This window comes from Leiobunum rupestre, chromosome 6, assembly GCF_980474605.1.
Source record: "Leiobunum rupestre chromosome 6, qqLeiRupe1.1.hap1, whole genome shotgun sequence".
Lineage (NCBI taxonomy): Eukaryota > Metazoa > Arthropoda > Arachnida > Opiliones > Sclerosomatidae > Leiobunum > Leiobunum rupestre.
In genome coordinates, this window is record NC_143389.1 from 66,399,921 (window position 1) to 66,472,009 (window position 72,089).

Below are 72,089 nucleotides of genomic sequence, written 5' to 3' on the forward strand. Positions count from 1 at the left end.
GCGACTAAAAATACGGACAAAAAATTTGTTGTGTTAGAGAAATTTTGGTTTAAGCAAAATAGACATTTAAAAATATCTCAACAACAGTTCCACAATTGTTACTATAATACCAGCTAAAACAATAGAAAAAATATATGAATACTGCAGGCCCGCCGTAAAACTGTTGTAATAGCTAGCTATAATAATTATCAGTTATGTGAACGATCTAGATCAGCGGTTCCCAATTTTATTTTTCTATGGAACCCTAAATTATCCACCTAATTCTGGTGGAACCCCAACTAATTTTTTTACTTATCTTAAAAGACTCTTGACACAAACAAAGATGGCCGCGCTGCGAATTCTCGGAACCCCTGTGATCCTTCCACGGAACCCTAGGGTTCCGCGGAACACCTTTTGGGAACCGCTGATCTAGATAGATGACGCCACAAGTGGAAGGGATTTCCTCTGTCTCATAGAATGAGCTTGGCTATGACAAGGAAGACAAATTATGATAATATTTATGTAACTAATGAGTTATATATGATATAGACAATAAAAACTAAGAATTTCAATAGCTTGAATTTATTTATAAATTTATTTACATAAAATTACCGGTATAAGTGGCGTTTTAGTTTAGTAAATAACTAGTTAAATTTGTTGAACTGGGTCGGAAGCCACAAAAACTTGTGCTATGTCATCATAATCGTAGGTTCTCTGAAGAAATGAATCTTTCAATCTTAATCCCGATATGCTCTGTCAAATAAAAAAAGGAACATCTTAAGAGAAAATTAAATAATTTAAAAAAACCAACGAACAAAAATACTACAATTTTTCCACCCATAACGAAATGAAGTTAGATGTGTACAACTTGCCAAAAATACGGAAGGTCATACATATTATGCTGCCCCTCATTTTCAATCGTGCCTAATACCATAAGTGTATAGTATTTTAACATAAATGTGACACTTCCTATTCTTCACATGCATAAGTTTTAATGAGCTATTCACAAGACAGACTACATTACGGGCTTCGTCACCGTTTTGCGTCCGCTTGCTCCCGCGTCACACGTAGCCTTTGACAGCGTCTCGCTAGGGGGAGATTTTTTTCTTGTGATGACGTCACTTCATTACTAGCTTTCAGTAAAATATTCCCCAAAGTGATTAACTTATGGAACAATATTATAGACTTATGCTAATACTAATTACATAGCTATTTGGTTTACCTCTGGCAGTGTTTTATCCTCGGTCTATCAAGGTTCAAACTGATGCTATATTATATTATAAGTGATAAATTTTGCAAATATGCTAGAATATTTTGGTAATACACCAGAAAACTATTTTTCATCCAGAATTTGAGCTTCTTAGCGTATACATGGATTAAGGTTACAATATTTGCTCCAGCCGTACCCTTGTGGGCAGAATTGAGAGTGTGCGCATATTTTTGTTTTTGTTGAGCTCGCGCGAAAACGCACGAGACCCTCTACACGGAAATATTCGGAAGCGCGCGCTCCAAAAAAAATATCACTTTTTATACATGTATGTGTATATATTATTTTATAGAAGGAGCTATTTCAAATGTTGTATTAAAACAAACCGTTGGAAAAATATTAAACTCGCTAAAAGCCGCCGCGAGATGGCGACGTGTTCGGATTTGTATCGGTTAAGGGGGTAAAATTGAGTGGGCGGCAAAAATATCTGGTAGCCTCGTTCGAAACAAACCTCTTCAACTCGTAGTATAATAAAATGTATTAGTGAGAACTATCCCTGTAAGGTATTTAGTCCATGGTGTGTACCAGAATACATGATAATATTTGCATTATAAATGAAAAGAATTGTTAATATATGAGAATACTCAGTAATCCATGAAAATATGTGCTAATTACTCTATCTCATCAAGAACAAAATTACAAAATATATTGGTGTAATACACGGGAACTTTTAGTAATACAGATTACATGGAAATGTGGTATTCTTATAAATTTACCGGAACACTAGTAGTTAGCCTTTGGCATATTCTTTTGTTATTCCAGCCCTATTTCTGGAGTTTAAGCGGAAAACCAGTAAAATTCGATATCTAAAATCAATCTTTCACAATTTTGCCAAACACTACAATAAAGTAAAAATCTGATGTACAATTAATTATAAATTATACAAAAAGAATACAATGCAGGTAATTATATTACAACTAGTCTATGAGCTACATTTACCTGAAGTCCTGGTCGAATAGGAGTTGCTTTAAGTGATATCTCTAATGAGCATTGCGGATCAAGTTTTCCCAGTTGACGTCCAGAAACTCCTTCCCACAAAAGTGAGCAGCCAGTTTGTTGACTGTCGAATGATAATACAAGTTGCATACTTCTTTCACTTAAAAAGATAAATGATCCAGTCATTACATCAATTGATTACAGTATAAAGATCTAACATTTTCAATATATTAAAGTTGAATGTAAATATCACATTGATCGTATATAACAATATACTCTATTAATTAATTTAATAATTTAAAAAGGCAATTTTGTAAATTAAGTTAAATTATTAAAAATGTATTTTTCGTTCTTACCATGAATTTAAAATGCACACATTTAGACTAAAAGGTTTTTCAAGGATGACCAAACTTGGAATTTCTTCAACAGTTAATCGTACATCACCATAACCAGGAGACTGAAATATAAAAGAAATATTATAAATATGACAAATTAAAATCAAACATCTCTTTTAAAAATCAAAAGTAAAATAAACCAAAATGTTAAGCAAAACGAGATAACTTCAACTATGATGTAAATATTAAACCCCTAAATATGAACTCTACCATTACCGTGTAGTCGCCTCTTAAAAATCAGATGGCTGAGCCTAATTATGCACCACAATTATTGTCCTTCACAGCTCACATTAATGACAAATATGACTTGTATAAAGTGAAGAGATTATTCCTCAGTTCTTTTTGCAATATAAATACATAAATTAACGATTAAGTAGACAAAAACTGGGTATATACTGGGTGTTTTTTTAGTTGAGACAAGTAATTTAAAAAAAAACTACTTAACAATGAAAATTTCAAATTTATACATCGGGGGACATTGATAGGTGAGATTTCAAGGTTTTAGAAAAATTACTTTTTCACCACTAGGTGCTAGATCAATTTTGTCAATTGAGAATTTGTAGAGCATTATCTGAAACCTACGAATACCTTTGGTTCAAGGGAAAAGACCTTATTTTCACAGAAATAGGAGACTTGAAAAATTGACAAGTTGGACGAGCCAAAATAAACTTGTTTGATCCTGAAAAGCGATAGTCGCGCACTTAATTATGAAAGCATACCTTACTCATCTAAAATGACAATTATTATTTTTGTTGCGAATGTTTTTTAGCCTTTAAAAAATTTGGAAAATGTTAGAAATAGTTTTATACTTTGCATAGGAAAATACTTATGTCTATTCCTGTGTAGAAATTCCCTTTGATCCATCATCTACTAAAAATATATTTTGTTTAACTTTCGTTTTTGAGCTGTTCAAATGTGTTTAGGACTGTACTAAAATCATAGTTAGTTTAATATGTACACATATGTACATCTGCAAGCCAGAAGGCGAGTAGAGAGAGAGAAAGAATAAACTAGATAGCTGTTTACAAGTGCATAGTCTGCTACAGTTCAGGAATAGTTCAGTTCAAACAAATGATGCAGTATGTAACCGTTAAGGTTCATCTTTACCTACTTAATTTTTTGTTTACTTTTGATCGTACTTTTCCCCCGCACTCTGACTGCTCATTTAGACGTCCTGGAGGAATACAATCTATCTGGTCTTGACCATATTGTTGGTTGTATATATTGTATTAATTTCGCTAATTGTGAAAGTTATACTTGATCATTCCTAACGTTCAAGATACCAAAAGTATTATAATGCTAAGATCTAATACCTAACAAATCATCCCCCGCCAACTACAGATAATGAAAATTAACTTTAACTTAGAAACTTAACTAACTTTTGAATACTACATACGAATTAAATTAGTTTATACAGATAATAGAATTCGATTTACCCTCACTATGAAATATAAAATTAAGTGTTCCTATGATAAATTATAATTATATAGCCTGTCCTATACTATGTCTTTAGTGTTAGGTTGACTTATAGAATGGGCAATGTATTCTAAGTATTGGCGCCTGACGGAGGAGATGTATTTACATTATGTCTTTAAATATCAACGGATGTCTAAATAATAAGCAGTTTTATAAATAAATTAACATTGCCAGAGATGAGAGAGCCATTTTATTTGCATGAAGAGATCAGGCTTATCAAACTTGTGGAGGAGAAACCACACCACTACAAATGTTTTCTAAGAAGAACAGTGTTGCCTGGTCTAGCAGGCCAACTTCTCGGGTGTTAAACTGCAGGCTACAACTTTGACGTCAAGAATCCCCTTTCCCAGGGCGGACGCAAGCTTAAACAGTGTCACTTCCCCGGACCTTCGGCATTGCTCTCTCATCTCTGGCGCCATCTCTCTGGAGTGACATGAAACTAAAATAAAAAATAATAATGTAGGTGTAGGAGTGTGCAGGCGTGTCCTAGTTGTAGAAACCAATAAGCTTAGGGTAAGTAGGGTTTAGATGTTAAGACATCCGTTGCATAACTCCCCCCCTTTAAAAAAAGACAAAAAAGTCTTGTCCAGCGGGTAGTTTCAATCCAGGCATTAGTACAGTATTTCCCATGGTGGAGTAAATTAAAGCAATCGAGAGTTGAGCCTTGAAAGCGATTATAATGTTCGTTTAGATATGCTTGGGCATTGGACCCGAGAGCGTAGTTTTTTTTTTCTATACGGTGGAGGGGCGTGATAGTAAATGTCCAACTCAGGGCCATCAGTCCATTACGGAGTTGCGATACACTATTTCACGTAAAAAACCTTGTTCAAAAGGCAAAATGGTTTTCTCCGTCAGTTTTGGAAACCTTTGCAAGAAGAGGTTTCTTGTATCCGCTGTAGGACCAACGAGCAATGGTTCTGAGGAGAGAATAACGTTAGAGGCACGGAAACCTGGTAATAATGGAAGCGTGGCCTCTATATTTAACTGTTCTTCTTCTTGGGTTTGAGCGCCTATATTTTCCCAAGGTCGGTGTCACTATTAGAAGAGCTTGTTCTAGAAAGATGGTCATTAATGGGATAGTAGGTTTCATCCTGATCACTGAGAAGGGATTCATCGCTAGTAATTGTAGAAGGGGGTAGTTCCCCGGTGGTATGGTATAATTTGCTCACGAAGTCCTGTTCCAATATCTTCGACTTCATAGACTAAGTCATGGGCTAATTGCCGAATTCCCTTGAATGGTCCCAACCATTGGGGTGCTAGCTTTGCAGAATGAATGGATGTCTGCTTCGGAGAGCGGATGATTTTCCCTCCATACTAACATCCCTGGTTCTAGTAGTATGTCTTCTCTATGCAGATTGTAATATTTGCGCTTCTTTTTCTGATTATGAGTAATCAGTCTTAAGGGGCGAGGAACCTTTGTTGCGTTTCTTCGGTGGCTTCTTCTATATTGAACCTTTCAACTGTGTCCTGATAGGATTCCCAGGGTTTACGAGCTTCACGTCCGTGATTTAGATAGAAAGGTGTTCAACCAGTAGTATCATGAGGGCTATTATTGTGCACATGCTGTAGGAGCGATGGTCATTTCCCACGTGCATGGATAATAGTTTGCCTATTTCCTTATTAACCCCTTCTGTAGGATTAGATTGTGGGTGATAAAGAGAGGTGTATTTGGTACGAATGTTGAAAAATAAGCAACATTCTTTCCGTTGTCGGAAAGAATAGCTTTGGGAGCCCCCCATTGTATAATTAATTATTGAAGAATCTGACATATCGTAAGAGCGGTTTTCTCTGGTAGGGTTTCACTTCGATGTAGCAAGTTAATCCGTCCACAAATACTATTACATTTATTTTTTCGATAACTATTCAGTAAAGGTCCCATCAAGTCTACACTAAATAAATTCCATGGTTCATACACTGTGGTAGAGATCATAAAACCCGGGGATTTACGGTTTTCGCCATTATATTGCCGGCATATGACATGTTCTAACGAACAGGGCAATGTCCTACTTCATTGTGGGCAATTAAAACGCTTCCGACACTGTTATATCTCCCTCGATGTCCATAGACTAAATGATAATGATATAATTCTAGGGCCTTTTGCTTTTAGGTAAATAGATTTTAAGAGGCTGTCCTCGATAGGCCTCACTATATAATACATCATTTATAATTTCATATACTACATGTATATGCCTAGACTGGGCTAATTCTACCTCTTGTATATAATGTAGAGTTCCCTACATCAGTTTGTTGTTCTCTGTGAATTTCCCTAATCGTTAAGGTATCTATTAAGAGTGGAGGCGGTGTAGGAAGTAAGCTGGAGTTTATAGGTATATCCCGTGATAGCAGATCAGCCACCACATTTTCAGAACCCTTCTTATATCTGATGGTAAAATCCAAGGTCTGGAGATACATTCTCCAGCAAACAATTCTGGTGGTCGGTTCTTTATGGTTAAACAGCCACTAAAGGGCGTTTTGGTCAGATATGACCATGAAAGGCCTGGTTCAATCCTCCAGATGCATGCGCTATGGGACACTCATGATCTCCATCTTTCTGCGATAACATCACTAGCATCAGTCGTTACTAAGATAGGTTTAGTGTCATCAAAATGAGCCATATAGGTGTATGATTGACATCTACAATGGCCTGTTTCAGGTCATTGAAGCTATCTCACATTCAGAAGACTACGCCCACTTTAAACTTTTATGTTTAAATCTATATTAAGTGGCAGCTAACGACTAGGGTTTTATTTGGGTCAATATGGATACTTTCAGCATCTATAATATGAAGAAACAATTTTTCATATTTAATACTAGGCCTGCTTTTATAAGTTGCGTAAATACATACTCTAAAGCCCTTAAATGTTCTTCCCATGTTTTCGATAGTACCAGGTCATCTAAATAAACAGCAATGTTAAATGAAGCCTTTTCTCAAAATATAGGGTCCATTATTTTCCTGCTTTGACTCTCAGGATCCATTGGTATTTGGAAATAGCCTGATTTCAAGTCTAGGGTAGTTATTCAGGGTGGATTAGGTATTTGTGGACAATAACTTCTATATTACTCCACTGAAAATAGTTTTTCCCTACTATCTGGCTAAGTTATTAAAATGAAATGTCAAATTAAGGGGTCGTCCATACATCAATTGTTTTGTAACTGCGAAACGGTGGCCTAAATCGAAACAATACCATAAATTTCGTCGTAAAATTATCTGTAGATCCCGTGGATGCTCGCTCCTACCACCATTTTGGGAACACCCTGTAGGTATGTAATGCAATAGATGGCTGTAATAGAGATAATTGCTGTTGTATTGAATAAGGGTGCAGAACTGCATACTCATTGAAAAAAAAAATTATTGTTTCGGTGTGATACGCTTAAAGTAATTGTTCAAAATGGAACACGTCTATGTGTACACACATTTCTAATCTGTACTTGAGGTTCTCGCGAACATTGGCCAAAGTGTCAGCTGTGATTGCAGCAAACGCCCGTCGTATCCTACGTTTTAATTCTTCTAAGGAAGGTGGCTAGTACCTTTGCTTTTTAGTTTTCCGCAATCTTAGGAAAATTAGGCTTAATATATGTCCTGGTTTACCACAATGGTGGCACTTCAAGTTAAAGTGGCGATCAGGTGTTTTACAGTGTGTCAGAATTTATAGCCCGGTGTACCTAGTAACAGAGACCATACCACCGGAGGCCTATCATCATAGTGCCCTGATGGTCGCACCTTTGACGCAAGCCACTCAACACAGCAGAGGGTGCAGCAATGGGTGGACAAATCCCCACTTCGCACACAGCAGTGGGATTAAGAGTGGATGCTGTAGCAACTTCAGCCAACACCCTACCTACGTAGGTAAAGAGTCAAACCCTTTGGAGAGAGCTCCGAAAGGGGAACGACGAGCACACAGCAGTTCAAGTAACCCGGCACAGCCAGCACCGGAGATCCCGGTGTGACTCCAGAAGGCCGGGAAACAGGACCGCCGTGCCCTCATACGGAGGCCCGCCGCCCCACAGCAGGCTACCCAATCCGCCGAGGCGGCCAGTTTGCACGGACCCTCTCCGTTAGCCTGAGCCGAAGCTCAGTATCCAGCCCAAACCTGACCATAGGACACTTTGATCAGAGCTAACATCTCCCAGTGTGCACACTAACCCATTTAGGGCCTCTAGTGTTTTATAGTAGCGTTTATATGTTGACGATGTTTAGGCCTATTCCCTGGTGCGGGTGGTGTAGCTAATTTTACTCGTCTCTCTACCCGTTCTGCAACTCTTAATAATTCGCATATAGTAGAGAAGTCTTGAGTGAAATGAACACTGAGCGAGGACGGCATATTTTCTACTAAAAAATTAACAAATTTGTGTTATGGAATAGGATCCCTTAAAGTTAAATTAAGCCTTTGCAGCTTATTAATATAAGTTACTACTGGTTCATTATTCATTTGCTTAGTTTTTAAAATCTCTATCTCAAGTTCTTGCTCCTCTATGAGAGGTAAAAAGGTTTCTCATAACTTTCTCTTCAGCCTATCTATGCTATTAATATATTGGCATTGGTCTTGCCGATACCAATCGACGGCTTCATTAAGCAGCTTCGTAGACGGTGGTGTAAATCCCTCTAGGTTAACTCTTGGATCATGGTCTTCCTTTTCCGTTTCAGCACGGACTTGAGTGGTAGTAGGTGAAGCCCAGTTGATGTTGTTCCAGCTGGAATCAGTAGGTGGGATCCCACGACGCGTTTCATGTCATATAGTCGCACTTTCCTCAGCAGCAGACTGAATACCAGCAGTAGATGAATGAAAGGTAGTAGTAGGTTCAGGGTGTGGTTCGTCCTCATATCCTCCGATGGCACCAGACAACAGGGAATCTCTTTAAAGATACCCCTGTCCAGGCCCGTTTCTGCCCGAAGCCCAGCTTCCTTGATGGCCTTGACTGACTTACCATCCATCTGGAAAATCCAGCGGATGGCAGTTGGTTCTTCAAACTTCGTGACGATTTGCCAACATTGCGAGTTGAGCGCACTGTTGAAGGTACGTAACCTTTTTAGAAGGATTTTAGCGTCCTTCGTGTAAACGTCCTTGGTGCGGAAGGCAACCTTGAACGGCTTTGGTAGGTCGCTGGCCTTCATTACTGAAAGCCACGGGCCCCCAAGAACCTGTTAGTTCTGGTCGAAAGCACTCCTCAGCGAGTCCGCTGTAAGTTCATCCTTACAGAGGTAGAGAGCGGCCCCACCATTCAGCTCGAAGTTCCAGAAACGTGATAGAGGGTCACCCGAAGGTATCCAGTCTATACGCTCCAGAACACCACGCTGGATTTTGCCCATCTCTTCTACCGAGATTACATTCACTGGAAAGATATCTTTGACAATGGCCATCTTTACTGAGTGTAAGACCTAGCTAAAGGTCTGGTCCTGGGCCTTAGACCTCTTAGAGGCCTGGGACTGAAAATCTGTGCAGTCATGTTCTATGGATCTTTTGTTTGAAGATTGAAAGACGTATTTCCAGTCTTTTCCACATCTAGTAGCAAAATTCAATAAAAAATAATACAAGCAGTATATTCTTCTATTCTATTCACTCTTCTTCTGGCTTTTCTTCATCTCCTATTTGCAATGACCAAATTAGAAACTTAATAGATATATCACAGATTAATTTAGCCTGAAAAGAGTTTTTTCTGTTTTTTTTCCTCGATTTGTTCCATTTATTGCTGTTTTGGGTGAAGTGAACTACAGCGGCCTCATTGAATTTTATATTAATTTTGGTTGCGCCTGATAGACCTTGTCACGTAGATGCCGAGGCAATTTTTTATTTTGGCCGCAAATGAGTATTTAATTATTTAATGTAATTTTAAAAATTTCACATTTTTGGGCATTTTCACGTGTTTCGTTGTACTTATTTCCGTCGTGTGTTCGCCGACACCACAGTTTCGGTGTCCTAATAATTTCCACGTGATATTCCCGATATTCCCGTACTTTATAAAATCAATTACAGTTTTGTTCATTTTCTAGGTGTTTTGTATTTTTGGGCCACTAAGTGATATTCCCGTACTTTATAAAATCAATTACAGGTTTTGTTCATTTTCTAGGTGTTTTGTATTTTTGGGCCACAAACGCTTATTTCAGGTTAATATTAAAAGTATATACTTAATGCGTAAGGCTTGGTACTGTCCTCTAGGTCGCGTTATAGATGGCCCATCGCTTTTTTTAGTATGGGGTTGGGGAGGCGCCGCGCGCCCCCAGAGCTTGAGCGAAGTGAGTGCGCGGCGCCGTCAGGCGCCAATACGAGGAATCTCAAAGTGCGTCAGGAATTACTATTTAAGTTGATACGATTTCACTAATTACGATGCCACTAGGCACGATTACAGAAGGCCCACCGTCAATGTTCGGAATGGGGCTGGGGCGCGTCAGAAAAGTTGTGTCGATGGATAGAAAAACGTTAGTAATCCCCTAAATTGACTTTTTTTTTAAATCAAGTTACTTAATAAAATTATCATTTGCGGCCCAAAAACATAACTTCGTAATCTACGCGTCAAGCGCTACTTTATCCGACAAAAAAAAACGGTAATCCCCTAAAATTACTACTTTTTTAAAATTAAGTTAATTAAAAAAATTATCATTTGCGGCCCAAAAAATAGTTTCGTAATCTACGCGTCAAGTGCTACATTCTCCGCCAAAAAAAAGCCAAATTACATGAGGCCGCTGTAGTTCAATTTTGCCCCAGTTTTTACCAGTTTTTCTTACATTTCCCGGCAAAAACTTGTTTCTGCCAATCCTGGCAAGGGTATCCATGCCCTTCCACTCTCCCTACATACCTCTAGGGATATTGCCACGGTCAAACTAACCACTCTCCCTTAGAAGACTTATTATGGCCAAACTAATGGTTTCAGAATAACACTTGTGCAAATCTGTATATCTTACAAATCTTTCTACGACGCCTTTTTCTTTTCTAGTATACCTTATACAATCACTTAATAGTTCCACCCCAAATTGTCTCTAGTTTTATCTGCAATTACTGAATAAAACCCACCAGATTCATTGACCTCTTGTACATATCATTTCATACCAGTTCATTTTGAATTTTGTCATGAATATATTTGGCATTGTTGGGCATGCTATCGCACTTGGCTTTCAAATCAGGACATTTTCTTTTTAGTAGATCTAAAATTTCAGCGAAGATCCCCCTATTTTCATTTTCTATCCATCTATGACCCCTACCCTAAGCGCTAGGTCGTGTTGAGCGCAGAGAATTATGATTTCCACGTGTGCAGATAACACATCTCTATTTCTAATTATATCAAGCCTATGATGGTCATTGACCTGAGACGCAATTGAACCACGCGATTTAGTAGATTCTAAATAATCTTAAGTATTTGTTATGGGATTGTTGGTAAAAAGATTTACGTGAATTAATATGCTCTTCAAATGTTTTCGCCATATTTTTCCGATACAAAAACCCATTAACAAAACCCGTTTTTCTACTACTCAAAAAATGGCGGCAACAAAAACAATAAACTCTATCCTTTACTACGGAGTATTCGACCATTTTATATTTCTCATACCAAGAAGATTTGAAACCTCAGTTTTTACCACCAATTTAAGTTTTAGGTAAGGAAGTGATTTTAGGCTGAACGGGCAGACAATCCTTACTCACACTAACAATTTCCTTAGCAGGACTAACGTTTGCCTTAGTAGGACTAAGTTTTCCACTATTTCAACTTCACTCACAAGGAGACTACCAGAGGTGTAACACACCGATTTTGTTCAAACTCGGGGGTTAAGTAGGCCTTATTGAATCATGAAAATTCCCAAAAGGAAAAGTTTCAACGGGCATTAGTTTTGCCATGGCAACCGAAAATGTTTTTGACAACACAAAATTGAAAATTCCCCCCCCCCTCTTGGAAAATTTGATCAATTTAATTTTTTTTCGTCAATTTTGATAAATTTTTTCTAGTTTTTGCATTTTCAATGTTTTTTAATTTTTTTGGAAACATTTCCAATGTTTTTTGCCGCTCATTGCTCAACTATTTTACTCTTTATTCAGTAAAATTTGCTTATAATTTATCGGTTTGATTTGTTTTGTCGCTAAAAAATTAAAAACGTAAAAACCACTGACCAGATAAACCAAGATTAGAACTCAATGAAGATTTTCATGAATTGAGACTATTAGCCTTAAAAAGGCTGTTTTGTTTTGGTAATTTTCACTTAACTGAAACTTTATTTTACTTTTAAGTAAAATTATTTAGCTATTGGTTATTTATTTATGTTTTAGGCAAGCGCATTAAGGCCTGTTGAAACCACGAGGAGGTACAAGTCCGCTCTTCTCGCAAAAAAATCAAAACAAAATAGACTATATCCGAAAATTAATTGACACAGATATCTGTACGTATAGCTCGTTCTAACGCTCAATACTAAATTCAATGAAAATATTAAAATATTTGACTGTTGACACTTAGCGGCCAATGTTTAAGATTCTTATCTCAAAGAGTCAAATTACAATCCTGCCTACTCACACCCCCCCCCCCCTGAAATTGCAGGTGTCAACCTACCAGGTTCGTTGTATTTGAATTTTTTCAGCTAAATGGGGAAATCGGGCAATCTGGAACCAAACCAGTATCTTCTTGGAATAAAATATTGATAAATATTTCATACAATGGAAAAGTATACTAGTTCGAGATGACCTTTGGCATGTTTACAGAAACACACAGTAAACCTTCCTTTTCTTTAAAAAAAAACAGGTTATTTTCCAAGAAAATTTAAGACCCAGACTTTAAAAAGGCACATTATTAACACATTTTGTGGGCCCTATTGGAAAGTTTGTTCAAATTTTGGGGCCCCAAGTAGGCCCAAAATATTTCAACGTAGGCATGCTCCTACCTGTGCCTATTAATGGTGACGCTACTGCTTACCACCTCCTCTACAAACGGAGAGGTGGACCTGACTCGGGCATCAGCATACTTCCGACCCCCCACCCCCGCGGGAGGTGGCCAGATTGGTTAACCACTGTGAGGGGACCGGAAAGAGGTTAGTCATCGGTTGTGATGCTAATCGTCACAACGACATCTGGGGCAGCTCAGACTGCAATCAGCGGGAACAGGAGCTTCTGGAATATCTAGTTAGCACCAAGCTTAATGTTCTTAACAGGAACAATAAACCAACTTTTGTTACAATTACTAGAAGTGAAGTCATTGATCTTACACTATGTACAGAAAATTTCACAGAAGCAATTACTGATGGGAATGTGTCTAATGAACCGTCTCTGTCGGATCAGAGACACACATTCTTTAATATCTTGGATTCTTGGTCAAACCCGTAGTGGGTTGTACTGAGGTTCGCAATCCCAGACGTACAAATTGGTCTGGTTATAAGGAAGATCTAAATTTCTTCCTTAAGGAAGACAAGCCAAAGCTATCATCGGTATTGGATTTCGATATGGCTGTTGATCGCATGCAACATGCCATTATCAACTCCTATCACTAGAGCTGTCCGGTGAAGACTACCAACCAGCCGAGGCTAGTTCCTTGGTAAAATCATGAGATTGGTAGGCTTCGCAAAGAAACTAGGAGGCTTTTCAACAAAGCTAAGAGGTTCTCTGGAGAAACTTCTGTGATAACATATCAGATGTTCCCAGTTCGGCCAAATTAATGAAAATTATGGAACACTATAATACTCAACTTCTTGACACCATTAGGTTGAAAGTTGGTAGTTTCTCTACTTCTGGCAAGGACACTTTATATGTTGGATGTGCACTTTCCAGACTCCAGAGTCACAGATAACTAAGGCGTTTAAGCCAATTAGTTTTACCTCTTTTCTCTTAAAAATTTGTACAGTTATATTAGAGAAGAGGTTATATCTCAAACTCCTCTCTCCTCTGCTCAGTTTGCCTATCAGAAAGGCAGGTCTACTGAGACCGCCCATCATGGCATAAGCAACTGAATCGAACAGGCAATTGAGTTCAAGGAAATCGCGTTTGCAGTTTTTCTTGATATCGTAGGGGCCTTTGATAAGGTCTCTAGCGCAGTCATAATGGAGGCTGGTCTCAATGACACATAGTCTTTAGATCAAATCCATTTTGACGGACCGGAAAGTTAATAGGGGGAAGGGTGTCGCTGTTTCTTTTATGCCCATGATATAGCCAACATTGTCCCAACGACAGTTAAGGATGTAATGAGGAGGGCTCTGGCGTCAATCGAATGCTGGTGCAAAGAGGTCAACCTCACGGTCAATCCTAGCGAGACGGTCCTGGTCCCATTTATGCGTAAAATGATTCAGGGATCGTTCAATGGTATTTCCTTGATTGTAACTAACCTAGTGGAAAGCACCTTGATGTCAAATAAACATGAAAACCACATCTTAATTATACTATCAAGAAGGGCAAAATATTAATAATTTTACTAGAAGTGTAAAAATATTTTCAGCAAACGATGAAATTTCACCAATCAATGTGTAAGGCGATTGGTTGGAGCCAAGCCCCTAGGTAGTTAAAGTAGAGTTGCGCCACCTATCGCCTCAGTAGTTCCGGGGAAGTTTTATTTTTGAAGAGTCAATTGAAGGAGGTCAGCCAACAACGCCAGTTAGTTTTGGTGAGGCACCCCCCTCCATCCACAACGAAAAACAGTGTGTGAGTATAAATAAAGGTATTTTGTGACAATAACTACGTTATGCCTCGTCATTGAGATTATGCCATATTGGTACAAACTAGCTCCCCCCCATGGTTTACTAACTTAACCATAAAAATTTCAAATTTCTACCTTAAGTAATGTTTGTAAAAAATTACTTGTCCAAACAAATAACGCAAACTGTATAATTTTACATTCTTAAATCAAATCAGGGTTCCTTAAACTCAATATCACTAGGTGTTTTTTCACCAAGACCATAATGTTCATTTACCTTCAGGAGCTAGTTGCAGCTGTTAGAGATTTGAGGTCAGAGTTTTATGTTATTATTGGGATTCGGCAATCGCAGTGTTGGCCAACTAGTTCAGATGGCAGGTATAATTCAGAATTAAAATCAAATCAATGGGTCACCAACTTAAACAGTTGGTTCTTTTTGTACATAAGCCATTACTCTGCTTATCTTGAAGATAATAAACAAATAGTTGGGAGTTCACTTTTCTTGAAAAACTGAGTATGTTTGTTGGCCATTTTTTGCAACGAATATCAGGAGACTGACACAAAAAAATAAATTTCATACCATTCTTTCAAGTTGAGATGTTTGGAGCCTTCCTCTTTCTCCCATACTAGTCCTCCAAACAATATCTAATTTCCCAATTGCTGTTACTCCTTTTAAAAGTTTTGCATTGGGTTTGACATCTGGTTTGGGAGTCATGCAGAACAAATACTGACGACTATCAGAATAGTTCAAAGAATTTACTTGTCCAAATACAGACCGATTTTCACTATAAATGAAAATTTATTACGATAAATAATCAAAACATCCAAAACTTAAATGTAAAAACTGTACAATATAATATTAAAATTACCAAGACTAATAAATAATTGGGTAGTGATTTTCATTTACATATCATTATTTTGTAGGATTCATGCAATTTTGAATATATCAAGGTACTTTCTGCAATGCAAAATTGATTTTGAAGAATGATTTCAAGATTTCTAAAACCTTTATTCTAAAAACCATATGGGAGTTTATAAATCCTGATATAAATTGTATGTAAACCATTTTGGTAAGGCTTGAGCTACACTTATTTTTAATGGTCCACCACTCAACTTTATGAGCTCTTACAATGGTACACCATTTGTTGAACAAACCTTTACGATTATTATTGAGTTATAATTTTTTGGGTTAGTATGACCTACAATTTTAAGAGGTTTTTTGAGCAATTTGCCAGAATTATAGCAAAGTGTAGATATTCTTTGTATAAATTGAGGAAGTATTTAGCAGAAACATGGGTCATTTCTAAAGTGTGAAAAATAATATCATTCTAAAGATAGATTGTTGATGCTGGGAACAATATTGAATATCAGCTTGTTTCCTACTGCGATGCACAAAACTTGCAGTGTGGGTTTTTTTTACAGACAGACAAATGTTTTAGCGAGGAGCTCTCGCTTTGTTTCGAAATAATGCACTTCCTGCCAAAGCAAAATATGAATTTAGTACGACCTCCAAATGAGACATTGTAACACTTTTAAATATTATGGTTAAGTAATGGTGCTTTTAAATTATGGTTAAGTTGTCTGGGGTTAATTATTTAGAATAATTGAGATTAGGATAAAGTGTTACATTAAATAAATAAAATAGGGAGTTAAATGGTTACTATAATAAAATAATGAATAAACATAAGAAGCAAGTCAGAAGTATGTATAACAAGAAATATATTTACACGAACACAAAGAAAGTATATTTACAAAACATGTCCATCTCGCAGAAGCTTGTCCGAGAGGGCCAAAGTCACGGCGCGCACACACATCTCAAAACCGCATCGCGTCTTCTTAGTCGCGATCTCAATTCTGTCCTTTTCCTCGCTCGGGTCAGAGGTTTAACCCCTACGATGGGTATTGCGAAATTGGTGGCAACCTCCTTCCCGGAGCGAGGAAAGTTTTTGGCGACACCATACACCCGTGGTGTCATTATAAGTTCAGGGAGAGTAAAATACGTTACAACATTTCTTGACAAGACCAACTTTGTATTGAATTCTTGAATTGGGTTGGGTGGTTGGCTCAAGCCTAACCTAGCAATTCGACTAGAGGTCCCATGTGCATCCCCAGCCTTTAAGACATGGAAAAGCCCTGTCTCTGAAACGAAGAGCAAGATTTGTTTCGCCGAGATATTTGAAAGATCGCTCATTTCCAGCCTGTGTATACCAAGATGCTCAAACCTTTGACTGTGATATTTATGCCGCAAAAAGGACATCATCCTCTGCGAGGCATGCCCTACACAGGACTCTCACTGATGCCAATCAGATGCAGTTGTCTATTAAGCTGGCAGTGACCTAAATGTAGGCCCGTAACCACCCTGATACTACTCTTAGAGAGCAAGAGCAACTCAGTTGCTCTTTTCTTAGAAGGCCCAGGGATAAACTCCTTGGCCTGAGTTTTACTATCCGTCTCAAGCCAAAGTTTGACCTGTCTCTCAGCCATGCACATGGCTGCGAACCACGCCATTGGGTAGTGGAATAATAATAATAAAAGCATCTTTATTGAGGATATCAACATTAGCTTAAAGCTGGTTTACATATTGGTCCTCAAATTAAATTAAAAAAACCAAAGAAAAACAATGGTAACAATGATTAATAAATATCTTCCAATGTTCTTAAATAGTTACTGCAATTACTTTTAAAAAGTTTAAAATTTAATCTGGACTTATTTTCTAGTTCTACCGGAAGGGTATTCCATAAAGTAGAACAATACTATTTTTACTACTATTTGAAGTTGGACAATGAATAAAAATATTTATACTGGAAACTCTGGTATCATAAGAATGGACAGTACTGACTTTAATGATACAATTTAAATACAAAAGAGGCCATGTAAATTCTCCTTCTAGTTTTTAGCAAAGTTAGTGACAGTTTCGTACGAACAAATTTAGTCAACGTCCTCCTTTTCACTCCTGATATCATTGGACAAACATAGTAAGTGGTTTTAATTGTTTACTTTAAATTAATAGTTTCCAGTAATAAAATGGGTTTAAGTAGATACTAAACCCTCGCTACTCATCCTACAAAGACTGGCTTATGTCAGCATCACAGGCACTATGAAAACAGCCCCAAGCGCTTCCCTAGAAATTCTTCAGAATATTCTTCCTCTACATCTTTTTATAGTGGAAGCTGCTGCTAAGGGAGCCCATAGGCTCAACCAGAATGGTTGGTGGAGGGAACATATTTGGGATAATAGCCACACTAAGATTTACCCTGAAATCTCCAGTCAATTACTTGTCTTTTTAATGGGTTCTGATATTATGGCGCCTAAATGGCATTTTAGTAAAACATTCAATACTTATTTCAAAAGCCGCATGAAGCGGTCTAATCTGAACGTCATAAGTTTACTACGACATACAATCGAAATCAATCATTTATTACAGAAGTATAATGTGGACCTTCTGGGGCTATCCGAAACCTGGCTGTCAGACAGTATACATGATATATCAATTGATATTAATAACTATACTCTTATTAGAAAAGATCGAGTAAGGAAACGTGGCGGGGGTTAATGCGTCTTCTACAAAAGTTCACTGCAAATATCTTTACTATCAGTTGAGGTTGACATTGTTAGCTCAGAATTAGAAACTATGTGGCTCTGTATCCATAGGAAAAACTGTAAACGTACTGTTATCAGAATATGCTACCTCCCCCCGAATGGCAATTATAAAAACTGTAACTTGGACCTAAAAGCTCAACTGCAAGTATTAACTGATAACCCACAGAATGACGAAATTATCTTTCTTGGGGATTTTAATGCAGACCTAATGGGATCTGTATCAACAAATGTACGCCATCTGAAACATAGCACATATGGATTTGAACAGTTAATTAAGCAACCGACTAGAACTACTTTGACAACGACAACGCTTATTGACAATATATATACCAACATGCCTATAAGAATTAAGCAGGTAGCAGTTATACCAATGGGAATTTCAGACCATGACCTTATTTTGTGTATCAATAAAAAAAGCTGCCCTAAAACTATAAAGAAAATCAGAAAAGTCCGAAACTATCGTAAATCCACTGCAGATGTTATTATAAAAGATATTCTTCAAAAACTATGTGACGTTTACTACAAGAAGAGCAGGATACCAGGCTCACGATTTCTGGAAGAACAATATAAAAAATATCGAAATCAGGTAACTGAGAAAATACGAAGTGAGAAACTTAACTATTTCAAAAAGAACATTCATTCTGAGAGCAGTAACAGATGTGATGTTTGGAGAACTTTAAAACCATTTTTGAAAGCTAAAAAGTCTAATATCGATATAATTGATCATAATGGTAAGGTAACAGTGAAGGACGTAATGAGGAGGGCTCTAGCATTAGTTGAGAGCTGGTGCCGGGAGGTCAACCTCATGGTTAATCCTAATAAAACTGTCTTGGTTCCATTTACTCGTAAAAGGATAAAAGGCATGTTCGAGGGTATTTCCTTATTTGGAAAGGACCTAGTGGAGAGCACCGAGGTGAAGTACCTCGGGGTCATCCAGGATAGTCAAGAGGGGCAAAATGTTATTTTGGAGAACTAGAAGTGCAGTTAGCAAGACTCTCAGCCAGTATAGTATTCTTTCTAAACTGGTTTTTAGCTGCTTAGATCTCCTCTGCACTCTTGGGTTGCACAATAAAGTTCAACTTTGTTGGGTACCTGGGCATAAGGGGCATCTTGGGAACGAAAGGGCCGACGCCTTGGCCAATGAAGGTGCGAGGGCTGGGTTCATTGGTCCAGAACCTGCTCTCCCCATCTCCCGAGGGCTTGTACGCGGCTTAATCTCCAAGTTTATGTCGGATCGTCAACTCAGACAATGGTCTGAAATTGAGGGTCAAAGGCAGGCCAAAGAGTTCACTCTTGGCCCATCTAGGGAGAGAGCTAGAGAATTACTCTCGCTCTCTAGGTCCAGTATTAGGATTGTTACTGGCCTACTTACAGGCCACTGCCATCTTAACAGACATTTAACGCTTATTGGGGTCAGTGATGACCCGATTTGCAGATCTTGTCTAGCTGAGGAGGAAACTGCCTCATATGTACTCTGTAGCTGCGATTACTATGCAGCCCAGAGGTTTGAGCATTTGGGTATGCATCGGTTGGAGACGTATGACGTCTCTAATATCACGGCCGGGCAGATTTTAAGCTTTATGTCGGCAATAGGACTTATTTAAGTCACCCAGTTTGGGGATGCACAATGGACCTTAGGTCGAAGTGTTTGGCTTGCCACCCCACTCAATAATAATAATAATAATAATAATAATAATAATAATAATAAGGTAATTACCACGGAATTCAGTAACTACTTTGCGTCAGGGGAACAGAATATAGCAGGGATAATAGATCCCTTTCCCCCATTGGTTCAGCAGGAAAGTAAAGAAAAATTTAAATTTCACTTGGTAAGTGAGGATACAGTTTTTCGCTACTTAAAGAATACGCCGATAAAGAAAGCTACTGGTTTGGATAACATACCACCAAAGTTTATACGATGCCTTGCAGGAATAGTAACCCCGTTTCTTACCAAAATTATAAATATCTCTTATGAGACTTCAGAATTTCCTACTGACTGGAAAATAGCCAAACTAGCACCCATATATAAAAAAGGAGACCGGACTAGAATGGAAAATTATAGACGTGTTTCTATCTTACCATGCTTTTCGAAGTCTATTGAGTACTTTTCTCTCAAACAACTACACGACTTTCTTGAACAAAATAATTACTTATACCAACTACAATCCGGCTTTCGACCAGGCTATTCCACGACGACAAGTATATTCTACTTGTTGGAATCCATAGTGGACAGATTGAGTAATGGTCACTATGTAAGTGTCCTGTTTGCTGACCTGAGTAAGGCCTTTGATACTGTCGATCACGACATTCTTTTAACTATACTTAAGAACAAGAATTTATCTACGGAGGCACTGAAATGGTTCAAGTCCTACTTTACTAATAGAAAACAGGCAGTGGTAGTCAGTGGGGAAATCTCAGATTACCAGAATGTCCAGCAAGGTGTTCCCCAGGGAAGCATTCTCGGACCGACATTATTTAATATATATACCAGTGATATAAATCAATCTCTGGCTACAAGTCTCTCTAAGGAGCACGGGGATGATAATGCTCTTATAAATTCGGCAGCAACAATTAATGAGTTAATGAGGGAATTGGAGAAAGAAACACAAAATTTTAAATCCACTTTGAAATCTAGGCGCTTAGTACTAAACGAGGGGAAAACTGAATTTATGATTTTTGCCCTAATGGAAAATCATTACAACCAGATGATCATAACACGATCGTAGTTACTGAAATCAAGAGGGTATCGTCCTACAAATATCTTGGGGTTATAATAGACGATACACTAACATGGAAACATTACATCCATTACGTCATTAAAAAGACTAACAGTCGGTTAGGTATACTAAGACCGCTACAAGCATCTCTTGACACAGACACCCTAAATATATTATACAAAGCCCTTATACAGCCAATTTTCACCTATGGTGATATTTTTTATAACTCGGCCAGTCAATCCAATTTAAAGAAAATACAAATTGCTCATAATAACGGTGCACGTTTTGTGGCCAGAAAGAAGAAAGGAACCTCAGCAACATATACACGAGACCAATTAAACTGGCTCACACTGAAACAGCTTTATGTTAAAAATACCTTGATAGTTATGTATAAAGTGTCAAAAAATCGCTGTCCAGAATATCTTTTTGACTTTTTTAGAAAACCTGCTGAAGTTCATAAACACCAAACCCGCGGTTCAAAACTAGACTTTTATTCTGACCATCTAAAAACATCCTTACGTAATAAGAGTTCTAAACATCGTGGAATAAGTTTGTGGAACAATATGAAAAGCGAATTAAAACAAATAGACCATTTTAAACAATTCAGGGAAGATGTGACAAAATATATTATTAGCATGGACATATAATTGTATTGAGACTATATTTCAGAGTTTAAATTCCTTATTTTATTTTTATTTTATTTTTAAATTAATACTCGGGACCTCTTTGTAAATCAGATTTTTTTTTCTCTGAAAGAGACATCCAATAAAGCCTTTTATTATTATTATTATTATTATTATTAATCACAAAACTCTCAGAGCCAGAGGATAAATAGTTTGGTTTATCGATAGGTCTAAGACTCTTTTTGGTGCAGGTCAGGAATGTATTGTCTTACTAGCAATCTCGGCTTCTATGAAAGCCGTGGTGTTTAAGCTAGCGTTTTCAGGCGTAAATTGCCACAATTTGCTTTTGCATTGACTTTTTTTGTAAAAAGAAGTTTCAAGGCCAGGTTATCAAAATTTATTCTGATAGTCAAGCGGCCCTCAACCCTTAATCAGTGTAAGATTTCTTCTAAACTGGTCTATAGCTGTTTGAATCTCCTCTCGGAGCTAGGCACCATCAATAAAGTTCAGCTCTATTGGGTTCCTGGCCTTCGGGGGTTCTATGGCAATGAGAAGGCCGATGTCTTATTATTATTATTATTATTAGTAAAAGTTGGGTGGTTGGGTTAGACCCAACCTAGCACTTCAACCAGAGGTCCATTGTGCAGCCCCAGCCAATTAAACATGGAAAAGTCCAGTCTTAGAAACGAAGCGCAAGATTTGCTTCGCCGGGATGTTGGAAAGATCACTCATTTCCAACCAATGCATACCAAGGTACTCAAATCTTTGAGCAGCATAAGAATCACAGACATAAAGGACATGAGAGAAAGTTTCCTCCTCTGCAAGGCATGCCCTGCACAAAGGACTCTCACTGATACCGATGTCTATTTCCATTCCTATACCCTCTAGCATAGTGTGCTGCCTCATTTCAAACTCTATGGATGACCACCAACTCCTTCTTAGCGATCATCTACCTTGAACATGCTAAATAAGTTTTTGTGCCCTCTCACGCATCACAAAGTATTTTTGCTATTTCCAAAAATATAGTTAATTTTAAATGGACTCAAAATAAGTGAGCCATTTTATTAATAAAAAATTTTCTATTTTAATAAACATTTGAGGCCATGAAAATGACAAACAGTACAATTCATTATTAGCTACGAGTCATTTTGAAAAAAATTGTTCCACAAAATGCAAATAAATGAAAAGTTTGCTCTGATAAGAGCGTTGTTTTCATTTTTTTGATAAATTCAAAAAAGGAAGGAATGCCATTTATAATTATGTGAAACAAAGGGGAACGCTGTTTTTATTTTTTCAATGGGAATGAAAAGAAATAAGCGAATTATAACAAAACAATCAACCTAGAATTATTTACCATCTACCACACCTGACCAATATTTACTGGGGATGGCTTTATTATTGTCAAAAATCAGTTATATAAAATAGCTGTTAATATAGATGTCAAAAATAAAGGTGAAATTTTAGTGCTTACTTTTTATCATTATCAATGGAGTTCACTCGATGAACTATAAAATGTGATGAAGGTTCCAATGATACTTTCTCAAGAAATATGGGTACCGATATAAGATTCTGCAGCTGTGCTTCCAAATAAACTTCATCTGACTTCAATAAAAGAGAACTACATGTATTATAGATACATAATATACACCACTATTATACATTTTAGGTACAAATGAAGAAAACTGAAATATTATGATAGACAAACATTATTATGTACAAACATTCGAGAGCTTTTGATCAGAGATTGGGGGTCATATCTCATGCGAAATCGACAACCTAATCGTTAAAAAACTCTAAGACTAGTAAAGGGTGTAATAATGACGGATTTTTCGATAACTAGCACCAAATGGTTTTAACACTTTGTGCCAAGCACTATGGAATACATGTTTGAAATCCTATCATGATAGGATTGTCTTTATTTTGTTCGATGTTATGATATTCGATGTTTATAGCAAGTTGCTTCACTCCATGCTTCTAAATCTGAGCTGTTAGGCCTTTGTTCAGGATTTGGACGAAAATAGACTTTACTTTTACGGAGCATTATTATCTCTCTTTTCTTTGAAGCTTGGTTACAAACTACTGTTATTCTAAATCATGAATTGGTTTTAATGACTCATCTATCGTGGATTCCAATACTGGAAAAACATGTAAATCAACCATACCGATGGGTTCTGCCATGTTTCGCGATAACGAAAACCTGTATATTTTAAATAACGAATCAAACGCAAGAGCTTTCACGTCAGAGTTTTACGTCATTTAAGGCGATATAAGCATTTTTGGCCCAACCCATAATGTTTTACCACAAATTACCGCAAGGAATATGGGGAGATACTTTCCAAGTAGCTTTATGGTTTCCTGTTGTTATAGAAACAGGCGTGGTTTACCGCAGAGATTTCCCTTGCAACGTACTAAGCTAAACTCTGCACGTAGATGGCATTAAGTCTTGTCTCGAATAGAAGTCCACTTACCTTCTGTGCTCTTTTTAAACCATTTAAAGGCGTGATTCTACAAGGAAGTAGTCCTGTTTCTAAAATAGCCTCAAGATCATCATGGTTTTTTAAATTCATTTTTGGGTATTTTTTGCGTGAGCGTCCTTCATTTGCTTTCCATATCTCAGTTTCTTAGAGATGGTGCTCAGCCAATGAATTTCAAAAAACACATGTGACTTACATTCAACATAGATAAAGTCCTACCCATTTCTTGCGCCTCTTTCACTGCACTGTGGCAATGGATCCTTAAAGCATTCCAAGTGTGTGCATATAGCTCCCTGTTAAAACTAAGCAATTGTCTTCCCATTATTTTGGGAGCATGGAGTCATCTTAAAAACTAAAGGGCAAACTGATTTACAATTTTAAGACATTTTTTAATACCTCTAAGCAAATGGTTATCATTAATTTAGTTTAATTATTATCATTAAAGGGATAATACAAAGCCTATTAAACCGATATAAGAAGGAAAAACATTGACCATAGTAATGACCCGAAGCTAGAGCGCCATCATTCCCCACAAAATTTTAGTTAAACTTAAAAAATATTGTTACTGTTTTTTTTTGTAGTTCTTTTGGGATTAGGAAACAATGGAATATAGGTTCTATAGGTTTTTCATTATCCATTGAAACTGTACAACAGATCAAAAGCCCTTTACAGAAATCTTATGTTTTCCTCTCTTTTCTTTGTCAATAACCTGCCAAGTCCCACAAAATTTGCATATTTGAGCCAATACTTAAGATTTTTTCATAACAGTTAATCACTTATGAGTTTTTTGTTAGAGAGTTCCTTCGAAAGCTGTTTAATACTGTTGGTTTACAAGATACAAATCAATCAAGCATACAGATTCCAATATTCCAGGCATTACTCACTAATAGATTAAATACATAGCAGAAGCAAAAATAAAAAGTTGAAAAATGCATAATTAATAATAAAATGAAACCAAACTTACAAGAAAATCCTGTGACAATCATGCAAGGAAAAAAATCAAAGAAAAACCGCAGACACATCATAAATGAATAAAAAAAGTTGTTAGTTTAACCCACTATATTAACAGTGAAACAGTATTTATTTAGAAAATAATTATAACTCTACATGCATCTAAAAATTTCATGAAATCAAGCACTAAGCGCAAAATTTTAGAAAACAGTCCCGTAAGTCCCCTATGTTATATATCTAGATCCTAAAAACTTTGAAACTTGTTTACTTCTGTCAGCCTCTTATAACAATTCAAGTCATGTTACATAGATGTGCAAGTATTTTGACACCAAAATGTAAAAATGTGAATTCTGCTGCTAGAGCCTGCTTCGTTTGCAATTTTTCATTGGTTAATTATACTCAAGAAATAGAAAGCTGGGCACCTTCATCAGAGAACAAGGATTCTTACACTGGGTTTATCAAGGCAACTAAATTTGCACTGAATACAACATTACCTAACTAACAAAGAAACTTAATCAGAAAGTCCAGAGATTGATGGGCTGCTGAAGTGAAGATGGCGATTAGTAAGTACTAGCTCAGGTATAAAGGTGAAATGGGGCATGAAAGCTAAACTGAACTATAAAATCTTAATCAATAAGAAGATACACATCATTAAAAAAACTTGGAATGCTTATTAGAAGAAATATTTGAAATATTTTAAGAGTAAAAATTGTAGGTAAAGAAAATGCACATATAATTATTACAAGTAAAACTGGTTTGCTTTTATCAAAACCGCATTAAGGAATGTCTATGATCTTGAAAATTTATCTATTGTCAATCTTGTCATTGTTTATATGTGGAAATTGTTAAAGTTACCTTGAAAAAAGAATAGCAGTTAGTATTATAGAACTTGAATTCGGGTAAAGCAGCTGGTTTGAATGGAAAATATGTATAATGTCTCAGATCACTGGGTTCGGAAACTACATGACTAAATTAGTACTGAGAAGAGTGGGCTATTCTGAAAGATTGGACCAAAACTATGATAATGCTCATTCATAAAATCAAAGAAAAACCCAAGGGGCATCTCACTCCAATTATTATTAGGACACCCTCGTTTCATTAAATCATGATTAGATTAAAATTAAATCTGTGGCTTTGGCTGTACAAAGATTAAAAATGATTAAATCATGATTACATTTTTAATCATGATTATTAGGACACCCGGTAACAAAGTGATCTGCCCCTTGGAAAAACCAGAAGACTAACTGAATTGCTACAGACTAATTATGTCATGGTTATACAATCTCTACAATCGTTGTTACTAACAAGTGTAAGTTTTGAGTATGGAATTGTAATAGATAGTGCAAGAAGCCTTTAGCCTGTATAGCATTAAAGGCTGCGCTATCGGAAAATAAACAGGGTCAAAGCGTACTGACAATCGAAACAATAGAGTACTTAGGAATTGGTAGGTAACTTTGCCATATTGATGTCTTAATCGTCATTCATTATAGATGGCGCCATAAGATAGTGTTGTTGAGATTATGTACAGTCTATAGCGTGCTTAGATAATGTGCTAGTTAGTTATGTTGCCAAAAACAGATGTTTCCCAATATGCTTAGTAGTCCCTCCCAAGAACCGGCGTGACAATCCTTAGAGGTTGGAAACGGGCAGTGGACAATGCGGTTTGGGAAAGATCTAACTCCTTTTGAAAGAGCGAGGCGGCCTCCCATAATAGTTTGGAGTGGTATGTGAGGAAAGATCTCCCATCGCTCAAACAGTTTTATCTAAATGATCATCGGAGACACTTGTTCTTCTTAGCGAGGGCAGGCACATTTCCAAAAGCCAGCTGCCTCGCTGATGTTTTTGGAGAAAATCCAGAGTGTCCCCCCCTGTGGCTATCCGCTGGAAGAGGTCACCCATATCATAGTTACATGTTCAAATTTAAGCCAATGGCACGCTCCCAAACACTTATTCTTTTAATGAGGACTTCCTCATACATTGTTTAGCCCTAAGCCACGATAATGATTTTCGATACAAACTCGTTGACCACACGAAAAACTTGCTTCTCATTTGGGGCAATCTGCGCTTTTTAAAAAAGATCACTTCAAATATGTAGTGTTTCCTTTGTGCATTTATGTACATAATGTAAATATTATTTTTGGGGTTTTGCCAATATTATATTATTTTATTTTATTTAAGTGTAATATTTTGTACCATAACTTTTATGTACATTCATTCATCCTTTGTACCTGTGAGACACTTAAATGTACTCCTCCCTGTTTCTAATGGAACCAATTATTTGGAAGGCTGCCCCTACATGTACACTTTCTTAACAATGTCTCAATAGAAGCTAATACAGCAGAATTCGGTTATACCAGGAGACATGACTAGGAGTTGACAGCGGTTGCCGCGGTGAATGGACCACGGCGTCGTGAACACAAACCCGTTTTTCCAAATAATCTCCGCTTTCGACCCACCCCTTGAATTTTCTCTCAGCCATTCCTTTTTTCCTCGGCCATCGCGTGAGATACTTTACTCTCAACATTGCGCCCTCTGGGAGAAAAAAACCCTTCTCGCGGGGGGGGGGTAAAAGTTAGAGAAGGGAAAGACACATTTTTCGTTCACAGTGCACGCTGGGAAAGGCGCCCGGCTGTGAACTCCTAGTCATGTCTCCTGGTTATACCTGAGTTACATGTTATTATCATTGTAGTATGTTTATATGTTGGTCCTAGGTGTGGGTGCTTCTATTCTAAGAATATGGCAAAGCCAGTGAAGGATATATACAATATATATTGATGACAATTTTGTTGATGAACTACCAGGGCTGGTCTGCAGTTACTTTCGAACAAGTTTTAAAATTTCCTCTAAGAAAAAAGATTTATCCTTCAGCATTGAAAAGTCAAATGTCTTAATCATCAGCCTATACCTTAAACTGCTACTTCGTCTTTCGATCAACAGGATGAAATGGAACTGTCAAATCGTAGAAGCACTTGGGAATTGAGTGATCTTTCAACAAAAACGTATTCTAGTTTTCCAACCACCAAACGGTGCTACAGTTAGGGCACAGCCATTTTGAAAATTAAAAGAGCATAGCTGCAGCATTGCCATTGTTCAGGGTGCTTAGGATCTAAACATATTTCCATGACACAGAAAAACTATGAAATGTTTTTACTCACTAAATTAAAACACTAATGAACCATTTTCCCTATTTACCTCTGATAATATAATGAATAACTACCCTCTCCCTAAGTTGCCAAGGTTTTTATTTTCCATGATAATTAGTATTAATTAAGTGTAAATTATGGTTGGTTTGCCAGAAATTTAAAGATTGCATCTAACCTTCTACACAGAAACCACATCTCTCGTAATGGCATCTAACTCTCAATAATAAAACCTACAGAGCAGGATTGTTAGTTGAAAGAAGAAACCGAGCCATGGCACTAAATTAAGAAGACTGGGATAAATGTTGCTTAAAATATATCACTAAGTATTTTAAGTATATTCCTTATTAACGGAGATTAATTTAATGGAAGCATAAATCCATAATTATTTAAAATACTAACCAACACTGATTTGGATTAAAGTTAAGAAAATTCCTCCAGTTTAGAAAATATTGCAGTCTCATAACTTTGGTGCTACGTACAACTCTTAGAAGCAAACATTTTGGGGAGGTACCCGAGTTACTGAAAATTAAAAAATTAAATTTACCTCCGCATTATAAAACTTTGTTTTTACATCAAGTGGTTTCAAAACCTGTAAATATTAAATCAATTAAATCATTGGAAGTAATAAATTAAAATGAGACTCAAATACAGATTTCAATTTAAAATTTTACAAACCTACCATTTTGAATGAGCTCTTTTATGTTTTTTTCAATTTTGAATTACTTTTTGCACATTTCATTAATTATTTAAAAATTAGGGATGCACCGATATATCAGCCGATATATCGGCTAATTTTTCAAATATCGGTATCGGCCAATATCGGCTTAAGCGAGGCCGATATTAGCCGATATTTCTGGTATTAGAAAAACATTTTCTAGTGTTTCTTTTTGATCGCTGTTGTAGGAAATAATTATTCGCGTCCAAAACGGTCAGGAATCATAAGTGGTTTTTAGACTCCAAAAGCCTTAGATCATATCATTTTTTAACAGGTGGTTACGAGAGTAAACAAAAAAGCATAATATTGTGAAAGGTAACTTTGTTAATATCGGCCGATATATAGGCTATCCTAGGCCGATATATCGGCCGATATTATCGGCCACGATTAGCCGATATATCGGCCGGCCGATATATCGGCTGTACCCATATCGGTGCATCCCTATTAAAAATCTATCATCGCTTACATATATAACTTTGAGATAACTCAACCCTGCCCTACAAAGCACAAAGGCATTAAAGGGACTTTCAAGGGAGAGCAAGGGGGGGAGGTTGAAGTCCATTTAAAATACTTCATTATCAAAGTTCCACTCTGATGACGTTTCAGTGACTTTTTTTAATCGATTTCCAACCCCTCACATCTCTTTTAAAATTCCCTTCAAGCAACATGACTGTTGCAAGAATGTATTTATTTATACTCAGGGAGAATGAATATGTCGAGATTATTTTAAGTGTTTCTCCAATTCCACCCGTTGGGCCCCGGTATGCTCCTCCGCTTTAATAAAATCAAATAATACTGCAATCTCATTGGTTCTTAAAAATTACGTTTTTCGACGCGATTAACACTGCTGCAAGGACGCAAAAAATAAGACGCCTCCTTTTTTCCTCCCCCCCCTTAGGGGCCCCATTTTAGCCGAAAAACCGAAATCCATTAGAAATGTTTGAATGTGTAGCTTTATTTTTCGTAATAAATATTTTAAACAAAAATTAAATTTATAAAAAGAAATAATTATTTATTTACAATAAATAAAATTTTCAGGCCATACTAAGCTACTCTATACGTTATCTGAAAATTCCCGCTGGATATGCCCTGGGCTTTAATGGCCTTGTGAAAAAAGGGCCCCAAAATCAAACTGCGCCTAGTGCCACCATTTACCTAAGCGCGCCGCTGCCTTACATGCCAGGGTAGGGCCTCAACGTGTCCGTTGATAGTCTCGACATATTCATTCTCCCTGAGTATAAATAAATACATTCTTGACTGTAGTTTAGAATGAAATGCGATATTTTATATTTAAGTGTCATCTAGATCAAAGTTTGAAACTATCTAGATTTCATTTTTAGTCAGCTAAAAGCCAGACACACTCTTTAAATAAATATTTACTACTTATTTTAACTATTGTATGACTGGTCAATGATGCAATAAAACTGCTTGCAATATTTCATATTTTCCAATAAAATGAAAGACAAGGAGAGACAGTGGCGTAGACAATGGGGGGTTTTTCACATCCAGACCCCCCCTTGGGCCTACCTTTGACTGTACTAAATTTCCATCCCCTTCTCGACCCCCCTCTTAACATTCACATACTTCGACCCCCCACCCCTTGACGAATTTCTGAATTTATATTTTCTGAAATGAAAAATGTATTTTTAATTTGAAAAACCATAGAATTAATGGTTCTTAATGCTTTTGGGTTTTTAAATTGTGTAAAACAAAAATTTAACATTGCATTTTGTAAACAGCAATACCTAACGGTAGAAGTGTTTTTGATAATTAAAAATGTTTTAAGCCCTCTTTCCAAATTCAAAGTAGGCCATGGTCTACTGACCCTACCCCATGGCACTGCCACTGTGCATAAAACAATTTGTGAACTACCCCTTTACAAAAACTATTTGAGATCATACCTGAAACCGAAAATTTTTGCTGAAATTCCTTTGCTCTCCATTTTGAATAGTATAAGCAACTTTGCAGACCAGGCTTAAAAAGAATGATAAAATAAAAAAATTACTATTAATGTGAAATTAATTATAAAATTGTGTTATACTGTGTATAATATTTTGAAATATTTATTATTATTTTTAATTTATTGATGCGGCTGCCTTATTGATTACAAGAATTAGCATATATACAGTGCATCATCCGAATCCCACACATCCAATTATACAAATACTATACATACTGCTAAATGTTACTTGCTTGGAACATGTACAAGCAGAAGATTGTAATACAACTCTTACGAGAGAAGTATCCATCTAGGCAATAAAAATGAACATTTATCTTCTCAGGCTTGATTCACATTCCATTTGGAAAGAATATCCCACTAAACTGGGGATGTGTACACATCATTATGGCTGAAAATTGACCACACATAATACATATCCTAATCATGAAAAATTTTTAAATTACACTGCATAGGAGTATGTTTTCTTCCAAAAAGCAATTTAAAAAATAAGCGGGAGCCTGGGTAGGTACATGTTTTGTGCGAATAAAAATAACAGGATCCCTATCCTGTTATTAATTAATACTTATCTTGTAAGAAAAATATTACACTTCTGATAAAGGAAAATAGAGACTCAATAAAAATATTACTTCGTGAAAATATGAGTAATAATTATTTATAAATGAAACTTTTACATTTTACAGCGTCAAGTGCCATATTGGGTGAAGTGAACTACAGCGGCCTCACTGAATTTTATATTAATTTTGGTTGCGCCTGATAGACCTTGTCACGTAGATGTAGAGGGTATTTTTTATATTGGCCGCAAATGATTATTTAATTTTTTAATGTAATTTTAAAAATTTCTCATTTTTAGGAATTTTGTACTTATTTCCGTCGTGTGTTCGCCGACACCACAGTTTCGGTGTCCTAATAATTTCCACGTGATATTCCCGTACTTTATAAAATCACAGTTTTTGTTCATTTTCTAGGTGGTTTGTATTTTTGGGCCACAAAGTGATATTCCCATACTTTATAAAATCAATTACAGGTTTTGTTCATCTTCTAGGTGTTTTGTATTTTTGGGCCACAAACACTTTTTTCTGGTTGATATTAAAAGTATATACTTGATGCGTAAGGCTTGGTACTGTCCTCTAGGTCACGTTATAGATGGCCCATCGCTTTTTTTAGTATGGGGTTGGGGAGGCGCCGCGCACCGCCAGCGCTTGAGCGAAGTGAGTGCGCGGCGCCAATACGGGGAATCTCAAAGTGCGTCAGGCGCCAATACGGGGAATTAAGTAACGTCTTTTACGTGTTTTGGAAGCAAACCTGTTCTAATTTATGTTACTATTTAACTAATTACGATGCCACTAGGTACGATTACAGAAGGCCCACCGTCAATGCTCGGAATGGGGCTGGGGCGCGTCAAAAAAGTGGTGTCGACGGATACAAGACGGAACTATTTTTTAGAAAAACGTTACTAATCCCCTAAAATGACTACTTTTTTAAAATTAAGTTAATTAAAAATATTATCATTTGCGGCCCAAAATAAAATAACTTCGTAATCTACGCGTCAAGCGCTACATTCTCAGCCAAAAAAAAAACCAAAAAACGGTAATCCCCTAAAATTACAACTTTTTTTAAAATTAAGTTAATTAAAAAAATTTTCATTTGCGACCCAAAAATTACATGAGGCCGCTGTAGTTCAGGCCTGAGAAGGTACATATTTTAAATTATAAAAACTAGTTGGATACATCTCTCGTATATACACTTCTGGTATATATTTCACGATATAAACATGTCAATAAAGGGGTAATTTAATTCCTTATAACCTACTCAAATGGCGTTCATTAGCCTATTAGCCTAGTTAGTTATGCCAAATTAGGCATAGTAAAAATTAACCAATTTGAAAAATAAATTTGCCTTACAAATGATTGCCAATTTCTTTAACTTCATGATGGATAACATCATCTACATTTTGATCTGGCTCAAGCTCTGGAACCCTTGTACCATTTGTTTGTGGCGTAAGAAGTATATCCTGCGTAGTGGTGTGAAGATCTGCCTGCATATTGTACCAGAAAAATAAGTGTGATTCTTTTCAATCAGTAATATCTTAAGTGGTCCCAAGGAGTTTGGAGGTTTATAACAATACCCATTTCGCAACCAAAAAAATATCACTACACCCTCTTTTGATTACTGTCGCAAACTAGATAGGTAGCATATTAGCAGATGCTACTAGAGTTTGGCAGAATGTGGCGTAAAGACTTTTTATCACATGCAATTATTCATATTAGAAGGTAATGATGGATAAAATAGAAGTTAGAGTAATTGCAATTATGATGCCCAATTTTAGCAATTTTTATCTAATTTGACAATAGCAGACGCTAGATCATAGGGGCAACTTCTAAAGAGCGCGTTTCAGTTGCAAACATTGCTTGGAGAAAATACAGTTTGACTTACACCTTAAAAATGTGAACATTTTGATAGTAATATTTCAACTACATACAAACAAATAGACTTATGTGACAAATAGTATAGATGCAACATGAAGGATGGTTATAATAATAAAAAAAGGGTTTACAAGTAGCTTTCTACTAAGACACATGGAAGTGTCTTCAGTTTTATCTTAGCAAATTTTTATTTATTGAAAGATAGGATATTCCTCTTTTGGTTTCTGGTATAATAACAAAAATATTTTAATTATATAATAATAATATATTAAATTATAACTAAATGTATTAATTATACAGCATGGCTGCAGTGGGTCTGAAAAACTTATCGCACCAATTTGGATGAAATGAAATCTAACAATTTAACATTTGTGAAACTTTTACACAAAATTCTACCAGAAAGCTTATGAAGAATGTATTAATACATAGAGATAATGTTGATACGCTCTGTAGCCACAAGAACAGATTTAAGTTTTTAATAAGAACAAACTATGATAGCATTGAGCTCTGGTAAGCTGCTGTACTACCTAACTCCGCCTAGTCGTGTCTAGTTTGTTAAATTTTAGGTCATGACCACCATCTGCAGAGTAGCGGCTAAATTATCTCTTGGTTTATTTTTTAGACGTAAATATGGCGACTTCGATGGATTTAACTCCAGAATCAGCCTTATTCTTGAATTCATTTTATCGTCGAACTATACTCCAAGTTTGTATTCTCTCTATAGTGTTGGCACATAGTGTTTGTAGGCCAGCAGCCTCTTTTTTTCGCTCGAGTTGGCGGGAAAAGCATAAATTTTGTTTTATTCTTGCTTAAACACAAACCTTTGGTTTTTAGTTTGTCTGCTAAGCTATATAAGCCTTCTTCAGCCGTAGCAATTAATTAATTTAGACTTTGTTTTGCTGTTAAGACAGCATTGTCGTCTGCATATTCATTCCCATTTGAGTGATGACGAGGTTGATGGAGATCTGCTGCATAAACATTGTAGAGAGTGGGCCCCAGGACACTGCCTTGTGGTATTACGAGTTTAACATATTCAAGTGTAGATAAGTGCCCATTATGTGTGACACATTGCTGTCTTTTATCTAACTATGAGGTCATCCAGTTTAAAACTTTACCTTCTATACCCATGTCGTTCAAAGACTGTATTAATATATTACGTTGTACAGTATCATAATTATTTCACAGGTGCCCATTTTGGGTGAAGTAGCGTACAGCAACCTCATCTTGTTTTTTAATTATTTTAGGCGGATACGATAGAGTTTGTCACGTAGATAGCGTGGGTATTTTTTTATTTTGGCCGCAAATGATTATTTAATTTTTTAATATAATATATAAAAATTTAACCTCTTTGGGTATTTTGCATTTTTTTGTGTTTATTATTTTCGTCTTGTGTTCAACTACACCACCGGTTTTTCAGCCCTTGGTATTCCGGTAGTTTGTTAAAACAAATTATTTCCAAGTGGTATTCCGGTAGTTTGAAAAAAAAAGTTATATGTGGTATTCCGGTTGTTTGTTCAATAAATTACAAGTTTTCTTAATTTTGGGCTATTTCTAGCTGTGCTGCCTTTTTATGGCCGCAACCTCACTTTATCCTTGGTCTTGCGATATATGCTCCATTTTTTTCACGCCCGACAATACTTGGTAGGGTATGCCTAGGTACTGTCCTCTAGGTTGCGTTATAGAAGGCCCATAATTTTTTTTAGTATGGGGCTAGGTTGGCGCCGCGCGCCCCAGATCGAGCGCGTAGCGAACCTGCGGCGCCAATACTTATACGAACACACGACGAAAATAATAACAAAAATCGTGAAAAGGCCCAAGCAGTTGCGGCCATAAAAAGGCAGCACAGCTAGAAATAGCCCAAAATTCCCAAAATTAACCAAACTTGTAATTTATTGAACTAACTGGAATACCACATGGAATTTTTTTTCTTCAAACTACCGGCATACCACTTGGAAATACTTTGTTTTAACAAACTACCGGAATACCAAGGGCTGAAAAACACGTGGTGTCGTCGAACACAAGACGAAAATAATAACCACAAAAAAAATGTAAAATACCCAAAGAGGTTCAATTTTTTAAATTAAATTAAAAAATTAAATAATCATTTGCGGCCAAAAAACTCTATCGTATCCGCCTAAAATAATTAAAAAACAAGATAAAAACGTGAAAATACCCAAAAAATTTAAGATTTTAAATTAAATTAAAAAATTAAATAATCATTTGCGGCCAAAATAAAAAATACCCACAATTAAAAAACAAGATGAGGTTGCTGTACCCTCTTTTTGCCCTAGGCCCAGGCCCAGTCGGCCTATTGGGTAATCTGGCCCTGGGCTCAACGTTTTCTTCTTTTAAAAGGTGATGTTCATGGCAAACGTGTAGCCACCCTTACTCTTAAAGGTTGGGTAACGTCCCTTCGGAGGCCTTAGGCTTAAGAGACAATATTAAATAATACGATACTTGTGGTATAACAAAGGTGCCGTTCCTGCCAGTTGGTGAGTATGTAGCCATTAGATACACAACCCAACCCTTACTACCGATTAACTCGAGACTAGAACAGCGACTGACCGCTCGGGCAATGTGCGTCTGCTAATAATACCTTGGTGCAGTGTTGCCAAACAAGCAGGGTAACGATTAGGCCCGGAAATGGCTACAAACGTTTTACCCATAACTACCGTGGTTGTCATATTGCAGTTGCAGTTTCAACTTTAAAAATAATTTAAAAACTTACACTAAGATTTATTATTTGAACAAAGACAAATGTGTTACATAATGTTGCTATTTTTCTCCTTACCGTTATAAAATAAATATATAATCTGTAACTGAGTTTTAAATAATAAAAATTATAATAAAATATAATTGACCAGTTAATTTATTTTTTTACTTTTTAAAATCTTTGGCAGTACAAGTAAATTTAAAAATATTTTTAGGATCAAATTTTTAATCAAAGTTTATTAAGCGCTTAGGAACTATTTCAATTTTACGGCTACAATTAAATGTTTCAACAGGAGAGAGACTTTGTAAACAAGACAAGTCTTCTTTCGATCGGTCTTCAGGTTCTTGTTTCCCCTTTCCGTTGAATTTAAAATCCTCCTTCTTTCTCCCTTTGACTCCAGGTTTTTGATTCCCCTTTCCGCTGATATTAGATTCTTCGGTCTTCTGTACTTTGGCTTTAGGTTCTAAGTTCTTTATCACTTTAGGCTTTGATTTCTTTATCACTTTAGTCTTTGATTTCTTTATCACTTTAGGCTTTGATTTCTTTATCACTTTAGTCTTTGATTTCTTTATCACTTTAGGCTTTGATTTCTTTATCACTTTAGGCTTTGATTTCTTTATCACTTTAGGCTTTGATTTCTTTATCACTTTAGGCTTTGATTTCTTTATCACTTTAGGCTTTGATTTCTTTATCACATTATGTTTTAAATCCTTTATCACAGAATACTTTTTCATGTTTGTCTCCAAGTTCTTTATCACTTTAGATTTTCTTTTAGGGGGTTCTTCTTTCCCAAAATTCCCAATCTTTCCCTTAACAAACATAAAATAGGCGTTTAAATAAAAGATCATCCATCGCCGATTATAGAGTTTGTGCTGCTGCAACTGGACTTATAACGGGTTTGTCTATGGTTTCTCTTTATACTGCCAAAGCTGAGAAATTTCTATGCACGGATCTGGCAGCATTTCTCAACAGGGGGGCAAGACAGTCAGAGAGGGGTTTATTTAACCGCCTATTGTAGAAGCGGGCATGAATCATTTTGGAAATTAGAAACTTGTAAAATGAAACTAAATAATGATTGTTTTCGGTTAAAAGCATGGCTACTTCCAGAAATTCTTTTTCCAGTTGTTTGTCCATTTTCAAAGTCGGTACAATACTATTAAAATAAAAAATGAAGGTTATATGTTTCAAATTTACAGCAAGGGAAATAATTTTAAAATACCTTAGCAAATTTAGATACCATGGCATTTAAATTTTCTGTCTTTACGTGGTATTTTACCTTTTCATCAAATAGCCACAGAAATTTACTAAAATCCTTCTTCAAAAAAACATATACCCTTTATCCCTTGTTTCGAGACTTTCACTTAAATCTTCTAATTTTTCATTTCTTTACATGGAAATTTTTTTAATTATCCATTTGTGGTTCCTGGCTTCACATTTGAAAAACTTCCTTTTTATGATATTGATGGCCACTTTATGCACTCTTTTAAGGGCTGCACCTCTTAATTGAACGAGTCTGGAATCTAATTTATTGATGTTGAGGTTTGGCTCCTCACATGTTGCTTTGATATCTTAAAATATAAGATTAAGATCTAATATTAGTTTACCATTAAAATTGAAAAGTGATTACAATCTTACCTTCATTTTCTAGTTCTAAAGATGAAGCTGGTTCTAATATCACATTTGTAGTTAATAATTCCAAAATTCTTTTTGCAATGGTGATAACGACAATGGAGAAATTGTCCAATTTTGAACTTTCTTCGTTTATTTCAATTGCTTGGAGCCACATTTCAGATAATAAATTTCCTAACTCTGTACTATCATTTTCCATTATTATCTCAAAAATCTCTGGTAATTTCACACATTTTTCTATTTCATGCGTTAACATTGCACTCCATGCCGTATGCATTGTCATATTATTTATAGTTGAGGTACATTCATCAGAATAACACGATTAAAAATTGTTAATGCATGCTTCCCAAAGAAGTAATATCAAACAATCTAAATATGTCTCTTCTGGCTCATTATGATTCCGTATACCCTTAAGCCTTGGCTGACTACGCCACGTCTTTAACAATAACTGGGTTAAACCATATTCTAAAAACGGCTTATCCCCCAAATACTGATATATATCGTCCAATACCTTCCTATTTGGTATTTTCCTCAAATAGCCAACATTTCCCATCATATGATTCTTCGTTTTTGTAGGTTTTGTCAATAGTCTTACGCGTTTGCACCAAAGTCGCCATTTGTGGATAAATATTTTAAATTTAGTTCAAGAATCTCTCAATAGATGGCGACGTCAGATGTCCCAAAACATAAGCTCAGCCCATGAAATAAAAACAAGTATTACAGGACGATTTTGAAATATTGCCTGTAGTTTGTTCTTAGTAAAAATGTAAATCTGTTCTTGGTAGCCACCATGGTAAAATTTACCCAAGCACGAGAGGGGTGGAAGGAAAACGTCACCCGCTATTGCTTCCAGCGCGTTGGGAAACAATGAGATTAGATTTCGGGGGTGGGTGAGCTTACTGCTAGAGCTAGGGCTGTAGCTAGGTGGGGCGTAAGGGTCTAAGGACGTCAAATATAATATTTCTATAACAATTTAAGTTTTTTTTAGGCGCCAAATTTTCACTCACTCCAGGTGCAATTTTAGATAGCTACGGCCCTGGCTAGGGCACGAGGAAGATAGGGAGCAAAACTACAACATCAAAGTGGGGACTGTAGAGAATACCTGCACATGTCTGCCGGTAACTCACATGCACAGTTCAAATCGATCCAGATCATGATAAAAAACATTTACCAAGTTGGAGTTAGAACTGGTGAAATGACCTGTAGATACCGGTTGAGTAGATCATATTATTGCAGAAGTAAACCTTCCACTTATTCCTAAGATCGTGACATAAATTTATACTGCATCATCATTTTTTTATTAAATTGATGTGAAGGCCAAACAGTCACAAAGCACAGAATAAAATAGCTGGAGACGCCCTTTTCCCGCCTAGAGGGAAGTACATGTGAACTCTTTATGGTAACATATTGTACTAAGACTTTTTCACACCTTAAGTTCTCAATTGGCCATGTTTTCTTATTAGTACATTTTTTTCATATAATTAAGTGATTTGCAGGTTAGGTGGATCATTGGTTTTCGAAAAAATAAAAGTTTGCAGAAACTCAATGGGTGTGGGTTGAAGGGGTTTTGGAAAATTGTTGTAGGTTCGATCCACCTTTGCTCAACCTAGTCATTCTCCCCATGAATTATAAATACATTTTGGGCTTATTACAAAAACAACAGCATAACAACACTTACGTGCCAAATGGTGACTATTAACAGCACTTACTTGGAAAGTAATATCCCGAACGTTTTGGTCACTGTCATTATGAAGACTAAGGAAACAGGAGAACGTTTCACCCAAATAAATGTTTCTAAAAGAAATTAAGAATAAAACGAAAAAATACCTTCATTGTTTTACTGATGCATTCTTCGCTAATTTATATCACAAAAATGTATAAATACTTGCCCAAAACTTTGAGGTAAAAGTAAAAGGTCTGTCATTCCTCCATATGGAAGTAATTCTGATTTATTTTCACCAAGTCCACCAAAGTTTAACTCAGCATCAATGAATGCTGCGTGTGGTAAGTCACACCTATCAGTAACTGAGGGCAAGAGCATTTCCAGTGAAGGTCTAGTTAAACGTATTACTGCAAGATAAAATTAAAAACAAAATTGAAAGAAATGTAAGAATTACTGATGGGCCAAAACCGATATAATATCAGTATCAGTTACTTCAATTTTACCGAGAAGAAAAAGAGTCTGCCTCTAGAGCCCTGCCCTAGCTTCTACCAGAGGTTTTCTGAAAACTTCGAACTTCGTCAACCTCCCTCTTACCCCTATACCAGCGAGCCAATCATGTTGTTCAAATTCAAACCTTTTTTTTTAATAAATAGTACCCCCGACATTAGCGACCCTAGAAGGGAATTAGAGCGAAATCATGAATAACGCATATTCAAAGTGCTACTCCCGTCAAATGTAATCCAAGGATGGAAAGAACATGACAGAGAATTTCGAAATTTTCATAGCACACGGAGGCAGCGTCGAGGCAGACTCTTTTTTATTGTCTCTTGCCGATACCAATATTATAAATACAAATGCCAATATTTTCAATATTTATTGATATTCTCAAAAACAAGGCAGATGGCACCACTAACCTCAACCTTTGGCTTGCTATTTCGGATACCACCGTCCCACGATTATTACATGTGTACCCCACATGTCCCTTAAGAAGTTAAGGTATTTAATGGCTCCTCAAAATAGAGTCAAGATATGGGAAATTCTTTACAGTAAAAAAAGGATGACATTATAAAAGCCATATGTACTTCTTGTTCTCAAAAGAGGTGGGAATATAAGCACCCCATTTAATACAACCAATCATAGAAGCCATCTACTTAAGATACACAATTTTGTGGATGCCAGTGAAAGCAGTTTTTGTTGTCGGAAGATAAATTAGAACTTGAAAGGGCAAGCAGTACTCAAAGCAATTATTCTGCTGATTCCCCAGCTTCTATTATTTGTCATGATGACTCACTTTCAATAACTGCTGATGCCTGTAATTCTTTTCAGGCTTGGTGTGATGGACAATTGTGCCTTTTTCTTTGTAAATGAACTTGAAACCATTGTTAAAGAAGTCCCCAAAAAAGCAGCTATAAATTTAGTTAATTCATTGGAAAATATCGGTTAAATATAGATGATAATTGGTAATAATCAGTTAGATATCAGTATTGGTAATTTTCAGTTAGATATCGGTAGCGCTAAATTATCCCCCCAACTTTAAACACCATTTTAAGAAAAGGGGGATAGGGGCTATTGTTGGCTTTTGTAATTCAGCAAGATATCGGCATATTTGAACCCTAAAACGAGTTTCAAATGTTGTCCACAGAGACATTTCTTAAGCCACCAGTAATATACAATAATGACAAGAAGAGCTATTTATTAATTTTTTTATTTACATCTGCTCAATAAGCCTCTAACAATGAGGACAGGCTTTTGTTTGAGCATAGATACATGCAAGTTGAGTTAGAGACGTGAAGACAGTAACCAAATACAAATTTATTCAATTTTATTACGATTTTGAGAGGAGTCTATATCAGGCAAGAGGGAAGATACAAGGCAGCAAAAAGTGTGGTGATTGGGGATAGAAATAATTGCTGGGGGAAGAGCATTCCAATCATTAATGAAACTTGACAAAAAGTGATTTTGGCGCTGTGTAGAACAAACTCGGGGCTTGGAAAGTTTGAGGGAATGACCTCTAGTTTGGGAGAAATTGAGAGAAAAGAAATCATCAAAATTTAGAGTTAGGTTGTTATAAAAAATATCATGGAGTAAACAAAGGTCATTAACACGGTGGCGCAGATGGACAGAGTCAATATGAAGGAAATGCAGACAAGAAGGGGCTGGAAGACTAGAAAACTTATGGGGAAGCTTCGCAAAAGCATTCGGAGCTTTTTGGAGAGCGAGGAGGTCCAATTGACGGTGGGGGTGCCAGATATTGGAACAAAAATCCAAATGAGGTAGAACCAATGTTTGGATAAGCTTGGAAGAACGAAAAAAAGAGATTGCAACAAACAACACCGGTAATAGAGGTTATTCCTGCCAAGGTGTAGAACGGAACATTTATCAATGTTGAAAGATAGCCCCTTTGAGTCAGCCCAATCAATAACAGCATCGAGATAAGATTTAAGACAAAAAAAAATGGGACATGGACTTGATACAATTAAATAACTTATTGTCATCAGCAAAAAGGGGCAACGAACGCATTACAAACTGTGGAAATATTATAATTAGTCTTTGTCATAAAGTGTATGATTAGTCTATGGAACTAAACCTGAACTATTAACTTTACCATGAACTGGTAACCCTGCAAAGGACTTAACTGTTTTTGTCATCTGCTACTGAGTAGAGATTCTCACTTAACCTTGTTACCTCCATGTGTTAACTTGTACATATTATTAACTTGCAAATAAATTAATGATTTAGACCTTTTATTATAGTCCTCCTCATTTCTGATCTTATTGTTAACCTGTGGTAGCAGAGCGTGGTTCAATAGTTCCTGGATCTTGATTAATGCCATTCCAGAACGATTATGTGGATTCCCCGCCAAGGCCTAAAGACGGACTGTGAGTGATGATATTCCGTTTTTTTACCACCTTGAACCAATGACATATTAGGCCTAATCAAGATGGCGGAGGGGCATTCTGTACTAATGATGGGGCAAATGGCGAAATTGACTGGCCTGAATTATAAGTCATGGAAGTATGACATGCAAATGATACTGAGAGGACAAGGCCTGTGGGAGATTGTAACTGGTACAGAATTAAGCCCCATTCCTCATGAACCGGATGAGATCACTACGAGGGAGGCAGACCAAATAAGACAGTACACACTACGTGAATCCAAGGTTTATTCATTAATTCCATCTGGAGTGATTGAGGACTTGAGAAGTCTTATAACGGAAACTATTACGGCTTGTACTTTGTGGACAACGCTTGAGGATGCATTCGAACCTAAATCAAGAGCAAGAATTTCAATGTTACTTAACGAATTTTATGGACTTCGATATAATGAAGGTGAAAGCATGCCAGTCTTCATTGGGTGTGTTTATCACATGAAGAACCAGCTAGCGGAAGCAGGAAAGACGATAGCTGATCAAGATATATCATATAAATTGATTGGAACACTCCCACTATCATACGAATCACTGGTCGCCAATATTTATCAATTGTAGGATAGCAGGTTTAAGCCGGAGCCAATTAAGCAGATGCTTATAGCCGAATATGGTAGACAGTCTCAGAAAGCTATGCAAAATGAATATACATCGAAGGCATTTATGGCACGAACGCCTATGAACCAAACACACACTGAAGAGAAGACGAATGCCAATCAGCAGTCCCAACAGAAAGGGTCGTCTGTCACCTGTTTTACTTGTCACCGTGTAGGGCATAAATCAACAGAATGTAGATCTTGACGACAACCAAGTAGAGGTTGTCCGAGAGCAAGATTTCACGGTGGTTTCAGAGGAGGATCAAGAGGTGTCTCCTAGACCACAATCAGGAGCTTATTTTGCAGCTGCACATTTTACATCCACAAATACGAGGGACTGGATAATGGATTCCACAGCTACAAGGCATTTCTGTAACCAACGTGATTGGTTTTCTACTTACACCCCATTTAACGCACAGATAACCGTTGGAGAAGGGAATTCTCTTGCTGAAGGCAGAGGTGATATTTGGATCCAAATGACAAATAGAGGACATAATATTATCTGCCCTAAGGACGTCATATATACCCTTGGTATGGGAAGAAATTTAATGTCAGAGTGATTGATGGATCAAGCAGGGTATACTGGAGTCACCAAGAATTTGACGTTTACTACTTATTTTCCGAATGGGTCTTTCGCATTTGAAGCTCCATTATCTACTGATAATTTTTATACTGTACAAGCAACAATTCTAAAGAATGGGCCAAATGAAGCAATATCAAATTACGATGAGACCACTGGATTTAGTAGTGCAGAGGCGTATGCAGCTGATGATAATAAGAATTTAACCCTATGGCATAGACGTATGGGACATTTAAATGAAGGACATCTTAAATACAGCCCAATATAGTTTCCTTCTCAACCGCACAGCAGCGCTGGGTCCGAGATATTTTTCAAATCTTTTATTTTCGCGGGAATCGGAGAGACAAGATTTGACATAAAATTTTCTGGACAAAGATTCCACCTTGAAAGGGCTTATTTGTCTACTTAGAGGTAACATTAACTTATGACAATAGTAGTTCTAGAAAAAAATTTAAAGCATTTTTTAATTTAAAAAAAAAAATTTATTAAAATATTTTGCATGACCTTTTGGTTGCAAAATCTTTGATTAATTCCATCATAGGTAACAGTTTTAGCTACATCATTTTCTATAGATAATATTGCTTAAGATGCAAGACGTTCTTGATTCATGGTTGATCAATTTTTATTTTATCCTGTATCAGCGGATGCAACTGATACAGGATTTGTTAAGAGTATTGTTAAAGTTATTGAAATATTAGGGTATACATCGTTCAAACTATTTTAAATCAAATACTTTAACTATTCATAACTAGTTAAAACAGAGCTAGGAATAACGTTCCTAAATATTTTTAGTTCTTCAAATAAATCTTTGCCATCGATATCTCTTTCTAATACAATTTGTAAGTCATTGCAACTTCTGAGTAATTCATCCTCATCTAGATGTTTTAAATTCGACGATAAATAAATAAAACCAAATCTATCTTTAAATCGTCATATAACTGAAACCTAGTTTGCATTGACGATATTGCTTTATCTATTATTTTATAGAAGTACTCTACTCTAAAAACGTCCTCTCCATTCAATAAATTATCAGTTCCCTCGTAATCAAACATTTTCTTTTTTTTGTCTTACGCGAAACTCATTATATGTGGCGTCTATATCAAGTTTTCTAGCGGTTTCTAAGCCAGAATTTCTGTACTCTTTTATGAAAGACACGAGTTCTTCTAAATGAGTACTACCTATATCCATGGACACTTTTGCATTTTACATTAACTTGCTAACAAAGTTTACTTTTGAAAGAAGTTCATTCCATATATTTAAACTAAGAAGGAATTCGAAACACTGCAATTCTTTTAAAAGCCCTTGACCCTCGGCTTTTACTTTGTTGTCTTTCGCATGTCTGACAACTATAGCGGGGCCACGATTTTCCACAGCACCGCGGGGCCTGGTGCCGTGAACACCTTGCACCTACCTTCCCGCCGGCCATGATTATCACTCCAATCCGCAAAAAGGGTCCCTGTAATCTCGCCCCCAACTTTCGTCCAATTTGTGTCTTAGACCAAGTTCCTAAATTTTCTGTAATCTTATTTCATGAGCAACTCAGAAGTTTCCTGTGTTCTTAAAATTTTTTCTTTTAAGTCCAACATATAACTAGTCTGGTAAAATTGTCAGCATTGATCAAATAAGAGATGCACATGAGAATAGAGAAGGTTAAATTTTGTACGTCAAGGGTCTTATTCCTATTGACAGCAGGCATATTTACATAGTAAATTTAATAGAATTAATCATACCTTTTAAAGACAATAGATGTTGCATCTGTTTCTTATCCATATTAAAAATAAAAAAGATTCTACTTATGAAAAAGTAATACTAGTCTCATAAGCAATTTACAATTTTAAAGATAAATATCCCATTTAAACAGACTTCGAGTTATCTGACGATGGTTTGTTCCAATGTATATGGAAAATACAAGTCCGCTAAACTCCCCAATGGCACTTTATAGCTCTAAAATTCGTCTACTTCATAGCAGACTACAGACCAGACAATATTACGTCACAATTATACGGCTTTTCTTTACCACGGCCAACGTCGATCGTGCGTACCGCGTTTTAGCGGCCCCGTCAATCGCCTCGCATCTAATGTTAATTTGCGTGTATGAATAATCCCGATATGGGCGCTACATACGACCAAAAACCTACTATCACCAAAGGCGGGGAATACAAGCGAAATCGCGTAAAAATGTTTTTTCTTCGGTTTTCCACTTTCTTATTTAGAAAAAACAAGGTATAGTAAGTTAAACTATCTTTTCGCAATATATTGAAATTCATAATTCAAAAAAATATTACCTTATAAATATTAAATGAAGAAAAAGAGACGTGTTTTTTACGCGAAGGCGCCATATTAGAATACATAGTTTTGAAGACTGTAGAGGTGTTAATAGCGTTTTGACGCTCAAATAATGTCTCTCTTAACATTTATAAATCTTTAATAATAACAAATCTTTATTAATAGTATATATATAGAAAATTCACGAGTTTATAACCGTTCTTAGGTAGTATTTTCTGTAAATCTAATTAGTTTTATGAGTAAGAATCTTAAAACTAATACAATTGAAGATAAAAGATGCTTAGGTACATCTTTGGAACTAAATAGGTAAAAGATAGATGGTCTTCAGCCTGCATTTCAAGGAGGATGATTTCTGTTCAGGTTTGTACCTTTATTATGGAAATTAGAATCATTAAAAAAATATTATATTATTAGTTAAATATTAACTACATTCGGTTTAATTCAATGTTTTTTAAAATTTATTTAAAAATAATTGTTTTTTTGTGGATTTTTCCTATCTGACTAACGTTAAGTTTTGGTCGTAGCGAAACCCTGGTGGGAAAATAAATACACGGTAAATTCAGGCGATTTACGGGGCCGCTAAAGCGCGGTACGCGCGATCGAAGTTGGCTGTGTCTTTACGAACAGGGTGAGAAATAAGGATTTCTTTTAAACTGGACCTGTGGCCAGTAGAGCCTAGGTAGTTTAATTAAAAAACTGGCCACTGGCCTCTTACCATTTTTAACCTTCAAATTCAGGCTTTCATAATTTATGGTCAAATTATATATTCTTGACAAAATGTGCTATAGACCCGACCCGAACAAGCCTACTGAGAGACTGCTTATATTTCTTTTTGCTAACTGCTAAATTCACTTCTTCTATATTGTGTGTAGAGTGTAGAGTAGACAGACTCACGACACCCAGTCTCCCACCCATACTCACAATTGACACAAGGCCAAGTACACAGCATAGAAGCAAAGACCAAACAATTTTAGGGATTAATATATATTTTTTAATGAACTAAAATTTTTAAGGGAAACAACTTTGAATTAATTATGTGGTCACCAGGGCCACTAACACCCCAAGCATTTAATTTTTAAACTGGCATAGCTCAAGGGGTGATTATTCCTCGTTTCGGTTTGTCTCTCCGTCAGAAAATCGAGAGCTCCTCTAGTCGCAGTCGCGTGTGACGTAGTTGGATCCCTTCTTCGAAGCGCCTACGATCTAGACACAATAATGAGGCGTCTTACAATCTCAAAACCATGTATAAACTATGTCTGTCATTTTAAAAACTTCAATCGTTTTTATAAGAATTTAGGACTATAAGGGAACTTATGGCACACCGTTCAGGACTAAATTCAACCAAAAATATTTATATATTTTTTGTAAATATAAAGGTGTTTTTAAAATATAAAGGCGTTTTTGAAATATAAATTACTTTTCAAAATATAAGGCGAATTCGTCTAAGACATTCGAGGCCAGTTTAAGAAATGTACTACCTACCTGAAAGGTACAAACGCACTATAGTAACACATACCTCACAGGCAGTGGCGTAGACAAGGGGGATTTCCGTGTCACCGCCCCCATTAGGCCTACGTTTGACTTTACTAAATTGTCACCCCTCCTCGACCCCCTTTGACGAATTTCTGACTACGCCACTGCTTACAGCCTACAAGGATAGTTTTTTATGTTTATTTCCTGCAACTATGTATTAGGAGACAGCAAATAAACCAAAACTTTCTCCTACAATGCAGGAAAAATGGAGTACACCCTAAATCATTTCTCCTAAGCATACCAATGGAAAAAGGACAAAACCAGAGACCCTATATTTTAAAAACACCTTTATATTTTAAAAACACCTTTATATTTTAAAAACGACTTTATATTTTAAAAACGACTTTATATTTTAAAAACGACTTTATATTTTAAAAATGACTTTATATTTTAAAAATGACTTTATATTTTAAAAATAACCCCATATTTACAGCGTGCCATAGGAACTCTTATTTATTTACATCTAAATAATCCAAAGTTTATATTTTCATAAAAACACTTTAATATAGACTAAATCCAAAAATAGTTCTTGAGTACAGAAATATTTATCACACAGGCATGTAAAATGATAAAACACCTTTCAATTAAATTATTAATACTAGTTAAGTGACACCTTTCAATATATTAACGTTTTTAATATTTTATACATTCAGTAACTATATAACGTAATGTGATACCTTTATTACATAAAATTATAGAGTTTTACTTTTAAATATTTTAAAGTATATTAATTATACATGTTCAAAATTTACATTAACAATCAACTAGAACTTTAATTACCAATTTTATAATATAACACCTTAAATTTAAAATTTTAACATTAACAGAAATCTATACATTCCTGTTACTTTAGTCAATTTTAAATTTGTACATATTTAAAACTTTAAATAACACGCTACTAATACTTTATCACTTTCTTTAAACTATATTTCATTTCTTGTTCTTTTTTGAAGGAATGGCAGTGGGTATTCAGAGCCTCTTTGTATTGGGTTCATCAATTCTACTCTCAGATCTCTTGGATAATCTTCTTCATAGAAATGTTCTGAGCAAATCCTTGCATATTTCACATTTATTTTGTCTTGGGAACGTCCGCAAGCGGTTATCCATTTTTGCCTTATAGTTATTTGAGATGGGAATAGATGGTATGACAAATTCTTCTTTCGGGTGACAATTAAGGAATTATTGCACCCGAGAACCGAGCATTTTAATCCGTGCATTACTGTATTATGTTGAGTTCATGACAACTTGACAAGCCTTTATTAACAAAATTCAAAATAACCACCTTTAAAATATTAAAAGTTAAGCCTCGGCTATAAAATTCATGGTTTAAAATAGTCAAAAATACTATTATTATATAACTATACCATTTAACACTAGTAAAAATGTAATACTATAATGGTTCTAATTTATGGGTTAACGATTAATGCTTACCTGAATTTTAATCCACAAAGGAATTTTATAAAAAGGCAGACGCGGGCTGCCGGCTGAAGAGGAATGTTTACAGTCAGCTCTTGGATTAATAATAAAAGCTAACGTTAGCTTTTATTATTCATCCAAGGTCAGCTCTCCCGCTCGGCTGTCTTCCCACCGCGGAGTTTCTAAGTTACGCGACGCCTGTTTATTTTCGTTGTAGATCGTTCGCTGGGATCCAGCTACGTCAAACACCGGGAAAAAACCGTGTTTTCCCCCCGTTTTTTTCTCAGCAGATATCTCTATTCCCGACCCCGCGTTACACGCTAACCTTATAATACACAGTATTTTTACCAACCTTGGGCATAGCTAATTTTTACCTCTCCGAGGGTACTTTGTACCCTGGAGGGGTTATACAATCACCGTGTATGTGTTTGGGTGTGTGTGTCCTGCGAACGTGTACGCATTTTCGGGGCAAAGTGTAATCACTGCGTACCCTTTGTGTTAAAATCACCGCGTTCGCAGTTGCTAGGGCTCTTTGCGTTCGCAGTTGCTAGGAAAAGTTGGAGGAAAAGACAGATCTAGTGATATATCATGGATTAATTCATCCATATGATCTCAATATTAATAAAAGTTATTATTTTAGAAGTGGTTTTGTTTCATTTTTATCATAATAGTATTAGTAGAGGATAACTAAAACTTAGCGCTTTTATTTCCAAGATGGCCGCCAAGATGGCCACCAAAACAACCCCCCCATCCCCCAAAAATATTTTCAAAAACAAAAATTTTTGTCCTTGGAAAAATCAAAAAACATATTTTTGTTTTCAATCTCAAATTTCACCTTGAAGATGATCTTTGACCTCGACGCTCGAACTGTAGTAGAGGATAACTAAAACTTAGCGCTTTTATTTCCAAGATGGCCGCCAAGATGGCCACCAAAACAACCCCCCCATCCCCCAAAAATATTTTCAAAAACAAAAAAATTTTTGTCCTTGGAAAAAAAAAAACATATTTTTGTTTTCAATCTCAAATTTCACCTTGAAGATGATCTTTGACCTCGACGCTCGAACACTGTCCACAACCACTAAGCCTCGGTCTATACTCCCAACAAGTTTGGTCACGATCGGACAAGGTCGAACCGAGATATCGGCGGTAATATGTAACCCCACCAAATACTTCCACTTATTTACTTTTGGTGTTATTTTTTTCGTTTTTTCGTTTTTTCGCCGTTTAAAATGCTAATTAGTTATTTGCGAGATGGGGAAACGAATTCGCGACCTTCGCTTTATACCCTTGGCGGTTTTGGCCCCACCCAAAGTACTTTAAACAGCTAATAAACGAGTCTAAACTTGCGATAATAACTATTTCTATAAATAATAATTGTTTTTACATTTAAAAGTCAAAGGATATGTGTAAGCGTAAGACGTCTCAAAAGTCGAGCTCTTTAAAGGATAAAAAAATGAAGTTATTTATGGGGAAACCAGAAATTAAATGCAAATCGCCTACCGAGAATCCTTGTTATTATAATGAGACATGTCGCAAACACGCTTTTAATTTCTTTGATAATTTAAACTTTAGTGTTAAATGCTGGATTTGTCAAGAACAATGTCTTGACAAGACAATTTTTAAGCAACACTTAATGGATCACTTATCGAGTAGTTATAAAAATCAAATTCGTATTGATGTTTGCGATTGTCTTCATTCAAAGAAACCAGAATATACAACCAAAGAAGAAATATTAGACGATCAAATTATTGATTATTTGAACGAGTTTAACGTAAAACATCAAGAATGGTTAAACGAGTTTGTTAATGGTACTGGAACTCCAAAGAAAATTCATCGTAAAAAAAAGACAACTGGTATTAAGTCCGAAGAAACTTTAAATTCAACAATGAAATCAAATGTTGTATTTCCACCGGACTTTGTCATGCCATCTGATAAGCAGATGGAAGCTATTATTTTTTTTCAAGAATATTGTAAAAATAATCAAATTTTAACTCTTAATCAAGTTGAAACACCCATCGAGGTTTTGGAAAATCTTGAACAAACTTGTCAAATGATTGAAAATATGTGAATAAAGCTAATTTTCTAATAAATATATTGTTTTTATTTTTCCTACGTAAAAATAGATATTTTAACTCTTTCATGTTAAGGTTTAGCGTGGTAGATCGGTAGCGTTGCAGGACGTTATTCAAACAGTCTCAAGTTCAAATCCCAATCCTTTCGAGCTATCACGCTAAATCTTTTATTAGTATAAAACGAGATGTCGCCCAACTGAAACTGTCATTATAAAGATGTCAAGTTTCGTAGTATTTCTACCTTCGAACGCATCACCCGATATTTACCCGGAAAATACGCCTTCTAACTTTAAAGTACAGTTATCAAAACCTTTAAATTTTAACAATGAAAAATGGTCTTGTGCATTAGCAGAAATAATTCTTCCTGAAACTTATTCGAATATAACAAATGAGTATTCGCATTTCCAAGTAGGGCACGTGTCAGATGTTATTTCACCCGAAGAAAATCAATGGGATTATATTAAAATTGAAATTCCACCCAAACGTTACGAGGGTGATCTAGATCGAAATAAGAATAATATTCCAACATCTCTTCAAAATAATATACTCAACGAGTTTGCTAAAACTATTGAGGCCAATCAAACACTTAAAGGAAAAATACAAAAAAATACGGTAAAAGTTGATGAAAACGAAGACAGTTCAAAATTAAAAATTCAGTTACAAAAAGATGTGCAAGTAAGAATACCTCAAGCATCGCCCCTAGCATCTGTTCTGGAATTTCGAGAAAATGATTTTGTCGACAGTGATTATCTTTCTAATTATCCTCTCTCGAATCACGCCAAAACTATTTCTTTAACTTATGCAACAAATTTTATCGAAGTACGAATTAAAAAAGCGTTAGTTGTGAATAAATATCAACAAAAATATTTACCACGACAAATTCCCGTGGAAGAAATCCAATCACAACCCAGGAGAAAAAAACAGAAAATTAACAAGAAACCGAAACTAAAACCAGAAGTGAAACAAGAGGAAAAACCAAAACTTGAACCAAAAACAAATTTAGAAGAAAAGCCAAATTTGAAACCAGAAGAAAATCTAAACAACATTTTACCAACAGAACCTTTAATTCTAAATATTAATGAAAACGTCAACCAACCAAAAGTTTTAAATCCTTCCGAAGAAAATAATCTACCAAGTTCTCTCCCAATACCAGTTAATCCACCATCTCAGCCTGTTATTAAACAAATACAATGGAATAATTACGCAATTGTTTTTGAAGCGGGCAGATATGAGGGAGAAAGACAATATAATAATGAAATTCAACCGTTCACATTACACTTAATTATACGCGATTTATTAGAACGATGTAAACCAAGACAGTTTGATGGATTAAAAACCGCAATATCTTCCGATGATGAAGATAATTTATATTTTAATTTAGAAATACCAGTAGGGATGGAAATTAAATTTCAAAATCCATTAGCAGATCTTTTTAAAATTCCAACAGACACTTATTTTACGGGTATTCAAAAATTTGGCCCGTTAAATAATTTAAATAATATTCCTTTTAATTCGCGTAACAATTTTATCGACATACGTATTGAGACTACAAAAATACCGCAATTTGAGCAGGAAGATTGGGCTTTCTACTCTGTATCAATTATACAGCCTTTTTTATTTGAAGGTCAGAGAGATGATTTTGGAAATATTATCCCATTATCTTTGCATAGGCAATTAAAAAACGAGATTCAACAGGCGACTAACTTCCCCCCTTTGAATCGGTGCGAAATTAGTTATGCAATAGAAGAAATAAATCGAGGTCATTACTTAAGAATTTCATTCCCTAAAGATCTACAGATGGCCTTCACGGGGAGATTAGCAAATATTTTTAATATAAACGCGCCAGAATTTCAAAATGGTGTAATTAGCAGTAAAAATCCTTTAAAAGTGTATGAGGAAAAATTTATGTCAGATGAGGAATCTGTTATAGATTTTAGGTACAATAAAAATTTTCCAATTGAACACCCTAACTGGGAAAATGACAGTTATACGTTTGAACGTAACTATTACGAGTCTGATAAGGATTTAAGCGGGAATTTTAAACCGTTATCTGTTCATTTCAAAATTTTGAATGAACTTCAAAAATATTTTGATTCGCATATCTCACTTAAGGCTGGATTTTTTATTTTCAAAGAAAATGGAAATTATTATTTTCAAATTGAGTTAATGAGTGGGTTGGAAATTAAAATATTCGGTCCTCTAGCAGACCTCTTACAAATTGAGTACAAAGTAGATTATATATCCTCAGTTTATAAAAGCAAAGCATTAGACCCACTTCAAATTAGATTAGAATTAGATAATACGGCTAATTTTATAATTTTTCGAAACGATTTAAACAGAGTTGAGAATAGTCGACGACAAAAACGTGATATTGATTTCCACAATTACGAACATGGTAAAAATAATAAACTAAATATTGTAGACAAATTCCATTGTCGAATTCCAACTGGTGTGTACCACACTATTGATGATATTTTATTAGCGATGAAACAATCATTGCCACATCAGAGTTGGGCTAAATTCGAGTTTAATTTTAATTCAGATTCGACAGTTTCAGTTAAAGGTTTGGGTGGAAACAGTTTTTTAACCTTTCCAATAGATAACCCCAAACTCGGGCGAATGTTAGGTTTTTCAAACAATCAAATTGAAAGGCATCTTTTTAACGAAATAGGTATGTACCCCGCAGATCTCAACCACGGAATATCCGGAATTTATATCTATACAAATATTATACAACCTATAATCACAGGACACACTAATACGCCCCTGCTGAGAATTATCAAATTAAACGAAAATAAAAATCGAGCACAGGTTGAAAGATTTCATTATTTAGACTATTTTCCAGTTCTCTACGATCAAATACAGACTATAGAAATTTCTTTAAGGTCGGATTACGGTGAACTCCTTCCATATAAAACAGGCAAGACTATAATTAAATTAATATTTAAAAGACTGGATGATTAGTCTAAAGTACACTTAAAACAAGCTCATCATGGAAAGATATTATCATCATTATGTACAAACAGGACGCGGATATAACATCTTTCGAGGAAGTCAATATCAGACTGGTCGTGGATTTGGATCAATTTTTAAAAGTTTAGCAAGATTCGTAACACCTCTTTTTCGACCCGTAGCTAAATCACTCGGTATTCAAGGGTTGGTTATGGGGAAGAGAATTATGGACGATGTCGTTGCGGGTCAAAATTTTAAGGAGTCGTTAAAAAAAATAGTAAAATTGCCGGAACAAATCTTTTAAATAGTCTCGGTGATACCATATTAAATACACAGAAAGGCTCTGGAGTTCGGAGAGTAAAGAAGCGCAAATCAAAATTAAGCAATAAGCAAAGAAAACGCAAGAGAACAAAAACCGATTTTCTTGACTAAAGCATTATGCCTCAATTTGAATCTATGTGTTCTGAGTTAGAGCTTTTTAACGAACCCCTGATTAATGGGAATATTGAGGGGAATAAATTTGTAGATTATTTCCCTATAGCTCCCTTGTCTAATGCTACACAGATTGATTTTTCTATCCCCGGGGGAGATTATTATATTGACATGTCAAACTTGATGCTTAAAATTCGAATTCGGGTTAAAAAAGAACAAAACGGTGTTTTAATAGATATTCCAGCAGCCGAAAAAAAGTATCACTATGTAATCTTCCATTGCATTCTATTTTTAGCCAAATAGACGTGTTTATGAATGAGACTTTAGTACAATCTAGCAACAACTGCTACCCATATTTAGCATATTTAGCAACAGTTTTAAATTTTGATAAGGGAGCCAAACAATCTTACAAAACCGCCGAGGGCTATTACGAAGACGGGTTTTGCGACCCAACGCTAGCGTTTAACGATGTTCATAAAGATAAAAAAAACAATGGAATTTTAAAAAGAAGTAAAGATATTGGGGGATCGAAACTTTGTGAATATATGGGTAGACTTCATGTAGACTCTTGTAAAATAGACAAATTTCTTTTAAACAAAGTGAATTTAAGAATTCGACTCTTGAAAAATTCCGATGAATTTATAATTATTTCACAAGAAGATGTTAATATCAAATATAGATTATGTATCGAAGAAGCGGTTCTTACTGCTAAACATATTCTCGTAAATCCAGATCTCCAGCTGGCACATAATGCGATATTACACAAACAGAGGGCTTTGTACGATCTAACACAAACTGTTGTTAAAACTCTGACAATTTCAGCAGGCGCGAGCGATTTCGTGAAGTCAAATATTTTTTTAGGTAAAATTCCAAATCGTGTAATAATCGGAATGGTAAACAATTCAGCTTACAATGGTTCTAGTCGAGAAAATCCCTTTCAATTTAACCATAATAATCTCTCGTCTTACAACTTTCATTAGACGACCAGAATATACCAGAAACTGCTCTAACTCCAGATTTTAATAAAAACCTCTACACTAGGTCATATTATTCACTATTCTCGGCAATGGATTTAATCGGAAATAACTCTGGTAATTGTATTGATTACGAAAATTATAAAAACGGTAATACATTATTCGCGTTTGATTTAACTTACGATTCCTCGGCAAACTCTAACAATCTCTCAATTCAACGAAATGGTAGTTTACGGATGGTAATGAAGTTTTCTTCCCCCTTAACTAATATTCAAAACATAATTATTATTGGAGAATACGAAAACCGATTTGTCATTAACCAAGAGCGTCAAGTTACGTATATTACGGAATAAAATCAATCAACGAGGGCAAAGATTGGTTAGTTGTTTCGCGAAATCGTAGTGGTAAAGATGTCTCGAACTCACAGTCTCTCACCTAAACAAGAAGTAACGGTGCTAGGTTATGTAAATCCATCCATCAAAATTTACCGACTAGACACTTGCGCCGAATTTGAACTGAATTTGGAAGCCTGGCAATCTCTATTCACATTCGAAAAGGAAATAACTGATTTTTTTGAAGACCAAGTTGCTAGTTTTCACACCTGGCTTCCTATTGAAGGTTCAAAGATAAAAATCGACTGTTTCAAGGGACAAAAGGAAAAACTCGTGGATGTACGCGCTTGTGCCAGAGGAAAAAACCATTTGTATCATCTTTTTTATTCAACAAATTATGGTTTTAATCTCAACCAAGCAGGGTGGAAAAGATTAAAACATTGTAAACATACAATTGATCAGGAGATTAATTTAATTTTGTTGGCAAAAAATATTATGCGTGACATAATTGTACATGAGCTCACGGATAAAATGTTTGAAATTACCGAAAATTGTGAGAATCCGCATTGTAAATCTTCGATTGCTCACGATGTCTCTTGTAAACTAGGATTTAGCACAAATTTTGAAGACCGAGTGGAAAATATGATATTAATAGCTATCCCCCAATTAAACTACGATCATATTGTTGTAAGATTCCAAAAGGAATTTGGTCTTGATCCCTTAATAGTAGAAAGTCAATTATATTTTGATATTGTTCAAAATGTGTCAAACTTAAAATGTGATTTAATTTATTAAAATAAAAACTTTTACTATAGTTTGTTTTTATTATTTCTATTCACACATTTAAAGATGGTGTTGTCAAAAACAGACAAACAATTAAGTAAAGTTTATTACGATGTTGAAAGCCCATACAGTTATTCTGACAGTGTTACTTTAAGAAAAAAATTTCCCAAAATTTCGGAAAAAGAAATTAAAATTTTTCTCAGCAAACAACCAACCTACACACAACACAGAGCTAGGAGGTTAAATTTTAAACGTACCAAATTATATGTAACGACGATTGATGAGACATTTATGGCCGATTTATTAGACCTCCCTATTTTACAAACTTTTAATAAAAATTACCGCTATACGTTATTAGTTCAGGATATCTTAAGCAAATTCGTTTTTATTCTGCCAATTAAAAATAAAACCTCGAGCGAGATTGTGAAGGCCTTTAGAGAGATTTTCAAAAAACGGGTACCCCTTAATTTATGTACCGACGCAGGGACAGAATTTCGAAACGCCTCATTTCGCGCTCTCTTAAAGCGTTATAACATCCACCATTACCTCACGTACTCTGAGAAAAAGGCTTCTATGGTTGAGAGACTCGTTCGCACGGTAAAATCTAAAATTTTTACAATAATTACCAAGACCGGCGATTTACACTATCTTAATAAACTACCATTAATTGCAAAATCTTATAACGCTCGAAAACATTCAACAACGGGAATCGCCCCTAAAGATGTCAATAAAAACAATGAATCGGCAATTTGGGAAAAAAATTATGGCAACCTTAGTATGATTGGAAAGGCAAATTTAAAAATTGGGGATAAAGTTCGATTAGCCGTTGCAAAAACAACATTTGATAAAGCATACAAGGGAACGTTTACAGCCGAAATATTTGAAATTCATAGAGTAATTACGAGAGATCCCTGTATGTATATTGTGAAAGATTTAATCGGCAATATAATTAAAGGAGCTTTTTACGCTCAAGAAATAGTTAAAATTCAAGTGTAGAGCGCTAAAGTCTTTATTCAACATTTTGTTAACCATGGGTGAAGTACACATTCTCCTGGGTCTCGCGATTGTAATATTTGGCGTGAGTGCTACAATAGTAACATCAGCGATGAAATTTAAAAAAAGAAGTCCCGAATACAGCTTAGATATTGGAGTTTGTGACAAAGCCTACGATCTAGGAAGAGACACGTACCTCGTAAAATGTAACGAAACTTTCGACGTGCGACATTTTAAAAAAGAAGACGGGAGTTTGAATCCATCTATCAGGGGAATCAACTTAACAAAAGATCAATATGAGAAATTATGCATTTTGACAGTAACGTGAAAGATGAACACTAATCAAATCCAATCTATACTTAAGTGTGACCCCCGCTCGAGAGATAAATTCATCGGAGTGTTTCCCGCTAATAGATTACCAAAAGTTCAAATTAAAAAAAAATCATATTGTTTCGTAATCAACACCGATCCTGATACGCTTCCAGGCTCTCATTGGACGGCTGTTTACAAATCGGGCGACATTCTGGACTTTTTTTGTTCTCTAGGAAGATCACATCGTGACTATGGATTTTTGCTAGAACGATATAGCAAGCGTATTCGACACAATACTCATAAATTTCAATCAAATAAAAGCCAAAACTGCGGACCACATGTAATTTATTTTATAACCTCGAGATGTGTGGGGATTTCTTACAGTAAAATAATTAACGAATTGTATAATTTCGATTTAAAAAGAAATGGTAGTTTAGCGTTGTTGAATATATGTATTCATTTGATGAAAGAGTGGAAACGAAATAAATCAATTTGTTTAAAATAAAAAAATATTTATTTATTTCACACATAATTATTTTTACACATTTTTATTATTCTTGCCAACGAGAAGGAGGGCGGGTCTGTCTTTTGGGCCTTGGCGATTTTTTAGGGGATGGTAATTTTAATTTTTTTTGCGGAGATATTGGAACGCCACCAACAGCACCCTCCTCCAAAGACAGCTCTCGATCCCAATCATCTTCCTTGCTTAATTGACTTCCAATATCGGTATTTTCTAAGTATTCTTCAAATATTTCATTTTCTCGATTTAATCGTTTATGCATTCTATCATCAGTAATTGTCTTTTGTTGCTTAACAATCGGCGTAGATGCTTTCCGTTTCCAAGATTCTACATTGTTTAAGAGACTCGGGAATTTTCTACTCTGCTCGTTTTCTCTCTCGCTGAGATAGTCTTTCATTTTGCGTGTCATAGTATTTAAACGCAGCTCTGCAGCGTCGCCAGCGTTAACTCCCTCGGGCGTTTTGAAGGGTGAATAAATTTGCGAGGTGAACGGGGAATTTAATGAGCCAACAGGTGCGGGTGCTTGAAAGTTTGTAATTTCAACCTTAGGTACCGGAATCGCTTTTCTCATTTCCCGGGCCTCGCTCAGTATTTTTAAAAATTCTCGTAATTTGGAACGACTGTTTAAATTAGAAGATAATATATTTTGCAACTCATTATCTAATAAGTTATAATACGTTTCCTGGGGAGAAACAAGCTGTTTATTTTCTTGAGATATTTGTCCGACACTCGATGCGGGAACTAAAATCATTTTTTTCATTTTATCTTTTATTGAATAAATTGGCAATTAAAGGAACAATAGAGCTTAATAAAGCTGGTATGAAGAATCCCGTACCTTTCTGAATTATTAGAGCACGCTTTTTTTTGCGAAATTTTCGGACTGGCTAAGAACCGTATTGTTTTTTTATATTTAGAAAGTTGTTTTTTTTTGGCTTTAGATAATATAATTCCACCACCTTTCAAGTTTTTGCAAACGGTCTGTAAGGCTTTTAATTGCGTTGAAGAACTGTTAGCTAATAAATTTTTACGTATCCCTCCTTTAGATTTATACAATAAATTTAAATATGGATAGTGTGTTTTAAACGTGTCAGAGGGATTTGCAATAGGAGTTGTTTTTTTACGCACTGTTTTTTTGGAGCCATTGTCTTTAATGAACTTGAAAATAATATAGTAAATTATTTATTATTGGAAAAAACTACCATTTGTGGTCCGATTTGATTAAATGTGTACGATCTTAATCGTAAGCTATCTGGAGTAGTGACAGATGTGTCTATAAATAGTGAATTGTAAGGTTCTCTAGTAGCCATATCGTAGGCTATTTTAATTATTTTTGTATTATTTGGAGATATTTGATTGGCCAGATATTGAATTTGACTTAGATCTCGAGGAGATTTAAACAGATTTAGATATGACATATTAAGAGAGATTAAACGAGATTGTTTGCCTCTAGGAAATAGGGTTTGTGAGATTAATACGACTGAAATTTCATAATGATGACTGTCTACGGTAACCAATTTAGCAATTTGATCATTTTTGTAAAGTTCTTCTGCTAAGTCATCAATAATAAGTAAGGAATTTCTATTTGATTCCCAGAACTCGCTGTCCATTGGAGAAAGTCCTTGAATAAACTCTATATCGGTTAAAAACTGAGATAAATCGTGGTAACCTGATTGCCAAACCGAATAACAATAAATAATTTTAATTGGAGGTTTATCAATTAATTCATTACTCCATCTAATTAGTGAGTTCGCCCATGCTGATTTGCCCGACATGGTAGGTCCTGACACCATCATTCGAAATGGTGAAAGAAATTTTATATAAGACATTACTGTTTAAACAAAGACAACATACTACGTATTTTGTTAGTACATTGACTGTTTTATAGAATATATGTAAAAATAAACAAACACATTTTTTAATTTAAAAAATTATTTTATTAAAAGTATAATATGTTTCTTATCAAAACTATCCCTTCACCAGTTATATAAATAACATAAATAACATTTTGAATAAAAAATAAAATCATAATATCTGCTTCACCAAAAAAATTATTAATTCCCGTTTTTTAGTAAAAATTCAATTTTGGAAGTTAAAAGTTTAAATCTTAGGTTATTTAAAAATAAAGTATTTACTCGATTTTCGGAAGAGATTTCATTTACAATAACTATGTTGTTAAATGAAACATGTTTTGCAAGTTTTTTTGTTACATGTTTTTTAGATTTATAATTAAAAGACAACTTTATTTTACAATTCGCCATTTTCACATTCTAAATAACCATAGGGGACACTAGAAATATTATCTTGTAGCACACGTTTACAAAAAGTCTTTTTGAAAGTTTTACTTAAGTTGCCAACACGTAAAAGCATTTTGTACTTATCTTTTATTACGTTAAAGGGAATTTTCACCTTAAACTCGGTATTTGGCACAAAAATCATTTGTTTGAAGGCGTCGAAATGTATGATTTCTGAATTCTCCCTGGTAAGAGTTATTCCTTTAAGTTTTATAATTGTCCGATTATTTTCAAGTTTATAGCTGTAGCTTTTTGGTCCAGTTGATACGAATTTTGTGATATATGAATTCGGAGTCTCGCACGTAAGTTCACCTAAATTACCACCAAGGGGGGGTAGCCACTCGTGTGGTTTATGTGTAAATTTTACTCCGTCAGTGTCATAATAAATTACACGCTTTCCCAACTTATTAATTAACTTATGCAGATGAATACGCCCGTAACTGGTGACAAAAGAAGCCACAATAACATTACCTTTGCGAAATGTTGGGGCTAGCTCACTTTTTTTTATAGCTTACCATGGCAACATCGTTGTTGATTAAATGAAAGTCTGTTAATTTATTCGATGTGTCTGCTATAATCTCGGTTAATTGGGAGTATCTATGTATAATTTTAGTTGATGATTTATCCATTCTTAACGCCATTCTGCCATATAACGAATTTTGCGCCAATTTCGCGGAAGTTCTTAAGGATGGGTTATCAACAATTTCCTCAGGCTCTAACCTTACTCCATCAGCTTCGTATATCGGGTCTAAATACTCTTTTTGCTCTTGATATGTTTTAATATTGGGTGGAAATCCTGAATTTTTAACTTTTGCTCTAAAAAAAATGTCAATATATGGTTTGAAAAGATTTGTTGTAATATTGTAATGGTACACTTCGAAAATTTCTAACAGTTTGTAGTTACATTCTTTTATTGAGTAGTAGATTTCCACCGAAGGTAAAACTACCGTTATAGCTCGTTCGTCAATACTATGGGTACATTTGTCATCATTATTTATTACACAACTTCCGCATAAAGGATAATAAAGTTTTTTATTAAATCGGTATGGAAGAACGGGTAAGTAGAGGTCTCTGGGGGGGAGGATTCGACAGCTAATTATTCCAAAATACGCGTCCGGTGCATAATCAAAGTTGTGTGTGATAACTTTAACATTTTTACAACCGTATTCCATTTTTTGTAAGCAATAGGCATACAGACTACAAAAGTCAAAATATCTGATTTGTTCTCCAAGTAAGGGTTCAACTTCATGGTACAGCTTAATTGTTTCTACACGGCCACCCACTAGCGAATCTCTAGGGTTAATTTTAATAATAATTTTAATGGTATTAAAAAAAGCTTTCGCCTCGGCATTTTTTCTCAACAAGTCTAATATTTCACATTCAAAAATTTTAATATATGTGTGGTTTGGTAAATTTTGTTCAATAAATTCTTTTCGATCTAATTCTCTTTCTCTAATTTCTTTGAATGTTTTTCCTAAAACTGTGTTAAAGCTCGAGCCAGAAAAATGCTTTGGACAACCGTGCCAGAAATCACCCATTACATCAATTACTATGGCCGGATTTTCACAGTAGCCATCTACGAAATACGGACCTACTGCCTGTTCTCCCCCTGAACTTCTGACCGTTTGCAAAATTAAATTATTTTCCTTCTCATACCAAGATAAATATTTTAATGCAATCTCGCTTTGATTCTGTCTACTTGCCAAACCGATAGCAGGTATAGTACATAGTGTATATGGTTCTAAAAACTTGTCGATAAATACATTATTAAGTGCCCCGGAAAGAGAAATACCCCCATAATTACTGATATCAATTTCAATTAGTTCTTTATATAAGATGCGAAATTTCTGCATAGCTAAGCGTAATAAATTACAATCTAAAAGACAATACGCTCTGGATTCTGATTTAATACAATAGACCGGTTCGAGCTGTTTGTGTGAATACCAATTTTTAAATTCTCGGTATTCAAATTCTTTCATTTTATTGGGTTCAAAGTATTTTTCGTCCGGAATTTTACCTGAATAGTTCAAAGTGTCTTTCGTCCAAAAAATATAGGGAAAATATCCTTTAGATTGAGGCAAAGAAAACATTTTAGGAAAATGTCTTAATGGAGCACTAACAAAGTTCAAAGAATCTACAAAACGAATGTCTACCCCTTTAATATAAATAGTGAGTATCTTGGCTCCATCGTAAATAACCTCGGGAATGACATGATTAATTAATTTAGAAATAATAAACATTCCGTCGAAAGATCTTAGATTATGGGCCATTACGATGAGGTTGGTAAATTTCGGCCTAATTGTTTTTCTCTTCCGTTTCCCATCCGTAAGTAAAATAGTTTCATGTTGAAACAAAAAATTGAGAAAGTTATTTACACAATATTGTCCTTCAAAAACCGTGGTTTCCACAGGCTGATTTAAAATTTCACTTTGGGCCACTAGCAGAACAGGTTTATGTATATTATTCTCGATTATAGTCTCAATATCGAAATATACATAAGATCGTGGTTCTTTTTTAAATGTCGACTGTTTAACATAATGCTGGTTTGGAGGATGATCAATTTTACAAGACTCGCAAGCTGTTTCACATTTGTGAGTTATTGAAGTTTCAAATTGAACACAGCATTTTTCACATCTGTGGAAAAGCTTGCAAGTTTCATTTTTAAGGTGAAAACTGTAACATTCCCCTTGTTTTAAATATCTATTGCAAAGTTTACAACGAATTAAAGGAATTTCTAAAATTTCGTGGAATTCTCGACCTAAACACCTTTTACATTTTATATTTGAAGCAGCAAAACAGTGATGTTTGTTTCTATGTGTGGTTGAATAAAAAAAATTTTCACAGTCTAAGCACGAAGCTACACCGCCCCAAATGGAATGTAGATTTTTAGCTAAATGAACGTGCGTGCCAATTTTTACAAGTAGAATTTTGTTCTCTGCAGGGGGAAAACCCTTGAAATAAATTTGAAAATTTTCCGTGGCGTTAAATATTATTATCTGATACTTTGGGGCTAAAAATGTCTGAAATTTAGCTATATCACCAATTTCTACAGCTCCTTGAGCAATTCCTACATCATCATGTAATTTCTTAGCGGCTTTAGTTTGTAATTTACTACGAAAGTATGTTAAGGTTCGATATTCTTTAAGAACGGTTGTTAACGAAAGTTTTTTCTTTTTGTACTCGGCAATTTCACAGAGTTTTATTCCGACTGTAAGGGCTCTTGCTACGCATAAATTATCGATGTTGTTTATATAGTAAAAGTTGGCTTTAGATTTCAAGAAAGCATCAAGATCGATAATATCTCTGTTTTTTAGAGCTAAAAATTTTTTTCCCATTTTCTGTGGGGATTTCAAAAGAATTATACTAAATTTAATTTCTCCATCTAGTAAGAAATCTTTTTTCGATTGAGCAACGCGAGCTATATGGTTAAATATTCGAGAAACAGTTAACTGATCAATTTTAATACATTTAATGTTAATTGGATGTTCTAAATTTTCCGATTGAATTGCAAATCTGAGGAAATCGAAACCGGGTGCTTGTTGTCTTACGTATTTGATAATTTTGGACAGAATCTTTTCAAATATTGTAAAAAACAAATGTTTGGGGATTTCGTTTAAGTCTATTAGTTCTAGATCAATATCCAATTGTTTACATTTCCACTTTTTTGAATTTCTAGGGCTTAATTTTTTAATTTTATAAAACTTTTTATAATTAAAACTGTTTAAAGATGAAAAGTCTAATTCACTGTCCGAATAGTAATCATTGGAGTCTTCCATGTTCTAATTTCGTTTCCAGGTCTAAAATATTATTCTAATTACAATTACGAATAATTAATTAATGAGTTTAACTTGCCTTCGTGGGTGGAACAACAATTTTTCCTTCCGTCTGCTCAATTAATTTTTTCAGCCTGTTTGTTGAGTTTATGATTCGAATAACGTCCATGGATAGGGTGTTAGCTAAGAATTTCACCCTTTTATAATCACCCTTCCAGAGTTCATCTTGGGGAAGATGTTTGATGTTTTTATATGAATATATCTGGATATCTAGATATAACCCCTTGTCGCTCGCTTTTTTTCTCTGAGTTTTAGTTTCGTAAGACACTCCACCTTTCTTGACTTTCACTGATTGTTCGATTCCAACTTCTTCGATGTTTGACATTCTACGGACCTCTTGAATATAGTCCCCATCCGATTCGTCCGACTCTAATAACATCTCATCTTCGGGCCTATCAAAAACTGAAACTACCTGACTCGCGGAGATTTGACTATTACTTGTGGAAGCCATTTTAGCCTGTTATGATTCAATAGTAAAATTTTGCCCTTTTATACCAAATGTATTTTTCGTTAATTTTTTTCAAAATATAAAACCTTGAATATTAAAGTGATTAATACTACAAGGATAGAACATAGTTATAATTTATCAGTATGTAAACGGTATTTAAAATTGTTTGTGAATAACAATTTAAATATGTAGACATGTATAAAAATATAAAATTATTAATTATTTTTTTGGAGGACTTTATATTTAATCAGTTTTTTTATCATTGAAATTTCCGTGACAAAAAAGACAACGCCCTAAGAGTTTTAATATTTTTGCTTTAAAAATCGATTATAGATGTAAGAATTTTGTTAATTACAGGGTTAGATGTTTTTAAAATTCTATGGGAAGAAATATATTTCTGCGAGGTATAAAATTTAAACGAAGGGATAAAATTATATTTCTGCAGGGTGTATTTGATAAAAAATTGTCTTTTGACTTGATTTTAAAACAGGTTAAAATCAGGATGTAAAAATTAAATATTCTGAAATTTTTCTTATAAAAGCGTGTTTTTCAACGTATTCCTTTTATAAACCATGGGCTCTCGCGAAGTTTTGACTGTTTCTGGTAAGATTTCTCATCCTCTCGCTATTAACCCTTTTTCACTAAAATATTTAGCTTTACGTAAAGTTAGGAATTATAACCTTTTTAAAATTAACGATATTTCAATTAGAGTTGAAAATTACTGTATGAGAACTGTCTTTCTTGAGTGTAAAGCATTAATAGAACCCTTTAAAAAAATTGTTTTTGCCTGTCCCTTTATAAAAAATTCTTTCAAATTATCTCCAGCTGTTTTCGCTTTGGTTTTTTGACGTTCATTCTATTAATTTTGTCTGTCCCCACGAGGCTTTTGAGTTTGACGGCTTATTGTTCCACACTCAATCCACTCTTGAAGGCTGGTTTTCTTACGAAATTTTACGCTTAAAATTTTAATAAGATCCCATGGTTTCATCAACACAAAAATCGTAGGAGCCTTCAACGTGACCTTTTGTTACTGTTTCAATTACAACAAGTTTCTTTTTTTCGAAAAAAAACAATTAAGTATAACAAATGACTTTCGCCTAACGAGATATACCATCCGTTTAGAATTAGGCATGATCGTTCTATTTTTTATTAATGATTTGGATCGACAAGAAGTTAAAATAGTTACAACTTTAGAGTAAGGAATACTAATTTTAAAAAAATAATTACAATAATTAAAATAAATATTTTTATTTTTAGTTGCAAATTATCTCGAACAGATCAAAATTTAAACGATCGTCGGCAACTTTTCCAACTGCGACTCAAGGTATTTACAATATTTTATTTATTTTTTTAAAAAACTAAAACTATTTATTTTTTGAAATAGGACTCAAACCTTATAAAGTTTTAATTTTTTGAGGAATAGTTCTTAGACATTTTTTATTTAAAGACTTTTTTGTGTTTTTATTTTTTTAATTTGTTTATTTTGGTGAAAGATTTTAATTTTTTAAAATGTTTTATATTTTTTATTTTTAAATATGTTTTCTAAAATAACTAGTTTTATTAATTTAATTCAGGCGGTGGAGGTTCTTTTTAATATTTCATAATCAACTTTTTCTTTTTTAACTAGTTTTATTAATTTAATGTTGGGATTGGTGTAAAGTTCTTTTTTCTCTATATTAAAAAATCCTTTGTTTTCATCTTTTTTATGCAATAACTTTTCCAGAAATGATATTCTTATCTTTTTTGTCAGGTATCAAATTTTTTTGGTTAAATTAGTTCGGTTATATAAATATCTTTTTGTTTTTATTAATATTAGTTTTTTTATATTTTATTTTATTATTATTATTATTATAATTATTATTTAAACAAAACTTCTGGAAAATTTATTGTTTAAAACTGATTTAAACAAAGTTCATCTGGGCTACAATCTATCTCCTATATCAAACGACCCATTGATTATTTATTATTCTTTTTGTTATTTTCATATCTTTGATATACTTTTTCTATACTAATATCGGTTAAACTTTAATGTTTTATGTTTTTTTTTGGTAATTGAATAGTATATTAACTGAAAATTGTATAAGAACATTTTGTACTAGGTTGTTTAAAAATTGAATATAATTGTTTTTAATAATTTATAAAAAACTTGTTTAAGAAGGATAGGGATAATTAGTTAACCTTAGTTGTATTAAAAATTAATAATTATTCCCAAAGACAATATTTTTAAATTTTAAAATAAAGGTCAGGCTTAAACTATAAAATCTCAATGTAAAGGATTTTACCAGGAGAAATCTATAATCAAGATGTCTGGTGAATTACATCTAAAGCCTGTAGTTTCTTTGCCCCGATCGTTAAAATTTCTCTCTCTTCGAGTAGTAAGAATGTATAATCTTTGTAATACTCCGTCAAATTTCGTGGTGGAATCGCAAGAATTTAAATCATTTTGAGTCTGAACTTCATGTGTTAGATCAAATTAATCATGTTGGCATTGTACAACATACCGTTCGATCTGTTTTAATTCAGACATTCTCGAACTGTATACTTCCGAAGCGATCAAGACCAAAACCAGTGTTTTATTCGTGCGATGTTAGAGCAACAAAAAGAATTCTTGTGGTAAATATTTTTTAGATATATTCATTTTTAATAGGTTAATTTATTTATATTTATAAATTCTAGCCCGAATTTCCAACCCGACATCTCGTTTTGTACCGAAGAGGAAAAATACCTTCTACGAATTGATGTAATTATAATTATTTTTAATTATACACTTAAAATATTTTTAACATTGTGTTTTTTATATTTTTCAGCCTTCAAATTATTTATATATCCTTCTTTAATTCTTTATTATTTATTAATTTAATTTGTTAGATTTTAGTTTTTATTTGTAGTGTTTCATATGTTGTTAAGTGTTTAAAAAAATATATTGAAATATCATAGTTATTAAATATTATAATAATTAATTGTGTTTTTTTTTTACTTAAACTAGCATTGTTTTTAAAATAATAAAATATTTGCGAAAAAATGAAAAATTCATTTATATTAGTTTTAGTTATTTAAAATATTTTGGGTGGGGCCAAAACCGCCAAGGGTATAAAGCGAAGGTCGCGAATACGTTTCCCCATCTCGCAAATAACTAATTAGCATTTTAAACGGCGAAAAAACGAAAAAACTAAAAAAATTACACCAAAAGTAAATAAGTGGAAGTATTTGGTGGGGTTACATATTACCGCCGATATCTCGGTTCGACCTGGTCCGATCGTGACCACACTTGTTGGGAGTATAGACCGAGGCTTAGTCGTTGTGGACAGTGTTCGAGCGTCGAGGTCAAAGATCATCTTCAAGGTGAAATTTGAGATTGAAAACAAAAATATGTTTTTTTTATTTCCAAGGTCAAAAATTTTTTGTTTTTGAAAATATTTTTGGGGGATGGGGGGGTTGTTTTGGTGGCCATCTTGGCGGCCATCTTGGAAATAAAAGCGCTAAGTTTTAGTTATCCTCTACTAGTATTAAAATAAATATTAAAATATTATAATAATAATTATTATTATTATATAACATATAAAACTAAATGAATAGTTATCTTAAATTTATAAAACTTTTATGTTGTAAAAACCTAAAACTAGAATGTAAAATAGTTAAGAAACTAAGCTCGAGCCAAACAATTCAAATTTTGGCGCGAATCACCAAATATTTGAAAAGGTAAAGACAAGGAAGAACGCCACCTATCGGTCTTTCACCACCTAGATGATGAGCGTGCACAGGCCTTTATAATAACGTAGGCACCGGTTTAACACATAGAAATCTCATAGGTAACTTGAATGCTGCCGTGTAACTGGCAAGTGGGCCAAACGCCGTGGCAGACGATAGCCAGATCTCCGCCAATCAGAGCTCAAAGAGTGGTTCTGCCAAGAATTTAATGTCACCAGAGAGAATGACGTTACCTATCTCCCGCTATAGTAGCGGATCCAAGGATTATTATCCTCCTTGGCGGAACCACCCTACGGCCTCTCATTGGCTGAAGGTTCAAGGCGAACTGGCGTCTAGCTCGGCCGTAGGCGGCAGCATTCTAGTTACCTATGAGATTTCTATGGTTTAACAACCTCTCAACTTCCAATGGCAGGGTTTCCACCAATTGTTCACGGTATTCGTCTTAGTGTCTATTTGCGATTTATTGGCGCCGGCCGGGAATCGAACCCGGGTCTGCTGCGTGGAGAGATTTACTCTAACACCTCAGCCACCGACCAGGGCCGGATTAAGGGGGGCAGAGGGGGCAATTGCCCCCGGGCGCCATCCAAATAGGGGCGCTGAAGAAATCTTGTTATACCGATAGCGGATTCGGCAAACACAAAAAGGTCTAAAAATAAAATTTACCCGTTTGAAATTTGAATAATGGCATTGTTACACACTTTATTTTGGCACGAGAAAGTCTTTTTTAAAAGTTAGTTTTAGTGACTGAGAGGGAAGAACGTAGCCACGTTTTGTTTATAGGCTAGCATAACAGCAACGAGCAATCTCACGTTGGGGCGATAATGTTCCGACACCCAGCACCATCCACGGCAATCGTGTCTCTCCTCGGGTTATACTTCCCTACGGTTAGCATATGTAACATAATTTCTCATAAGTATACCACTGTATCTTTATTCCATTCAAAAATCTTCACTAACGGTTTTTTTCACCACGAACCAGTAAAAAGGTGGACTACGTTAGATTTTAACCTTTTTATTCATCCTAGTAATTTTGGGAGTCACACTATTGGCTACTAACATATTTATTTAAGCCAATGGAAAACCTCTAAATTGAGAAGGAATTTTTTGTGTCGGAATTTTAGTCAGGCCAATGTAGCTTTATTGAAATTTATAAACTCGCTCGGTTTGTGCGGATGAAGTTAAATAATGAGTAGTTTAGAAAAATAAAAGGTTGGGAAAAATGACAATTAAGTGATCGCTTTCCGAAAATGGAACAAGTCGTCGAAGTGGGATATTCCACCAGCGTTATTAAAACCCATATCAAGCCTAAAAGAATCTGGAAAGACTCCAACCTTGTAGATGCGCCAGAAAAGCTCAACCTGAATTTCAACTATTTTTTCCAATACACCTGCTTCTTTTATTTGGCAATGCAAATTTATTTTAGAACGTGAGTCTCCGAGAACTTCATTAATTTGCAAATTAATTACATTAACAGAATTTGACAGTAGTTCATTTTAGCTCCTAAGCCTTGGTTGTTCAAACCGGTTTGTTAACTAAAATAATGGCCGTCGGTTTATCAGCATTTGAGATTCGATGACGTCAAATATGACATCAAATATGACGTCAAATATAACGTAGGGTACGGATGACGAAATATCTGTGAAACAAACCGTTAGTGAAGAAATAGAGCTAGTAGCATACTTATGAGTAATTAAGTTACATATGCTGTTAGTGACGTAATCTGGGAATCGTCTACTCGTCGCTGTAAATGTTAGCCCTTGTTGTATTTTGATTGTTTTTTATTAAACTTTTTATAACAGTTAATGTTATAATATTGACGGTAATTGTTGGTGATTTGGATTTGCAAATGTAAATAAACTTTAAATCATAATTTAAAAAGGTTTTTTTAATTCCGAGCTCAACCTAAATTTTTTAATGTAATTTTAAATATATCGCGTGTTAAATGGGCATTCAATATTAATTAGGTAATTGTTAAGTTAATTACGGTTATTGTACATTAATATCGGTAACAAGTAATAGTTTCAGTGAGTCAACAGACAACAGTCAGATAATGGGCCCCTAAGTGGTATACACAAAATATATATCAATGTATTTTTATTGTAAAAAATATATTATCTTTATTATACAAAGAAATATTTTTAGGAAATAATGTGAGACATTCTACGGTTTTCTACCTTTGCCTTTTTACCGAATTCTTCAACTACTAGAATTGGGTTTTCTCTAAGCTTATTTCCATATTCTCCTTAATAGAAATAATACTTATGTTAACGTAAAGCGCATCGAAAAAATCGTTTCCTGACATTTGGAAATCAACTTTGTAGGGTTTGGATTAAGATATGAGTGTTTGGTATTTTGAAAGCCGAACTACAAAATGAACCTTAGGTTTCCAATTGTGCCGAATTTTTATTAACTCAAGGTACCATACCTAATCATTTGCGCAGACAATTATTATATATAGAGTACACCTCAAACACGCTACTTCAATTGGTATCTAAGCGGTTTCACTCAGAACATAAACGAAATGCTAAGTTTGGCCACCCCCCCCCCCCTACGCTCCTCGGGTTCCAGTGGGCGCCCACTCGGAAATTGCCCCCGGGGCGAAAGTCGGCTTAATCTAGGAGGACGGCGTTGCCAACCTGATCGAATAGAATTATCGTACCAACACCCGAAAATTATCGTATTTCAGTTCTATTTATCGTACGCTTCAAAAATATCTAGAGGTCTGACTAGCGAGTAGAAAAGGGGGGCGAAATTAAAAGAGGGAACGGTTCTTCTCTCTCTTTAGACTTAAAGCCACGTTCACACTTACCCCTAAAATCGCTTCGTTTAGATAACTAGTTTCAAAAACCAGCGTGTTGGTTCGGGAAGCAACTTGTCCAAGTCGGTTCGCATCGAATCGCTTTCAAAACGATAAGGCGGGCAAGTAATATTGCTCGTTTTTTCAAAAATAATGGGAATAAAATTCTAAATAATGTCAAATAATATTACTGTATGTATAGTAAACACGATTATCTAATTGTTTTGGGATAAATTTTAGTATTTTCAAAATTCTAGTCATAATTTGAAATGGCGTTAAGCCTTGGCTATAAGCGAACCGGGCTGAATAGATTTCGCACGTGTGAACCAAGAATTATCGTCGGCGGTCAAAACAGGCATTCAAACCGACCTAAACTGGGTTTAAGGCTCTAGTGTGAACGTGGTTAAATCACCGGCAGCTTTGCCATACGTACTGTAATTATTGTACAAATACCATTTTGCATAATATTATAAATGGTACTATTTTTTGAGAGCGTACTATAATTTAGCGTCAAAACTGGTATTTTTCAACAACGTACATAACAAAAACTCATTCCTACTGACTTATCTTACGTTGTAATATCGTACATCCTACTGAATTATCGTACAATTGCCAATATCGTACGTTGTAATATCGTACATCCTACTGAATTATCGTTAAATTGCCGATATCGTACGTTGTGATATCGTACATCGTACGGAAGGTGAAATTATCGTACAAAACGATAATTATCGTACGGGTTGGCAATTCCCTAGTTGCGGGGGGCAATGTAATAGCGGGGGGGGTAAAAAGTCTGAAAAATTCAGTTCGGTTCAGTTTTATATCTCGTATTCGCGGTCGGTGCTGGCTGCTGGCAGTCTAAACTAAAAAAAATCGGGACTGGAGGACGAGGCCCAAGGGTTCGACCAAGTTTGATTTGAAGCGTAAATTTTCTTTATTTTACTGATTGGATTTCAAAGGTATTTGTTTTAAGTTACATTAACCAGATATAATATTAAACTAAGGTTTATTTTATTTTACCAAGGTGTAAATTAAATATGGGAAAATCTTGC

General features: G+C 35.1%; 1 protein-coding gene across 1 annotated transcript; it reads right to left on the reverse strand.

Moving 5' to 3' along the window:
- Positions 1-558: 558 nt before the first annotated feature.
- LOC149943205 (trafficking protein particle complex subunit 13) lies at positions 559-45,347 on the reverse strand. The gene is made up of 11 exons (XM_090177212.1): positions 45,087-45,347; positions 39,481-39,661; positions 39,301-39,385; positions 32,728-32,861; positions 30,768-30,840; positions 28,696-28,740; positions 23,055-23,185; positions 15,224-15,428; positions 2,539-2,639; positions 2,186-2,342; positions 559-732 (listed from the first exon to the last, which is right to left on the reverse strand). Exons 1-11 carry the CDS (start codon positions 45,124-45,126, stop codon positions 628-630), a joined length of 1,257 nt encoding a protein of 418 aa, XP_090033338.1. The 5' UTR covers positions 45,127-45,347; the 3' UTR covers positions 559-627.
- Positions 45,348-72,089: the final 26,742 nt, after the last annotated feature.

Bases quoted from the DNA above. Each gene is read 5' to 3' on its own strand.
- LOC149943205 (XM_090177212.1), bottom strand. From the start codon at position 45,126: ATGGATAAGAAACAGATGCAACATCTATTGTCTTTAAAAG. The intron at 39,386-39,480 runs GCAAGTATTTAT...AATTTCTTTTAG, and splicing joins CTTTTACCTCAAAGTTTTGG to AAACATTTATTTGGGTGAAA. The intron at 30,841-32,727 runs GTAAGGCAAATT...ATTCTTTTTAAG, and splicing joins AAAGAAATTGGCAATCATTT to CCTGGTCTGCAAAGTTGCTT.